Genomic DNA, 72,089 nt, shown 5'->3' with positions numbered 1-72,089 from the left:
TCAGTGTGAAAGAAGCACTGATCTGATTGAAGATAATGATGAAAATACATAGTGTCATAGGGAGCCTCACGGTGAGTGGCTTTTATTTTGTTGAAAAGTTTGTGTTTGCTTTTTCGAACATACCTTTCTTACTAGATTGTAAACATTTTCGAGTACAAAATTCTCTCTATACATACAAATGAGTGCAAAAAGCTCATTTTAAGTGAAATCCTCTTAAGCCGTACATAATTTGTGTTTAGTAGGAAAGCTGTTGTTCTCAATTTTATGCCCAACTTTAAACCTGTCAGGTATTTTATCCTGGCGAGGGGTGAAAAAGTTATCTTCATGAATCATTTTCTGTTAACAGAGGACCTCATATTAACTGAGTGCTTATTCTTTGCCAGACTCTGTCCCAGGGTTTTTAAATACATTTTATCATTTATCCTTTGAAATAACACAAACAGGTAGATGTATTTTGCATCTTTATACAGATGGAGAAACTGAGGTTTAGAGGGATCCCTTATCTAAATCCACACAAAGAAGTTGCAGAAATTATCAGTCTGCCTGTCTGCAGAGCCTCAGGCTTTAACTTCTGCATTACTGCAAAAATAGAGATACAAAACAATTGCCTGAAAGATAATTTTGGTTGTACATAAAGCTGTATTTTTCATTTTATAACCTATTAAAATACTGTTCACTATAAGAGCAGTAATAAGGTATGTTACTACTGACTTTGAGGCTGATGACTGGCTTTATACTTTATTCCACAATGTCCTATCTATCCTCCTGACAATTTCTTCTTTCATTGATGTTTTTAAAAATAATGAACCTAAAATTTAGTATCAGTAAAACAAAATGATTGACAAAAGATATTCTAAGTAATAAAGTCTCCAATTTCCTTGTTTCTGGTATCTCTTCCAAAGAGATGCTTGGCAATAGTGCATATCTTTTAGATAAATATTGATGTGTCCATTTGGAAACTAATAAAACCTAATGCCTTGCACAGTTGGAAGCAATAAAAACAAAGTGTGTATTGTTCAAGGTGGACTTAATAGCCGACACTGAGGCTGACTCAAATTTTATAAGCATTTTAAATTATACTACTCAGCAATTATTGTTAGTGTAGGCATGGGTATGTGCAATTATCAAATTCTTTTAATGATCTAAAATCAATATGGTGGTAGTAAAAGCTTAGGCATACAACTTCAGAATGATTCACATGAACTCATTTGACACGATGTTAATGTATCTGTCCCTATTTAGCCTGTTTCCACCTTGTAAAGTAAGTTAATTTAAAAGTTTAAGGTACAGACTTCTGTAACATTATAAAACGCATGAATGTTACCATTACAAGGAAAACAAGTAATGTTATGGGTAATAAAATCTCTAAGGTTGTTGCCTGCTCCCATTGCTATCCCTATTGTTTTCCCTTCTTAAATTGCATGTCATCCAAATGATTGCAGAAACTATATTTGCTCAGTCATTAGACAGTGAATTCAATGGTTCTTTTCACATATTCCGAACTTGATTACTTTTTATTTCTTATCCCCTTCTGTAGGCATACAAAGATTTTGCACATTTAATGTAAAACATTCCATATTCTGGTTTTAAGGAACATTCTTTGGATTCTTTGGATTCCTTATAGCAGCCCAATGAGAGCAATTAACATTGGCCTTACAGTTGTATCAAGGCGGCGACAAGTGGATATTCTTTTTAACAACTGGTAAGTGGTGCTAATGGGCAGATTTAGACTACAGGCCAAGGAGAATCTGTAAGTGCAAATACAAATCTTGTTACATATGATTAAGTAAAATAAATTGGGTAATTAAGAAATAGCTCCAGGCTTAGATGTTATATGCCACAATGTTAATATGCATGTGGTACCTAAGAAAAGATCATTTTACAGTCTCATACCTTCTGTATGTAAAAGTCCAGTGTGATCGGTAGGAATTTCAGATTTATTCATAATGACAGCTGACCTGCAGAGGATATGTAGCTTTGTAAAGCCTATCAGGACTGCGAAGGGCATGGCTTGGTTATTTTGACCATCTCCCTGCTTTTTCGCAAGGCCATATGTACGTTATTTGTGTAACTCGGATATCTTGTCCATTAAAACTTGTCAGGAGAAATATTTCTTAGCCTTCCTTTTTTAACCATAGAATACTTAACAACTCGGGACGCCTGGGTGGCTCAGTTGGTTAAGCAGCTGCCTTCGGCTCAGGTCATGATCCCAGCGTCCTGGGATCGAGTCCCACATCGGGCTCCTTGCTCATCAGGGAGCCTGCTTCTCCCTCTGCCTCTGCCTGCCATTCTGTCTGCCTGTGCTTGCTCTCTCTCCCTCTCTCTCTCTCTGACAAATAAATAAATAAAATCTTTAAAAAAAAAAAAAGAATACTTAACAACTCTCATTAGTTCATTCCTCTCTTTCATTCATCCATTCATTCATCCACTCTCTTTAGTTCTATCTTGTATGGTAAAGTCCATCTCCTAATTTTTATTTCTGCAGTAGAATATACCTATTATCTACAATTGATTTGCTACTCTCTCAGATCCTTTGGCAGGATCCAGAGCCTGCTAAAATTAGAACCTTGGGCGTTTTTGTTTTTTGAACTAAGCATAGGTCATTCCTTTTGTTCTAAATATTTCTTTTTGTAATGTTTCTCATACCCTTCTAGGTGTTCAGAAAAGTTTTCATCTTTGTCAAACCTTCTTTCTTTATTTCTTTTCCAGTGAACATAATGCAATGGTTGATTACTTCAGGTTTCTCATGCCAATGACTTCACTTCTTTCCGCCTTTGTCTCTCCAGGGTGTGCATGTAGAAAATCTTCAATGCTGAATTTATCCCTTTTTACCTTCTTTAGGCCTGAAACTGGACTGGTGTTTGCCATTCTAGAAAAATTCTTGGTTTCCAACAGCAATATCTTGTCATTTCTCTAGATAGTGCTCTCCCATTTTCTGAGGTAACTATTTCAAACCTTCCCACTCTTGTCAAATCACCTTTCCTAGCACCACCCTCTTTGCTATCAGGGGATGAGCTTAATTTCCTCATCACAGAGAAAAGAAGATCCTCAGGAAGTCTCTGAACCTCATGTCCATTCCCTACCCCTAACCCCACACCTAAAACTGCCCACCCTCTGCTGTTTAATAGAAGTTATTCTCTCTCTAAGGCTAATTTCTCTACATTTGGATGTCATTCCTTCCCACAATGATCTCTGAATTGTTTATAATTTCAGTCTCTGTTGGTACCATCCTGTCACCATTTAATCATGTTCAAGTTTGTCCAGTTTAGCAGTACAAACAAATAATAAAAACTTTCAACCCACCTCTCTCCAGCTCTGCCTCCTTTTCTTTCCTCCACTTGATAGCCAAGCATGTATGTTTAAGAGCTGCTCACTCTTGTCATTATTCCTCATCTTTCACTCATAGGGCGGCTTGTATTACCTACTTTTATCTACTGAACAACCGAACTGCTTTTCCAAATGTAACATAATTTGCTTGTTCAGAAATACAATGAATAGTTTATTTCTTGTCTTATTTCCTTCCCCAGTAATGTTTCACACTGTGTACAATTTTCTCATTGAAACACACTCATTCATTGGATTCTATAGTACCATCTACTCCAAATTTTTGACCATTGCACTAAATTCTTTGGAAAGTTCTTCTTTGTTAACCCACCAGTTAAATGTTGGGGGTCTATAAGAATTCCATTCTACATACAAGTACGTGGGATTGCTCTTCTCCCATGGCTCCAGTTAATGTCTTTATAGTTCATGATATCCACTTTTAGATATATTTCTGCCATTTTAGTCCTTATATCCAGCTTGCTCCTGGGTATTTTATTTTATTTTATTTTTTAAGATTTTTATTTATTTATTTGACAGAGAGATCACAAGTAGGCAGAGAGGCAGGCAGAGAGAGAGGAGGAAGCAGGCTCCCCGCTGAGCAGAGAGCCCAATGCGGGGCTCGATCCCAGGACCCTGAGATCATGACCTGAGCCGGAGGCAGAGGCTTTAACCCACTGAGCCACCCAGGCGCCCCGCTCCTGGATCTTTTAGTTCATTATGCCTCAAAAGCTGAAATTTGATGTGCAAAATTACTTTCAGGTATTTTTCTCCTCTTGTGCTCATTCTCTCAAAGAATGGTGCCACTATCATCCATTCAATTATTCAAGTCAGAAAGTTAGGCATGGCATAAATCCCTCAGTCTTCAAATCCCATTGTTTTAATCTCCCCAGCTTTTACCCCATTCTAGGCCACAATTATTTCTTGCTTATGTAATACTTGACTCATTAATTCTTCCAATTGATTCTCTGTGTTATGAGTAATTTCTTTTCTGATCTGATCATTTATTTTCCATTTTTTAAGTCCATCAGTTGATGAAACTGCACTGAGTTGATGGTATAATCCCACAGAGAAAATTATTCATAAATTATTATTAATGACTGTAAAGACCAGCAATTTGTCAGTAAGACCTATTTTAAGCTTTCAAGTAACATCTGAAGTGACTTCCTAGAAAATGTTGTGTGAGTCCAGGGCTAGCCTTGTCTACCACTGATCTTTATTCAGATACTAATTGATTGTGTGATCTTTATTTTGCCTTTTTGGTATCATGGCCAGATCCTATACTTTTATTGAAGAACTTCATGTGCTAGTTGTGGGATGAAGATTGTTGTATGTATCATCACTTATTTTTATCACAGCCCTATAACTTTTATATACTTTTTAAAGCCATTGTTACTATTCCTGTTTTGCTTAAACACTTTCCTAATTTCATCACTGTTTTGCTATTTTAGCTTTTTTTTTTTTTTAAGATTTTATTTATTTGTCAGAGAGAGAGTGAGCACAAGCAGGCAGTGGAGGCAGAGAGAGAAACAGGCTCTCCAGTGAGCAGGGAGGCTGATGCGCGACTTGATCCCAGGACCCTGGGATCATGACCTGAGCCGAAGGCAGACGCCTAATGGACTGAGCCACCCAGGTGTCCCTCTGTTTTAGGTTTTGAGATGGTTTTTCTGAATCTCTGTGTGTGTCTGTGTATGTGAGTGTATTCTTACACATTACATCTTACAGCATTCTCAATGAGCACATATATTTTTAAGTTTCCTAAATTCCTAAATTAAAATTCCTAAATTTTATGAGTCAAAACAAAACGATGTTAATACCTTAAGGACTACAGATCCAGTACCTGACCTTGCTGTGATTTTTCAAAGTCTAATGTTTAGTTATCAGGCTGGCTGAAATAAACAGGACCAGTATATTCATGTTTACGTTCAAACTATTATTGGTGTGTTTGTTTTCCTTCCTTAAGAAGGACCCATGTTTACAACTGCAAATATTATTCAGGTAACTTTTCTTAATCTCACTTAAGGGCAATTTAGGATTAGTTGAAAAGAATGAAATCCATAATGAGTAAAATTTGAATACAGAATTTAACTTTTGTACATGTTGTATCATTTAATGCTTGTAAAAATTTGTTTCATTTTTCAGATTAAGAAATTGAGACATAGTTTAGGTTACAGCTAAAAATTATTAGAACAGATTATGAATGTGTATCTTAAATACTACAAAATACAGGTATATGTTTTGAATAAGACATGGTCACAGTCTGTGATGAACTCGGAGATTACCTACTATTTAACAAATGTTTACAAAACAGCTTATTAGTACAATTATATTAGGACCAAACATGTAAGATTGCCAGTCCTTTAGGTATAAAGGGGTGGGATATTGTCAATTTTATAGAAATAAACTATTAAAAAGTGCACAGTATAGAGTGGTGATTAGAGAAAAACATGATTATTTGTGCCCAGTTAGACCAGTGACTTCTTCAGATAGATGTTGAAAGGTAGTCTGAAGAGTTCAGTAGACAAAGGATGAGGGGAATGCTTAGTAGATACACACATGGGACACAGAGATGTAAAAGAGTTCTGTATACCCAAAGAACTCCAAGAGGTTTGTAATACCTGAAACATAGGGTAAGGGTGCAAAGGGCTACTGCATATGGATACAGGTGTCCAACTTGTGCATGGCACAAGGGCGTGAACTTTAATTAAGTGCCACTTACATAATACGCATATATTCACTTTTGTATTACCAAGGCAGGCTTAGAAATTTCAGACTTTGTGGCTGGGCCCTGGAACAGCCAAAGTCCCCTGAGGATTCTTTCCTTTCTTGCTGTTACTCTGGATGACCTGATTCTTATTTTCCACTGATGTCTACAAACAGCTAAAAGATTTCAAACAGAAGAAATGGTTAATGATGATGAAACTACAATAAGAATGATGGTGTTAACTCATGATGACGATAAGATTGTCTAGCTGCAATTGAATGCTTTATTTTTATTTACCAAACACTATGTAAGAATTTTATACCTATTATGACAATATGAGAATGGGTATTTTATTATTCCAACATATAGTTAGCTATACCTTGGGTGAATCTTTTTGGGTGTGTGTGTACGTGTGTGTGAACACATAATCTCAAGAACTTCTGCAGAAAATTTTCATTTGGGTTGCTTTTAATTATTATTTTTTTAAGTGAACTAGGCAACCAGATTTCAAAAGGCTAATCTAAGAAGTGAGAAATAAACAAGTATAATCCAAATAGTATTTTTCTTCTAAAATTCATGTTTTCACCATGAGATTTCTCAAAGGTAACTGTAATTCATTTATTATCTTATTCTTGTTTACTTTGCGTGAAGAAATAGTAAATGCTATTTACTGGCAAAGTTCAAGTGAGGTTCAGAAAACTCAAGATCATCTAATTATACACGAGACCTAGAAGCTGTTGCTATTTGTCCTGATCCTACTTACTTTCGAAGGGTTATCCAACCAGAAACAACCATTCTGATATGTAATATTAATAACCACTTGGAGAAAACAATTTACGTCACCCACACATACTAACTAGGGATTAAGTAAACAAATAATCTATTGTAACTTAAAATGGTTTCCATGGTGTGCATCTAATTTAGTATGGATAAATGATGGGTTGAAGCTGAATGATGCCAGGACTTTAAACATGTTTTTGACGCCTCTGGTGTAAATGGAAATGTGATCTCAGCCAGTTGTTAAATTGATAGTTATACTGATATGCCCAGCTGAGTGACAACGTGGCCTTCATCATTTCTGGGAGTGAGGATTCATTGAATTCATCAATCCCTTTGTAGATTCGGATCTAGAATTGGATGTAATATATTTTAGGTATAAAATAACATTAGTATTGCTAGTATTCTGAGTTGTTTTTTTTTTTAATGCAGCAAAGATACATTTCCCCTTTTAATGCTCACAACATATATGCAGGTTGTGGTTATCTCTACCTCACAGATGAGAAAATGGAGAATCCATGCAGTTAAGTAAATTGACCAAAGTCATACAGCTGATGAATGGCAGAAACAGAATCTGAATTCACTTCTAAGTAATTCCCAAGCTAGGGTAGTTTGAAATCTGCTTGTTGCTCATATGTGAGCAATTGGTATGCCAGTTACTTTTGCATGGGTTGAAAAAAAAAATCTTACACCCTAAGTAGTACAATACAAGTATCTTTGTTTTATCTGTGATGACCATGGCACTTTTGCTCCTGGCCACCTTACACTTTAGATTCTAGTAATCTCCACCAACTCTTGATTCCTGAATTCTGTTCTTTCATGCTCCAGGGCCTTTGCACAGTCTATTTCCTCTGCTTTGAATGCCCTCCCATCCTGCCACCTGAGCAGAATTCACGTTCACAGTCATCTAATAAATCTCTACTCATCCCTCACATCTGTATTAATTTTCTGTTGGTACCATAACCGTTTAAACAACACAGAGCCACCATTTCTTGGCTTTGAAGTTAACAGGGCCTAGAGCCAAGAATTACAGTGGCCTCTAGGAGCTGGAAACTACCCTTACTTTATTTATAGCCATTAAGAAAACGGGAACCGCAGACCTATGACCACAAGAACCTGACTTCAGCCGACAATCTGAGTAAGCAGGAGACGAATTCTTTACTAGAGCATTCAGAATGTAACACCATTGCTGACTGCTAGCTCTGAGACCCTCACATATTTCTGACCTATAGAGCTGTGGCACAATAACCTTGTGCTGTTGAAGCTGTTAAGTTTAGGATAATTTTATGAAAGACTGAATATACAAATGGACAACAGCCAGATCTTATAAAAAAAATACGAATCTGACCTACAGCCTCTGTAGCAGCTAATCCAGGAAGACAAATCACAACCTCCGTAGTGACTAGTTCAAAAGTATAAGGGCTTAATCAATAAATTCCAGCTTCTCTGATTTTTTTTTTCTCCAGCTATCTACTTTGAATCAGCCAGAAAAAGCCAAATATGCTCCCCTAACTGAACACATAGGATTCCTTACTTCTAATTAGCCCTCCTCCAGCTTACCTTTGCCAACAGCCTCCGATCAGGACACATGTTAAGCATGTTTTCCTCTATAAAAGCTTCTGTACTCACCTGCATGTAGAGTCTCTGCCAAATGCAGGTGATGGTTGCTGATTCTCTTACTAGGACAGGCTCTGAAGAAGTAACCTTTGTTTCTTTTCATGTGGATAGTCTTTTTTATATCTATATTTGTCATGGCAGTAATAGAAGACTCATGCATCCAGGGTGAGGGGCAACTTGTGCAAACTCAGTGGTCAGGCAGGGATGGAGTCTACCAACAAAGGCTGCAGTGGGCTTTACAGAAACAGGTGGCACTGAGCATTTTACAGTGTAGACTGACCCCACTGACAGTGTAGAGAGGGCCAGACTTCAACAGTACCAGTGTGGAGTGGAACCACCTAACGGGGCTCAGACATGGGTGTTCTCTTCACATCGTGGATTGGTCATGACTGAGGCTGTTTAGCTCCTATGAGTTATGGACAGTTTGGGACCAGCCCCACAACGTAGATATTACGCTCATTACAAAACTAGCATGTGGGTTCTCAAGCCATTAATTGGAAAAATAAAAGAGATTTATTGATGCTTGTTCCTCAGGTTTGTGGAGCATGAAATCATGGCTATCTTCCATTTCCACTCTATGCACTCTGTATGGTTTGAATTATTTATATTGAGCAGGCATTACTTTTAGGATCAGAAATAGAAAACAACACGAATACATGCTAATTTTGCAAAGCAAAACAAAACCTTGAGGTCTTTGATTTTTTTTTCCTGAATTAGTCTTCATGAAACAAGAATCTTCTCAATTATTTGTGACTATGAAGAAAACTAGTTCCTGAAAATCCACATAGTTTGCTCTGAATTTCCTCTCAACATCCAATTTTAGACTTAATTTTATAAAAGTGCATTACAACCAACTTTAATTTCTTATTTAAAACATTGCCATTTCCAGTCTCAAAGGTATCCTTTCATTACCCTTAGGATTGTCATCTGTTGAACCACATTTCATTATACCTTAATTATTTTGCTCTTTCATTGGGAGTAGGAAGATTCGCCTTAATATGGAGTTTTAGAAATCATTAAGAAATACTTACTCCAAACTATCCCTGAACAAAAACAAAGCATGTCACTAATGGGACATCATTGCTGAACTATGTCCCTGTGGTCATTGCAAACAATTACCAGCAAAATGGCAGTATGTTAATTCAAAGGTTGCAGTTACCCTCTTCAGAGCTGAGGTTACAGCTCTTTCCCATCTGTTAATTTCATATTATTAGAATTTAGATTTCTTGAGGAAGCAGATGGCTATAAACTTTAACAGGTGTTTATGGTGCACTGCCTTAACTTTAAATGCTGAACAGGTACAGCTTGAAGTTTGCTGGGCTGCACAGGGAATTAGTACTTTAAGTGATGTGTGGGTAGAGAATTAATTTGTTTTGAACTACCTGAAGAAAATTCAATATATTGTACACAGAGGTTCATGCTTACTTGACATGGTGTAATACAATGAGAAATGTCAAAAAAAAAAAAAAAAGATTTAAAGAAATCCTGAACTGCATTCTTCAGACTAGCCTACCACTTTTCCTGCTAATTAAGTACCAAACAAGAGCATGCTCCAAGTTATGGCAGTGGATGAAAGAGGAACAAATAGGGAAGCATTCATGCATCAATGACTGCTTCAACAAATGTATGTGTAGCACAGCTCATCTCTGCTCTCCTGGAATGCAAATAAAATGCAAATCTGCATTCCTATTCTGTACATCCTCACAAATATTTTAACATTACATCATGTTGTGCTCCACTTGGCAATGTTCTGTCTCACTCGAATGGAACACTGTCTACTGTTTTATAAATTCACACAATGGCTAAAAAAACAAAAAAAACAAAAAACAAAACAAAACTGGTAAAGCACAACATAATGCCTAGACTTATATGTATTTTCTGGAAAAATGTAAATTCTTAAAACCCAAGGATATAACTTTCCACATATATGAGATGAATACAAAACTCTGAACAATGACTGATGTAGATTTATTCAATTAATTATTTAATGATACTTTTTACCAGAACAACACATTTTCTCTATGTTGCTTGGGTTATGTGACTGCAAAAGTGCTTTAGGCTTTGGTAAGCCCTGTGTGGAGAGAACTTGACTTCAGTGCTCTATCCCCAACACATAGAACATTGCCCTGCATGTTAATTGCTCAATAAATACTTGTTAAATTTATTCAGTGTGTCATAGATGCAAAGAAACTAGAGAAGCCCAAATGTTTGTACTTTATAATTAGTGGTGAAACTGCAGAAAAATTATTTAGACAAGTGTGAAGCTTTCACAGGCATGGATGGACACTGCTGATATCTGCAGAATTAATGCTGCATATGTACACTCCAGAAGAGAAATAACATATAAATAACGATGATATTGCCAATGGTGAAGCTTATAGAAAACACAGTACATTTCCCTTGTGCTTCCATTTCTTCTGGAATTTGTTGATGTTCTGAGTTAGTTTTTCTGCCTGAAGTCTGCCAGATGGTATGTTGGTCTGTGTTCTCTGAACTTTCTTGGATTCTTTAGGCAATCAAATTGACCCTGCTTTCAGTTCTCTTAATGTTGTGGAAAATCTTTGGTACCCGTGCGTGGTTCATGAGTACAAACCGGATCATGTCATTCCTTCCTGAAATATAACTTGATTATAGAATGGCCCTTAGTCCTAACTCAAACGTAGGTCCTTTAAGAGCAACGGTCAGCCAATAGAAATAATTGAAATGATTGCCTAAAAGAGTGTCCCCTTGGGTATTTCCCATTGATCCCTCCAGATCCACTGTACCCTTTTCCAAGTTACTTTGCACTTAAGGAAGATGACTGATAATGGACAGCATCGGCAGACATCCAGTTGGTTTGGTCAACAGGGAACATCACCAAAAACTCAGAAAGAGGAATGAAAGAGAAGTCAAAGTAGTAATTTCCCTCTCTCCCTTGCTGAGGTTATCTTAAGCTGATTGCTTCCCTCAACTAAAGATCACTTATCCCTCTCTTTGCCTCTTTAGTCTTTGAATATACTAAGATGCCCTGCTGTTACTACAATCCCCAGAGAATTAAACTATTCATTGTAGTTTTCCTAAACAACAGCCTGCACTTTTATAAATAGTGCCTTTATTAAATCCTCCTCAATTTACCCAATTTGAGTGTACGCCATCTGTATTTTGCCTGGACCCTGACTGATACAGTCTCCAAGTGATAACTAAAACATTTTAAAGGACTTAAAGTTTTAAATGGCATTCATTTGTTACTTTAAATTTCTTAAGTGATAGAAGATTGGAAGAAAGTGTGTAAGAAATTCCTCTACCTGCTTTTTTTTTTTTTCTTCTCAGTAGAGATGCTCCCATTTACTTGCAACTATTTTAGAGTTAAGTAACTACTTAGAATTGAGGAGAAAATAATAAAGCTGTTCTTTTGAGAAATGGAAGCTGTCAAGGCTTTATTACCAAGAGGAAGCACCAAAAGTAATCAAGGCTCTTTTTGCAAAATGTGATGTGTACCTTCCTGTCAAACTCCATTAACTTAGAGGTTTGAATTATAGTTCTATTTCACAAAATAGTATGATGGAATCAGACATAATATTAGAAGCTGAGAGTTCTGTTTAAAATTGCCTTTTCTTTGTTCTAGAGAGAAATAAAACATTCTGAAATGCATCCTCCTAATCAACTGTTAATAGCTAATTCAATAGCCACCTGCATCAAATTCTGCTATTCTCAGAATAGAACACCTTGATATTCCAGAGGGAAAGTGTTTACTCTCCTGTTTGTGTGTATGTAACTAAGCTGCAAGGTGAATTCCAAATGAACCAATGGGGAAATTGATATCTTCATGTGTCCCATAAATTGGGCATTTTGGGCCTCTGTTGGCTACATATCAGAATCTGAGTTCATCCCACAGATATCCAATCATGTGCCACAGACGCAGGAGCATATTAAAAAAAAAAAAAAGCTGAAAGATGTAATGTAAAAAGTGTGTATTATTATGGCCATATTTTTGTTAGGCCTTTTTTCAAAAGACAGAAATGACATTCAGATCAGTTTGGTTGGAAATTTATTGGGTCAGTTAACTCATTTTTGCAAAACGTGAAAAGAATTTTTAAAATCCTTATTTGGAAATATTGCTTATATAGTCACTCTTAGTTTTAAGAGCTTTGATAAAAGCCTGGACAACTAGTATAGTTAGACTTTTGAGTTGTTGTTGTTTTTTATAGTCCTTTTTCCTTAGCCACTAGTAAAATGAAGATAAACCTAGTATTCTTTTTTTTTTTAAGATTTTATTTATTTATTTGACAGAGATAGGTAGAGTAGTAGTAGAGAAGGAGGGGGAAGCAGGCTCCCTGCTGAGCAGAGAGCCTGATGTGGGGCTCGATCCCACATCATGACCTGAGCCGAAGGCAAAGTCTTAACCCACTGAGCCACCCAGGTGCCCCTGAACCTAGTATTCTTTTCAGAGGGCCCAGTGCCTGGCATAAAACATTTAGCTATTGTTATTTTGTATCTGGTGTTCAACAAAAGTGGTGCTTCTTTCTCTTCAAGTAGGAGTATATTTTTGTGAGAAAGAATAAGGCTAAGACGGAGGTGGGGAAAGAATAATATGAGGACGTTGGAGGTGAGGAAGTTCAAGTGCACAGGCAGAGCAGGCTAGCAGTACCTCCCCTCCTAGATCAGGACGTATTTGCACCCCTGTTCTTCAGAGGTGAGGAAGGAAACCTCTAGACCTGCACTATGTGCCTATGTTGGTCACAGTCCATCCACGTGGCCGCTGTTTAGCTCAGATTCCATGTGGTTTACTGTCCAGCTTCTTCCCGTGTAACAGTTTTATTACTGAAAAGAGATGTTGAACTTTCACGAGCTCTCCCCAGGCTTGGATATTCCTGCCCAACTCTTTGCCCCTTCATGCCTGGCGTATTCTACCATCTCTGGGAGCTTGATAGTTCTCTGCCCAGAGTGTCCCCTTTATTAAATTCTAAGTATCCCCATTTGAAGATGCCATCTGTTTCCTGACTGCTCGCTGATTAATAGAGGAAGCGTTATGGGAATGTGCACACCGGCATGTGGCCAAGCCAGGTCTGCAACTACTAACCTTCTAGCCAGGTATGGACTGGGTGTCCAATTTGTTCTCTTCAACTCTTTACTGGTCCACTTCTCCTGACTTCTAGGGCTGGATCTCGAAGCAGGGATGTGAAAACAGAGGCAGGGAGGGGAGTGGCTCAACCCCAAATCTTCTTGGAACCCAGTTCAGATATTTGAACTCTGTCTCCAGAGACAAGTATACAGTTTTCCATTGTTAGAGATTAATCACCTGCAACCTACTAAGGCATGGAGGCTACCCCAAAGGCTCACCAGGGGCAGTTTTTACTAGTTAGATCATTGTTTTGCATTATTGTTTAATAACTGTCCTCACTTACTATTATTTGAATAATTTAATGACTTATAATTTGCCTATTTTTAAGTTTAATTAATACCTATGTCTGCTTTTTTTTGGTGTTTGCCATTTTATGTCACATTAGTCTGATTTGAAGATTTCCATCTTTAATTAATGTTTTAATTATCATCAGCGCTTCTCAAATTTGAATATGCAAAACCAAAAAGGCAGTAAATTCCTTCATGATGTACTCTGGACTCCAAAATGCATGTAGGCATTCTCTTGTGTCAAAGTTCTAAGCACCTTTACCTCCTGCCTGAGTAGTAAATCACCATTGGGCTTTATCTTGACTGGGCATTCACACCCTGTTTTATCTTGGAAGATACACTTGATCTCTCTGGGTCTTACTTTCTCAGTTAGAAAAGGGGGCTCTTTCCATCCCCATAGGTTGTTGTAAGAATAGAACATAATGATATGTAAAGCACCTCTATCCATGGCTGTACCTGCTATGCATATCATTATTGTTAGTCAAACCTGTTAAACATCAATACTAATTTGTTCAGATTCACATTCTTGGAGCAACATAATCCGAACATCTATGAAAGAAAAGACTGTACATTATTTTCTTTCCTGAGAGCTTAGTTTAAATACAAATTCTGGATATGACGACTAAAGCCATTAATATGCAAGATAACTTGTCCTAATAATTTCCTTAATGACTATCTTTAGCTCACAAACTACCAGATGCAGAGTTTGAGCAAAAAATAAACAGTAAGTTAAACAAGGTTTTAAGCAGTTTTTTTATGTAAGGAATCTTATAGCTATTTTAAGAGGACAGGTGGCTAATATAAAGTCAATGCAGAAAATATTTTATCTTCTAGTAAGTATATTATTGCTATAATATATAATACAATTACATATAATGTGTTTAGGATTTTAAATACTGTTCTGCAAGTTTAGTTTCATAATTTAACACTATTTATTTACAAATTCTTAGCCGTTTAAACCTATCTTTAAAAAAATATGTGTTCAGGGGCGCCTGGGTGGCTCAGTGGGTTAACCCTCTGCCTTCAGCTCAGGTCATAATCTCAGGGTCCTGGGATCGAGCCCCGCATCAGGCTCTCTGCTTAACAGGGAGCCTGCTTCTCCACCAGCCCCCTCTCTGCCTGCCTCTCTGCCTACTTGTGATCTCGCTCTCTCCCTGTCAAATAAATAAATAAAATCTTTAAAAAAAAAAATACGTGTTCATGGCTCGATCTAGATGACCGTGGAAACACAAGTAGGTACATATAACTCACAAATTTATGGCAATTTTAGTATTTTTCTGGTGTTTATCATTGTTTAATTTGATATATTAAGCCCCTAATTAAAAAATAACAAAGAAGGCTTCAATTAATACATTTTTAAAAGAATTTGTCATTTTTTTAGTATTATCACTTTTTATTCAGATAGTCACCAAATATTTTTGGAAAATCGTGTGTGTGACAAATGGGTAAGATACTGGAAACATGAGGATGGATTAGATGCAGAGCCTGCCTTCAAGGACCTTGTGTCTAATATGGTTAGGCAACACACCGGGCGTTAAGAGTGGGTTTACACTATCACAGAAGTGTCTGTAGAGACAGTGTAGATTACTCAGGAGGAAGGAATGAGGTCTCTATTATTTTAGCATGTTGGGTTTTTAAAAAACAATGATGCTGGAGTCAGATTTTGAAAGTGAATAATGCTCCTATGAGGTCAGGATTAGAGCAAAATTCCTTGAGGAATTCACTACTTTTGATAGAAATGATCTATTATTTGCCTTGTGTTGGCCTTAGAATTAATCATCATGTATTAGAAATAAATTCAGTTAAAGAATTTTTCCAAGTAACTATTTTGCTTCAGGAACTTATCCTTTTAGACATCTCAAAAATACTCAGCTAATAATGTCAAGGGTCCCTTAGGTACTTAGGAAAGCATAATTTTCCCATTTCTTTATCTTTTTAATGCATACTTTGTTGTAAAATATGGGTTTTGTTCATTATTAATACTCTTAGGAAAAATTGTGAAATACTTGAAAATGGGCAAAGAAAAGTAATACATTACTGAATGTCTGTTCCTCTTTCCAAATTATCCTCAACTTTCATTCTCCTTGAACCACTTCAACTCTCTGCTGTTAGATAACAATGCACATGATCTTGTCCTTAGACATGGACAATGTATGTCCCCTCAGATTAGAAAAAGTAAATTTTCTAACTATTTGTAGATTCATTTTCTCCTCTGAAAGACCTAAATATATATGGTACTTTGAATTCTCCTGTGAGGCAGTAGTAACCATTTAGTGATCCCTTCAATAATTAAAGAGTTAAGTAAAATCTTTGACATGTGTTCATTTATATTTGTATGAGTTTTGATTTTAATTGTTCTTAGAAATATCCTTTATCGCTACTGTTATTTGTAGTGAGATTTTCTCTAGCCCTAATAGAGGCAACTGACACATAATTGGTACAAATATCAAACATTCTGTATGTGGTATAGAATAGTTGAAGAGGAAAATATGTTACTATTTTTATTTTTATATATGTATGTATATATAGTATATTTGTATATGAATACTATATATATATATATAAAGTTTATAAATATATTGGTATATAGAAAATATTAAGATTTTCTGGGGAAGGTGAGTCAGGAAGGGCAACAACACCTGTATTCATATTTGAAGACACTTGAAATCAAGTAACATTTTAGGCATAGGACTTTATTCTTGTACAAAGATGTGATAAATACAGAAGTGTGAAAAGGCATGGCATGCCTGTGTAATTAGTTCACAATAGTTGTCAATTAAACTACATAAAGACATGAGGAAGAAAAGTGATTAGTAATGAGCCTGGGAAAAGTAGCCTAATGAAAGATTGCAAAGATCTTAATTATTGGATAATTCAGAATTTATTCTCTATGCAATGCAGAGCTACTCAAGAGGTGATATGATCAAATTTGATATTTTATTAATCAAATGACCAATGAATTAAATGATGCAATATTGTAGTAAAAAAGAGGCAATATGGGCTAGAATTTAGTTGTTCGAGTTGGTGGGACACCATTTGGCCTAGATCAGTAGTACTGAGATAGAGCAGTGAGGAATAGAATGAACCAATAGAATGAAAAACATGGATATTTGTGTACTACAGAAATGAAAAATAAGGAACTTTGTCTTCTACTCTGTGTAAATTTTGGATGTGGTAATTATCCCCAAATCAAACGGTAAATTGGGTTACTTTATATTCTTATCAGCCAACAAAATAATAGTGGATGATTTTTGAAAGCCAGTTTGAAAACCTCAAAATAAACCACTTTTTAAAAAAACTAATGTATTTGTTCCCTAAATAAATTTCAAAATATTTTAAAAAATCACAGTTTGGGGGAATCTTGTACTTTATCATTTTCTAAATAAGTTGCATTATAAGGTATTTAAACTTCTACAGTACTTATGAAGAAATGCTTTAAAAAAAAATCAATGGATTTTCTAGTTATCTGAAAAATAATATTATGCAAACAGTATTTTAAAATTATTGAGCCACAGTTGATACCATTTTTGTCTACTAGGCACAAATTATTTTCAAAAAGTTTTAAGGCATATTAGCTTTAAAAAACTTAAAATAGGTTACATTGTGCTTTGATTAGTAAGTGCAAGAAAATTAGGGACTCAAATCAATACCAAATTTATTTTCAACCTGATTAGGAGCTTCCTTTTGTGTGCTATATTTAAACATCGTTAATAAATATAAATACTGTTTTGATTGAAAATTCCTACTTACATTCTAATATCTACTTTTGCATTTCAAAAAAGAAGAGCAAATTGAAAAATTTGGTGTATTTTCACTAGACAGTATGATTAATATCGTCATCACGTGTTTATAAAGTCCCTAATTATGCATATTGTGCAAAGAGCCACCTAAACCTATTCTTGCACCTGTAGGATTCAGGAGTCCTATTTATGGACATTCAGGGTTAGCCCTAGATGAATTATCACAGTAGTTGATGTCGAGTACTTGTGTATGACATAAAGTTATGTTGATACCTTCCCTTGAACCTTCAAAATAAATTCTCTGCTCAACACTCTGAATTAGTCTTCTCAGCACTTGCTGATAAGAAAATTAACTCAGGGAGCTTAAAGCATTTTAGTCAACTTCATGTAGTAAGTGGAAAAGAAAAAAAATCATTTACGTCTCCTGAAATCAACCTGAGTGCCTCTCCTAATTCTCTATCCAAAGTTACTTGCTTCTTAGGTCCATACATACTCTTGCTAAACTCCAGCACTCATCAGGGAAGCCAGCAGTTTTTGCATTTCTCTGAGGTGCCTCCTGAGCCATAATTACCTCTGCAACTTCTCTGCCTTCTATAAATATTGCCATTCCTTTGGCAAGGGTGACTTGAGTCTACAACCTGCTGACTTAGATTCCACTCCTAATTAAATGTATAGGGTGAATAACTAACAGTCTTTGTTTTTCTTAGGGGGTGTCTGATTTAAATAAAAATGTCTTGTTCAGCTAACATAAGCATGGAATTTTATTTTATTTTATTTTATTTTTTTAAGATTTTATTTTATTTATTTATTTGACAGACAGAGATCACATGTAGGCAGAGAGGCCGAGAGAGGGGGAAGCAGGCTCCCCGCTGAGCAGAGAGCCCGATGCGGGGCTCGATCCCAGGACCCTGAGATCATGACCTGAGCCGAAGGCAGAGGCTTAACACATTGAGCCACACAGGTGCCCCAAGCATGAAATTTTAAATAGAATTTTAGATAATAGATGATGGTATTTTATGACAAAATACCTTTTAGGGATGTGGCCTATTGTTTTAGGATCAAAAATTTAACTTTTACCAATGACATATAGGAAAAAGAGAAGCCAAAGTGAAAAATTATTTTGCGAACAAATGGTTAGGGAAAAAAATGTACATTTTAGAAATCCCTTGAAGCAATGCTCTTCAGTGTTGTAGGAAAAATAATAATTAGGGAGAATAATTAAGTGCTTATCTACAGAAGGTGTATGTCCAATTTTTTTTAAAGATTTTATTTATTTATTTGACAGAAAGAAAGAGCTCACAAGTAGGCAGAGGGGTATCTATTACCCCTCTTCCCCCATCAAGGTGACTGTCTTGGGCTGGCTCACATCATGGTGTTCCTAAATAGTCAAACTTTTTAAGTAGTATTTAGCTTCCAAGAGAGAACTTCCCAAGTGATGATCTCCTCAGACCCATCTTTTAAGTTGAACAGTGTCTCTTCCACTATGTTTCTAGAGGTCAAAACAAATCACAAGGTGGATGCAGATTCACTCCTTGATAGAGGAGAGCCGAAGAATTTGCATCCTTCTGTGATCTACCATGAAGGAGAAGGTGGGTTAGGATTTCAATAGATAAAGAATAGAAAGTTTTCTTAGGGAGAGATTTTGGGTTGGCCATAGTATCCTTAAAACAAACAAAACCCAGGAAGTTCAACAGGGCTTAGGAGTAGAGCTATCTAGTTCCAGAGAAATAATCGGAATAAGACAGAAGAAAATTAGGAATAAGAAAAGAAAGGAAAAGCAAATTTTTAGAAGAAATGATCTAATGTAATCTTAAGCTAGGTTTTTAATGAAGTAGGATTAAGATAGTTAGAAACACAAGGGTATGGAAAGATACTTAAAGGACGAAACTATTTTATGAATACTATACTAGACTATGCCTTTAGTGCTTATTTCTGAACCTTACAGCATTAAAAGAAAACTGAGAATGAAGCTGTAGAAAACATTAGATGAGATAATTTTCAAAAAGATACTGCAGTCTACATTTTAAGGAAATCACAATATTGATTCACCTTCATACATTTTTTAAAAAGTGCTAAGATAGGTTCTTCATTTACGAAACAGTATTTTGCTTATATTTTGCCTCTACCACAGTGTTGAACAAAAATGTGCAAAAAAAATGTGCACATAAAAGTAGAAAAACAGGGACGCCTGGGTGGCTCAGTTGGTTAAGTGGCTGCCTTTGGCTCAGGTCATGATCCCAGCGTCCTGGGATCGAGTCCCACATCCGGCGCCTTGCTCATCAGGGAGCCTGCTTCTCCCTCTGCCTCTGCCTGCCATTCTGTCTGCCTGTGCTTGCTCTCTCTCCCTCTCTCTCTCTCTGACAAATAAATAAATAAAATCTTTAAAAAAAAAAAAAAGTAGAAAAACAGTCTTAGGGATGTAATGTCAAAAAACATTTGCTCTTTAAGTTTTGATGTTGAAGGCTAAGTTCTTGTTAGGCATGTTTAATCACGTTATTAATTTGACCATGTGCTGAGGATATATTAAGTCAAGGAATACAGAAAACGTAGACGGCCAGTATTGGCCCCTTCATAAGATGGACTTACGTCACCTAATTCGTAGCTCTTTTAGACTAAATTCTGTCCATCCTCAAATCCTGAAGCTTCCCAAACTAACACGTTCCTCTTCTCATTCTCTAGGTTCAGCTACTTGTGCTTCCTCATTACAATTATACTCTTCGGTTATCAGTACAAATATTTCAATCATCCTGGCATTTTTATTGATTTGCTTTATAATTTAGTCTAGTAATTAATGTAGTCTTATTTTCCCTCTCCCTGACCAGGACTGTCAAAATACTAACTTCTGACAATCTTTTTTTAGGGTCAATAATACAGTTAATCCTAAAAAGATTAAAAGATTTGATAAACTTCAGACTCCAGTCTAGTTTGTAAATTTTCTCACTTTCATCTGGCAGAAAGCAACCTGACTTCTTAATATAGCCATTTATAAAACTATGATAACTAGTAAATGTAAATTATTTCTTCAAGTCATTTTAATTTAAGTTGTTAATGAGAAATTAATAGGATATCATTCATTCAGCAAATACTCATTAAGGCAAATACTCACAAACAGTGGGGGCTGTGCATTCTACAAAGACAAGAAAGGGCCAAATTCAGGTCAGATTTTTCAGTGGCCTCTCAAAATCTGAGTATATTTTAAAGTGAAACTAGGGGCACCCGGGTCGCTCAGTTGATTAAGCGTCTGCCTTCAGCTCAGGTCATGATCCCAGTCATGATCCCAGGGTTGTGGGGTAGAGCCCTTAGTGGAGCTCCCTGTCTGGTGGGGAGCCTCCTTCTCCCTCTGCTTGTGCTCTCTCTGTCTCTCTTTCTGTCTCATGAATAAATAAAATCTTTTTTAAAAATAAGGCAAAAGAAGTAGACTTTTTAATTTAAATTCAATTAACCAAGGTATAAAATGTCATTAGTTTTTGATACGATGTTCAGTGAATAATTCATTATTGGAGTATATCACCCAATGCTCATCATATCAGGTGTCCTATTTAATGCCCACCACCCAGTTACACCATCCCCCCTCCCACTTCCTTTTCTAGAACCCTCAGTTTGTTTCCCAGAGTCAAGAGTCTCCCTCTGATTTCTTTCCATTCAGTCCCCCCCATTGTCCTCTGCACTATTCCTTATGTTCCACATATGAGTGTAACCATATGATAATTGTATTTCTCTGATTGACTTATTTCACTTAGCATAATACCCTCCAGTTCCATCCATGTCAATGTAAATAAGAAGTAGATTTTATACTAAGGTCAATATCTTATGATATAGCCCATTGCCAAAAAATACTATTTTCTACACCTTCTTTCTAAGGTATGACTTTACTAACACATTGAATTAAATATTTTCTCTCCTGGTCATTTACGAAAGAAGAAGGAAAACCTTTATTCTTTTATAGCAGTTTTAGGTTCACAGCAAAATTGAGAGGAAGACAGAGATTTCCCGTATATCTCCTGCCTCCACATAAGCATTTTCTCCCCCATTGCCAATGTCCTCCAACAGAGCTGAACATTTGTTACAATTGGTGAACCTACATTGCGACATTGTTATCACCCAAAGTCCATGGTTTGCATGAGGGTTTACCCTTGGTGTTCAATATCCTAAGGACTCGGAAAAGGTACACAGACAAGTAGCTGTCATGTTGGTATCAAACGGAGTATTGTCCAGACACTCCTCTGTGCCCTGCCTGTTCATCACTCCCACTTTCCTGGCCCATTGTAATTTCTTAAATCTAAAACTGAACTTAAACTTAGTGTTTGAAATAGTATCTCAGAATATCATCTTTCCCCACACTTGTAATTTCAAATAGCTAATACTACGTATCTGCGAGATATATATACTCTCAGATTTCTTTGTCCAATTTCAAAATGCTATGGTTATGGCAAATATGGATCAGGTACAAATTAGACATTTCTTCTAGCCTTGAAAATGTGTTTAAAATGGTCTCAATGTGGAGGTAAAGTACATTTGTCCAAAATAACAGTTTGAATTATTATTCAAACTAACAGTTTGAATGTAAACTCCTAGAATAAATAGCTCATCCTGAATATGAAAGCTTTTAAAGCAAATTCAGAACTTGAGATTCCTTTAAAAGAAATTACCATAAGAAATTCAATGAAAACAACCAAAATAAATTTTCTACTTGTAAAATGAGTCTGAAAATCTGGTTAGTATTGGATGGGGACAAATAAGTATCATTAGTATTAATGATATACTTGCAATAATTTAGGGATGATGGAGATTTTTTACATATATACATTAATTTTGGATAAATAATGAAATTTTAACATCTCATAATTTTTCTGGGTCCTGAGCGATGTGTTTGTGTGTATATGTGTGACCTTGCTGTCTTGAGGGTGGTGGTGAAGAGATGGGGGATATTGTAGTTGAAATTGCCATGTATTTCTAAATATCTTTTACTTATCTAAAAATTGTATAAGGAGAACTATGTGTTCTCTGTGGTTTTTTTACAGTTGTAATAAGTCTATGCAAAGTTCGAACCCATTTTTTTTTAAAAATCAACTTCTGTGTATCTCCTATCCTCTCAGATCAGTTTATTATCTGAATCCTAACTCAGCCTAAACAAAGTATTTCCCTTTAGTGATCTCTAATAAAAGACTAGCTTCCATTCGGCTGTCTTCATGTGTCTCCTTTGCTTTTTATTTATTTTTATTCAGTCATTTTCTTCTCTCTGGAGGTGAACAAACCACTTGCCCTAGGCCCTGATAACTTTTAAAAGCAATCTGAGCTTAAAAATCAATTTAATGACATGTTCCTATAGCATTAAGCTCCATTGCTTGCCTACATTTGGCCAAGTTAAATGAGAAGGTGATCTGTTATAACACCTATAAAAATAAATCTATGGCAGCAGTGAAAGCCCAGTGAAAGTCCAGAAGGCACTGCTATCCATCTCAGGGCTAAACATTTGTGCATTACCTGACTCTACCATCCCTGAGAGATGAAGGCAGTCTGCGAGTCAGTGTTCACCAGCATTGCTGTTTTCTTTTCTACATTCAGTGTGCAGTACGGTAGTTCACTACTTCATTAGGATATATGTGGAATGGTTTAGAGGCTTGATTTCACACCATACGATCATCCTTTTCTCTTTCTGGAAGTTATATTTGGTGAAGGCAAAGGAAATCTGAGCCTTAGGGTGGGGAGGGGATTCTGAGCTGTTGAAACTACAGCACATCATGGGTTTGTCTGTCCTGGGTTCCATTGCTCTTTTGCCATTAATGTGGAGAACACTGAATAGAAGAGCTGGTAACAGGATAACTGAATTACTCTTTCTTCACAATTATGACCCGTGTGTCACTAGTCCTTCACGGACTGTTTTTCTAAGAAGACAGCCATGTTTGTTTCTTTTAAAAACAGTATATGTGCTTAATTTTGACTCTGCTTTTACATTCCTTGCACCTGAAATAAATCTCACCATAGTAAACAGAATATTCTATTTTTTAAGGGCAGTGTTTTTTCTTATGTAAGTATCAGAATCGGCCTTATTATTTTTTATTTTGTTTTTAATAATATCTATGGTGTTTTGATTTTTAAAACTGTATTTTTTTCTTGCATAATGGTGGGAATAAACTTACTCTTTTCAAGGAAAGCACACACCTAGTCCAAAGATGAAAGGCATCTCTCCTACTTCGCTGCCTAATGTGGGATATTCATACCAGCAGAATCAGCTCTATTTTAGAACCTCTAATATTTTAGGATTTCAGGCCCCACCCCCAGACCTTCACTTTAACACATCCCCAGGTGATTCTTCTGCACATGAATATTTGAGAAGCATTGCTCTGACAATTCTTTTGAATACACACATAATAACCTTTTTGATGCTGAGCCTTTATTTTTCTCTCCAAACCCTGGCCTAGGTGGTTTTTAGATTTTGTTTAAAGATATGGCCTGTTCTTTTGATAATATGCTAACTATATTCCATACACAAAAAGTAAGGGATTTTTTTGTTGTTGTTGTTTCTAAAGAATACTTTGTATGTCTTTAAGGTATTAACTAAAAATCCTGCATAATATCACGACTGTGCATGTAGCAATTTTGCCATGGTAAAAAGGACCTGTGGTTGGGCTCAAATTCTCAAGTGTATCTGAATTTGGAAAAAAAAAAAAAAAAAGTGTGGATATGGAGAATATGTGAAATATCGGGGGCGAATTTTGTCAACAGCTGGGTTAGTCTACCAAAGTTCTCTATAATATTTCCGTTTCATTTATAATAATTCAATTTATAAAGATCAAATTTATATACAAATGCAGAAGCACATATACAGCAGCAATTGTTTAGGGGTTATGACACCAAGAACGGTTCTATAAATAGACAACCCAGGGATCGCGCTAGGTCCTCCTCCAGGATCAGCCTCAAGCTTGCAGCATTTCTCCTCATAGATCATTAAAGCTGAGGCACTTTCATCTTAGTTTTACTAAAAGAGGTTTATAATAATTTTTAAATGGATATTATAGACATTTTTCTGGGAAGTAAATCCATACTCTTTGAAGAAAAGTATAAACTAAATATATTTAATGTTGAGTTCCTATAAAAAGAATGGTTTCATATTCATGAAAGATTGAATGTTTATTTTTTTTAAAGATTTTTTATTTATGTATTTGAGAGAAAGAGAATAAGAGAGAGAGAGAGCGTGAAAGGGGAGAGGTCAGAGGGAGAAACAAACTCCCTGTGGAGGAGGGATCGGGACTCTGGGATCATGACCTGAGCCAAAGGCAGTTGCTTAACCAACTGAGCCCCCCAGGTACCCTCAATGTTTATTCTTATATCCTTACATTACAGTAGCAAACCAGAATTTTACTTGTCCCTTTTTTTGCAGTATTTTAAGTAAGTTATATTCATGTCTTAGAAAATCTAAAGACTCCAGTCTAAACTAGTTTACAAACTTCAATGAAACTTTAATGAAAACTTCCAGATTTTAATTGTGAATTACATAACTCACAGTATCCACAAATGAATAAATGAATGTCAAATTCACTTTGGGAAATTGAGAAATATCTAGCTATTTTTGAATATTTTAAAGGAAATCTATTTTTTCTTCAAACTCAAATTACTGACTCATTTAGTTGGCTTTGTATCAGTAAATATTATCATCCAAAAGTAGAACAAATGATGACAAAGAATGTTTTACCTTATTTTGTAGATTATATAAATATCATATGTTAATTTTCTTCATTTATTCAGTTATTCTTAATATGAGTCAAATGGAAGGATCACATAAATGTTTGTATGTATAGTATAAAATTAAAAATTTAAATAAAATTATTCAGAGGAATTGTGTAGGCTAAAATGAAATAGAGATGTATCTGTTTTAAAACCATTCACTTTACATTCACATCAGGATTAGCACTTACTCTCTGGATCCCAGTTTTCACATTATGAAAGAATTAGGAGGTTTTTTAATATATGTTTCTGGAAGGCACGTTTATAAAATTATACTTACGGAGAAGTAACGACTAGAAACGTCTACCAAAGGTATTTCTATGGTAACTTTAAGTTACCCAAAGTAATGTGACTGACTCTCTGAAAGGAAGAGAAGCTATCCCAGCAGCACTGGTGTCTCTTTGTGCTGAGATATAAATAACCTACAGCTGTGCCAGCATCTCAGGGGGCTCCGGCCTGAAGTAACCTCATAGCTGGATGGTAGGTGGGCAGGGAGACTCTGGGAGATGCTGCCCAACAGTGGCCACACCTTTCTCTAACAGACCTAAAGAGCAAAGAGTGACATTTTCAGGGGTCACTTAACCCTGACTCCTCACTCTTCCCCCAATACCAAATTTATGTCAATATCCACACATCCTTACATCTTCCCCTCCAAATACAAATGACACCCTTCTTCCTGATGGGAGTCCAGTGCATCCTATCCACTAACCCATAATATCGAAGGCTCTCTCTTCCTATAAATATGCATTGTCTTGTATTTTTCATTCTGAAAATGCCTTTTCTTAACACAGCACCTCCTTCTAAGCTTACTACTATGATGATCTACTAAAGACAAAGACCAGGAATGGTCAATTAATTATCGGATTAATGTTTGTTTCAGTCTTTTCTCCCCAGTGTTCTCTATTTTTCTTCATAAGCATTAGGCAGTATCATTTTCTCCCCACTCAGGACGCTTTAGATCTCCGTCTCAATTCTCTTTCTCGGTATTCCTCTGTCTGCCTATGAATGTTCTTTCCTTGGACCTCTTCCTTTCTCTTCTCATTTTAAGACTTTCCTTTGTGAGCTCACCCTTGACAGTGTTTTCAACTACCATATTTAACTACCTACTGCCCTCAGAAGGAATTAACACCTCCGACATCCCGATTTCAGACTTCTAGCGTCCAGAATGGTGAGTCAGGAAATTTCAGTTGTACGAAGCCACTCATTTGGTTGTATTTTGTTATGACATCCTCAAAACACCGATGCACACCCATCCCCCTCTATCGAGAATTTGGGGAACTAAATGCAGCATAAGCGTCTCGGCATGATACATAAAGGCCATTTGTAGCCATTTCTCTTCACTTTCATTGATTCCCACCATTTTTCCTACTTAATGTACCACAAACACAGTCTGTGAATCTTTCCCTCAGCTCCACCTGCTCTCTCACCTTTCCACAGCTTGGCATATACCCTTCGCTTTGTGCGTAATACCCACTACTTCTTGCTGGAGAGGTAAACGACTTTCTGTTCTACAAAAGCCAGTTCTGATTTCATTTCTTCTTGGATGACTTCCTTGACCCCTCTTCTGCAACTGCCCATCCATTTGTAGTTTCATTTACTGTCTTCTGTCTGTGCCTGTTAGGAGGTTGGGGTTTGGGAAGGTGTTTATTTATCTCTGCATCCTTCACGTCTAACACAGGGGCTGGCCTAGAGCAGTTAGTGACTTTATCATTCAATTTAATTCAACAAACATTTGTGTACTTACATGTTGGAGTAATCTGATTTCAGGTCTAAGAAACAAGAATGAGGCAATCTTCTCTCTAAGGGTTTGGGGTTTAATAATAGGTTAAGGCCTATTATAAAGTATAAACGAGTATGTAATATAGTGTGTAGTATTCAAGCAGTGACAAGTAGAAGAACAGATTAATTCTAAATCAAAGCCAGTGTCATTTACGAACAATACTAAAATTTATTGACCCAGTAAAAGTACTTGGCAATTTTAATTTGTTGTTAGCTATTTTCTATGCAGGATGTTCTTTTTAAATAATTGTGAGTGTTCATTAATAAAATAAACATATAGATTGAAGTGCTAACTTGTCCAATATAGACTGCTAACATCATAAATATTTTATCCCAAATCGATCCTGGTGGTGCCAAGTATCAGCCCGCCAGTTTGTGGTCTGAGTAATCAGCTGTTCGGTACAGAGTGCTCAGAAGCAATACAAAGAAGAGAAGAGCCTTTTACTTATTTATTTTTCTTTTTTTGTGAGAAGAGCTTTTTAAAGTTTTTAATTTTTTTAGATTTTTTAAAAGTAGCAACAATTCTCAAGAATTTCATACATAGTTATTAGATCTTTTTTAAGGCATCCGCAGTATACGTGGCTCATAAAGACTAGTAGACTTGTAATAAGAGGATAAGAAGACCACAATTAAGGATATTTTGGGTGCATCTTAGCCAATTGTTCCAGATTCCAGAAATATAATTTCCTAGAGGCATCCTCAGTGTCGATCAACTCACTTGGCACTCTCTGCCACTGCTGCTTCAACAGTAGCAATATATTTAGACCTGCAGTCATTCATATGAATAAGTTATTGTGTTTGAAATTTTCACCCTGGAAAAGAAAATGTATTTATATGTCATTATTTGAATGAGAGCATGTTTGATGAAGAGTTGCAGGCAGTACTTGGATTACAAATATAAACAGTGGGCCTTCACACATCAGAAACAATCATTGTATCTGAATTGTTTCTTGTTCAAAGGTCACACACAGATCACTTAAACAGTGACTCCATTTTAATTGTGGCTGCTGTTAACATATCAGTGCTGTTTAATCCTTCTTACATATTTCATGATCATAGATTTCTACCGGGCTTTTCCAGTACTGCCTGTCAATCCTACGACTTTCCTCTTGTGGTTTCTCTTTTTCCATTCTTTGACAACCATTTCAAACCTTTTATGTCCTACCACTGGCTCCCCCCCCTAGTATATAGGCCAACATTTTATTTCATAGAGAAAGATTGCACTATGCTCAGCTACTTTCTACAAAATTGACTAATCTACTTGTATCTCTATGAATTTGTCCTATTCAGTCTTTCTAAAAGAATAACTGTTTCCCTTTCCAAGCCTTGAAAATCTTGTGTCATTTATTACTAGTCTCTCTCCAGTGTCTTAAGCCTTACACTTTCTGTTAGAATTTTCCTTCCTTCCTTTCTTCCTTCCTTCCTTCCTTCCTTCCTTTCACCCTCCCATCCATTAAAAATTCACTTGTGAGTATTGTTCTAATTGTTGATACAGCCTAGTAGATAAGGGTCCCTGCCCTCAGGTAGCTGGCCCCTCGGTGGGGTCCACATACTTTAGCCTCTCTTATTTAAAAATAAAACAAACACACACCAATTCTACATTTTTCTCTAGTTATGTCTTACCTCTTTTCTCTAATTCAAAAGTAAACTTTCGTTAAGTTGTTAAATTCATGAGCTTCCTTTTTTCAGTTCTCTACTCTGATGTTTAATTTTAAGTGTCAACTAGGCTAAGGGACGTTCAGACAGTTAGTAAAAACATTCTTTCTGGATGTGTCTGTGAGGGTGTTTCCAGAAAAAAAAAATAACATCTGTAGACTAAGTAAAGAAAATTACCCTCACCAATGTAGTGGGCATCATCCAAGCCATTGAAGGCTTGAACAAAATAAAAAAGTGGAGGAAGGGCACATTTTTCTACTTGAGCTGGGACATTCATCTTTTCTTGCTCTTCTACTTTGGTGCTCCTGGTTCTTGGGCCTTCATATTCTGACCAGATCTTAGATAATTGGTTTTCCTGGTTTTTAGGCCTTTAGGTTTGGGCTGGAAATATGTACCCGCTTTCCTGGATCTCCAACTGTAGAGAGCAGGCTGTGGGACTTCTCAGTGTCTCTAATTACATAAGCCAATCCCTCATAATAAATTTCTTTCCATATTATATCTCTACATTTCCTTTTGATTCTGTTTCTCTGGAGAGCTCCAACATGCCCACTTAACCTTCAGTTCATTTCAACCTGATTTTTATCTTCAGGATGTTGACAAAAGTACTTTTGCTAGAAACAAACAGTCCCTACTTGGCAAACATAAATAAATAAGCAAATAAACAAAAATACTTATCTATGTTTCTGGCAATGTTATATCAACTCTTTAATGCCTGTCTCTTCTTACCAATTATTTGGTATTCCTAATTTCTTTCAAGTCCTCCTAAATTACATTCTCTCTGTTTATAATCCTACACCAATGACCTTTATTAATACCTTGAACCACTGACCTCCAGCTTCTTCTCTCAGAGCCAATCTTACAGGTCAAATTAAGTACCGAGTACTTGTATTTGGATGTCACACAGGCACTTCAAACTTACTCATTCAATGTTTTGTGCATGATCTTCCCTACCAACCTTGGGTATTTCAAGGGTCTCTTATTTAACCATAATCCATCCTTTTCCTAAATCCAGAAATCTAAGAGTGACTTCTAAAATGCGCCTCATGTTCACTTTCTGTATTGAATCAAGGATATTTAATCATTCTCTTATCTTCATTTTTTTGTGTTACGCCCGTTGAGCAAACCACTGTTGTAATGTCAAGGGATTACAATACATTTAATCTTCCCTCATTAAACGTGTTTGACTTTCTTCACTTGGTTCTCCACAAGGAATATACCAGACTGATAAGTCAGATGAAAATATCTGATCATGTTAGTGTCATGCTAAATACTCTTTGGAAGCTTCCCATTGCTTCCAAGTTTCTGTATTGTCTTAACTCTTTTATTTGCGAAGCTTCACGTTCCATCATTCTTCTGTCTCCTTCATTATACACCAATTATATTGGCCTTCCCATCCATAACTTTTCTGTCTACTGAGGACTTTCTTCTCCATTCTACCACTATTTATCTATATACCATACTCATTTTTAGTTCTCAGCTTTAGTCTTTAATATATACAGCATTAATGCTGTGTGCAGGCATTTGTCTATCTTAACCCTCTAAACTAAGATGAGCTCTCCTGCATATTCCAAAGCCATGCATCTTCATAGCACAGATTACATTTGCAATTAACTAACAATATAAATTGTGTCATTTATCTTCTAGAGTATAAATTCTCAAAGAGTAGGCATCCTTGTCCATTTTCTTATGAGTATATATATATATATATATATTTTTTTTTTTTTTAATCAGAGCAACATGTGAAATGCTTGGGTGCATCAGAAGTATTTAAAATAAGTGTATAATGACTGAGCAGAAAATAAAATAATGTCATTAGAGAAAATGTAATAAAAACTTTATAATGAGATCCAAGGTGTTTCTAATGCTAGAGGAAAATGTATTTACTTAAAATTTCTCACTGAATTGTGCAGTGGTTATTTTTTAATATAAAAGTATCTAGGGGTGCCTGGGTGGCTCAGACAGGTAAGTGTCTGACTCTTTGATCTCAGCTCAGGTCTTGATCTCAGGTCATGCATGGCCTTGGGTGTGAAGACCACTTTAAAAAAAAAAAAAAGGGACTAAAACATTCTACAGATAGTTTTCCATTCCCCAGCATCTGATTTATTGGCTCAATTATTTATTGCCAGAATAATTAAGATCAATTAATGAAACCACCTAGATATCCTAGCAAGGTTTTATATTATCTCACTGAATTACTTTTCATTTCATAGACAATAGCAGGTAGCAGCTTTTCAGGTATTACTCATAGAGTCTACATTATTTAGGTTTTTTAATTTCCTACGTGAAGAAGTCAGTATATTAGAAAATTCTGACATTCAATAGCAGTGACCCAAATTGAACTCAACTGCTATTACAGCTTTTCTATTTTTAGTCATATTAAAAATATTTATGTCAGTCTAATAATTAAAAGTGTGTCTGGAGGTGTACAGCAGGAAATTCAGTGTACATTTCCAGAAGCTGTTCAGCAGCTCCTTAATGTCAGGGCCCTGGGTCTGTTGTCTCAGGTGCCACATTTCATAAAACTCCATCCAAGGCAGAAAGTAGAGAAAGACAGCACAAAAGCTCCTATGTTTTCTGTCCTCTCTCTTTTTATCAGGAAGACAGTATTTCTCAGAAGTGCTTATTGTATTTTCCCTTATCTCTCATTGAGATAACTTGTTCACACTGACAAAGTCTAGCTGCTAGGGGCTGGACAAGTGGAACTGAATTTAAGACTTTTATAACCTTTATTGCAGGAGATAGGTAAATGGTCTGGCCAAGGCTATTAAGGGGACATCCACAATGATCTTTCTCTGTGTGAAACACATTTCAATATTTACAGATTTCAAAATATAAAAATCTGAATACAGAAAATTTAAATTACCTGTACTCTCATGGCCCAGGGATAAACATGATAAATTAATGCATATGTGCTTTGATTTCTGTTTCATTTTTTCTAAATTTATCTTACATATCATTTTCTCATGTCCATTGATACTCATTATAAAGGCTATACTTCCATTTTACAGATATACAATTCAATTAACTGTTAATAAAATTTATTAGTACTTATTTTATTGTTGGTTATTCAATTTTGTATTTTTTTTTACTAGTCTTACCAGGCATATGTAAATAACAAGAGATATTGGTTTAAAAGGATGCATACTATTGAATCTTAATAGTCCATAATGCTACATATGAATATGTATATCAATTACTTTAATATAATTTTCAATCTTTTTAAGTGTGAAATGACTTTGTTTAAAGGAATATTCGGACACCTGGGTGGCTCCATTGTTAGGTGTCTGCCTTCAGCTCGGGTCGTGGTCCCAGGGTCCTGGGATTGAGCACTGCATCAAGCTCCCTGGTCAGCAGGAAGCCTGCTTCTCCCTCTCCTACTCACCCTGCTTGTGTTCCCTCTCTCGCTTGTGTCTCTCTCTGTCAAATAAATAAATAAAATCTTTTAAAAAAATAATAAAAAATAAAGGAATATTCAAGTTAAGTGCCTTTTTTGCTAATATTCTATCACCATGGGCCTAGAGAGTAGGGCTGTCACTATAGAGGGCTAAAAAGTGGGATCATTGAGCCAGAGATGACTATTCTCAGGCCAGAAACCTAATGGGATTTGCTGTGCTGAGTTTTGAACTTACTCAGGATAAGTGACTCTTTTTTTCCTTCAGTTATTCTTTCGTGGAATGGTACTGTCTATCCATGCCTAGTCTACCATTATATTTTGGAAGCAGACAACTTGCTTCCAATTTCACAGGTACAGAGATGGAGAGGAATTTTTCCCCAGGTTGGATTATACTCAAGAGTCTCACCATTTCTGACTTGGATGGTTTAGAAGATGAGATTTGGGACTTAGAGTTGATGCTGAAATGAGTTAAGACTTTTGGGGCTATCATGATGTTGTGAAAACATTTTGCATTGGGAAAGGCATGAATTGGGGGGCAGAGGGGTAGGGGGGTTGAATTGTATTCCCAAAACCTGTGTTCAAATTCTACCTCCCCATACCTATAAATGTAACTTTAAATGAGGTCCTTGTAGATGTAATCAAATTAATGTGAGATCATACAGAATTAATTAGCATGGGCCCTAATCCAGTGACTTGTGTCTTTATAAGAAAAAGGAGAGGGAGATTTGAATATAGAGATACACAGACCCACAGGGAAGACAGCCATGTGGCAGTGGAGGCCAAGATTGGAACAATACAAACCAAGAGATGACCAAGATTGCCAATGACCAGGATAAACTAGAAAAAGCAAGGAAGCCTTCTTCCCTAGAGCTTTCAGAGGGAGCATGGCCCTGCTGACACTTTTATTTCAGACTTCTAGCCTCCAGAACTGTGAGAGAATCAACTTCTGCTGTCTAAGTCACCCAGGTCATGGTAGTTTGTCACACAGCCCTAAGAAAGTAATGCAAATTTGGGTCGTTCATTCAAATTTAGTATTAAACAAACATACCATAAAAAATAAAGTCATCTTAAAAAGGCATATAAAAATTTAAAGCAACCCTCAGGATATCTTTCTAAATTTGGAGCACTTGACCTTGTAACTTTTTATGTCTTTATAACTTGTCACATTTGTTTAAAGAGAAAATTCAGAAAATTAAAAGTGTCTTAACGTCAAATCATGTATGAGCTCTTTGATAGAACTCATTGGTATGGTTGTTGGTGTTTGTATTTTTAGGACTATTAATTACATTGTAGGTGTTAAATAGAGTGGCATCCTTGAGAGTTGAAACGGTTAGGAGGAACAAGATTGCTATAACTGAATAGCCAGGGAGGATTTTTTATAGTCTTGAGATGGAGATTTAAAGAAGTGGAAGAAGAGAGGGGAGAATAAAGACAGCAGGGAAGATATTATATTTTACTTATAAGAAACTATATGGACAAAGATGAATGGATTAGACATTTTATCTTATGTCGGTGGACATTAAAGAAATCAACCCAGTATAGTTAATTTTCTGTACTATTCAATTTAATGTTAATTACCAATTTGGATGATTCAGGTTCTCAATTATGTTTTTTGTTCTACTTAATTGGAATTCACTATTAATTATAAAGGGGACTAGAGAAATTACTTAATTTTAGTTCTTTGCCTATATTTAATTATTTTTCCAGGTACATATTTATTTATACTTACTATGGATAAAATGCTTCAAAATGTAAAAACAAAAACAAAAACAAATGAATGCATGCATTGTAATAATTAATCCTCTCTACTATATTTAGAAATTTCTGCTTTTTATAAATATATATAAATTATGTCAAATTTTGGCTCCACATTGAATTTTCTTATATAACCTCACCCTTTTCTATAAAAACGTATATCCAAAGTACAGAGTGAAATAGATTTGGCAGGTCTATTCCCACATACTGTTAGGTATAAAAATCATATTTTAGAAAGGTAGATGATATCCTCAAAGAGCAAAATCTCAAAGTTTCTTGCAAAAGTAACTGAGGACATTTGAATGGTGGTTAAGTACCTTTCAACATCCCTTGTGTGAACAGTTGTCAGTGATTCTTCTTTCTTAATAATCTTTAACAACCTGGCAAAGGACAACACTATAAGGTTCTATGGACTTTATATTTGTGAATATTGAAGTAGAAAGATGGAATCATATATTTCCTTCTCAAAATTGTTCAAAATGAAAGGTTATTTGAGGGAGAAGAATACATGATTAAAAGTTTTCTGATTTACACATGGTATGAACCATTTGAATAGATAATTAAATTAGTACAAAATAGCAAATGACTAGATAATGTATGGTTTGATAGAGAAAATACACCCACAATGTTCATAATGTATTTTTCCTCTATATACAAACATTTTATGAAAGTTAAATTATCGAAGCTTAATATCTTAATTGTCTCATATATTTGTTAGTAGAATAGCACTTCAGTAATTTGAAATTGAACATACGATTGTTCTTGTAAAGTTTGTATAATTAATAATTAGAAAGCAGTAACATTTACAGCATTTTAAAACTTTAACTGAATGAATGATAGTAAAATTTAATTAATCTCTTTAATTACAGGAGCCATTAGTTGTGCCTCTTTAAAGCAAATGAATTAAACCTCCCACACATGAACAATATAAAACTAAAATATCCAGAAATTTTGGTTTTAAAATATCTTTCATACTAAAATTATGAAAGGATTCGATCACTGTAACCTATCAAAAAGACAAGCTATAATTGGTTTTACTTTTTCTTTACATGCTTTATCTAAACCTCACATTTTAAATAATTTAATAGAAATTGAATTTCTACAGAATGAATTCCAGACAAGCTATATCTTAGCATCCCTCCCTTTGAAGATTCATTGTATTGTTAATTTTTTAAAACTTTATATTTTCCTCATGCCTCAATACCCCACAAATAGGCTGTGAGTAGTTTGCTCAAGTGACTGGGTGTGCCAATGTGATAAGGTTGGTTCTTGCCACCAGTTCCCTTTCTTACTGTCTCCAGTTTGTGACCTAGTAACATTCAAATATACTAGTGAAGTCTGTCATTGCCTTTTGCCCCCAGGCCTTCACTCCCATGGGCTCAACCCTCCACTGCTTGGTTGAGCCCAGTCCTTGGGTGCTTCTCCCACATGGTTCCTTGCATGGTGTGCCAGCCCTGCTTCCCTCTTCTAGGACCTGTTGATGTAAAAAAAAAAATCTTTTGCACTGTGGTGTTATTTTGCAAGGACACCAGATTGATCATCAAAACCTCCATTTTTTTTAAACCTCCATTTTTAAGTAATAGAATTATTCCTTATAATACAATACACCTAAACAGTTTGATATGAATCTTGGGTGAATAAGACATTTGCCATGGCAAATAGGAAAATAAACAGTATCTTTTATGCCTCTTTACCATTGCAATTACTCCCTTACCATTATGTTCTAGGAGTAACTTAAAGAAGTATCTCAGATGCCAATTAATAAATAAGTAGCTGATACATATTGGCCAGTTAATAAACAAACGAACAACCACTGAGCATCTTTTTCATGTTAATATGGTTCTGGCAGTACAGTAATAAATGAAAGAGATAAGGCTACTGATGTATGACCAAGCCTGGTATCTCCCAGATGCAGAAAGAGACAGAAATAGGAAGATAGGTATTGTGGCTGGAGGAATGAATGTGAAGAAAGAGGATGAGATTAGAGAGGTAAGTAGAGCTAAATTTAGGTGTTTCCAGTCTGGTGCTAGGGATGGTTTATAGGTGTTCTGAGTGATCCCTTCCACAAACTTTTCAGATGAAATGAGATCAAAAGCACACCTAGTACCCATCCTTTCAGCCCTGTATAGCCTGTGGGGACTTGGGCCAGCTGGAGACTTGGAGTTTGGTTTCCTTTGATCTCAAGGAGCTCCATTTTACTCTAGGATGTCATATAAATATTACCATTTTCTAGGTATACTGTGACAAAAAGATCTGAGAAGCATCAAATAGACTTTTTGACCAATTTGAGGAGTCTGGATATTATTCTCACTGTAGTCTAAAGCCAAAGAAAGATTGCAACCAATGGAATAAAATAATCTGATTGATGTTTTCAAAAGATCTCACTTTCTGCTTTTAGAGAAGAGTTTAAAAGAAAAGAAAGAAAAAGGAAGTAGTGAGACCAATTAGAAACCTTTTGAAGTATTCTATTCCAGGGTTTCTCAAAATGTGGTCTGAGGTCCAGTAGCATCAGCATCATCTGAGAACTTGTTAGAAATGAAAATTTTCAGCCCCATCTCCTCCCCCAGACTTACATTAATTGATGGTTTAACAAGACCTCCAGGTAATTCTGATGCTTACTAAATTTTAGAAAAACTGTTCTAATCTAGGAATGATGCCTAGATCTATAGAGATGGAGAGAATTAAATAGATTCTGTGGATTTTTTTGAAGTGAAGTCCACAGTTAATACTGCAATGTCAAAATATCAACTATCAGCAATAACAATGTTCTGATTCCAATGGATACTATTAAAATGATTTTTAACAGGAAAAAATCAAAATTTCCTGGCATGACTTTACATAATATACACATTTATATATGTATGTATAATATGTATTTGCACACATATGTATAGAATATATATCATATATATCTAATATGTATTCATAGGTGTGTACACACACACAAATACACACTTCTTTTAAAAGAGAAGTCATCTTGATTAATCTATTTGGGTATAGACCCAAACCAAGCACTTATTCAACAGCAAGGATTCTAATACGTAGAGATGACAGATACTGAGGCCAACACAAAACTCTCTTGCATGGTCACGTTACTGTGCTTGATAGTACATGATTTGTGATTTCATTTGAGTACTAATGGGAACTTGCTATTTCAAAGGAACTTCTTGGGAAGAGTCCTGATGGTATCTACCTGATCAAGATTACAAATTAAATTATTTCATTTTCATAACAAAACTAGAACATTGATGTTTTCCTATAGTACCTTATTTACAAACAGTTATGTCTATAGTGACCTGAGCCTCAAATTAGGGACTACCTGTCATTTATGAAAAGTGGCATATGAATGGTCCAGATAGTCAATGCTGCAAATTCTTAAGAAAGTGAGGTTACAATCTGGTTGCAGCTTGGCAGAGAAGGATTCTGATTGTGAGAGCTATGAACAGGGCTTTAAAGGAATCGGGAGTGATTAGGCTGGCAGAAGACATGGCTCACAAAATACATGGGTTGAAAAGTGGGGAGGTGAGTATGTTCATAGTGTGATCCTTTAGAATACACAGGCTGTTCTGGACTAAACCACCATGTTTCTGTAGGGGGCACAAGATTGGGCTGTTAGTCTGGAAGTGAAGTTTCAGAGTGTGCTAGGTTAGGGAGATACCCTGGGAAGCTTTTAAGATTGCTTCAGTGGGGATTTCCATGATCAAACTATTATATTGAGTATATCATTTGACAATGATGTTCAGGATTGGTTGAAATAGAGAAAAATACTAGAGAGCATTTATAAAGACACCCAGAATAACCCAGGTGTTTTATCATTGCAGTGAAATGGAAAACAGAGGGTAGATGCAGGTTGGTTGCACGTTAGCAGAAAGAGCCTCACATTGGGAAACAGTAAACTCCTTGAGGGCAGGGGGGAGGTCTTGCCCTTTTTTTATATACTTTGCTGAAACCGGCTTTATTTACATACATGCAATGTGTTAATAATTAATAAATATATGTAATTTTAGTTATGAAATTATAAAAAATTACTTGTATAATCATAAGCATTGGTATTTTGGGGTCACATCAATAAAGCCTACATAATTCTTATATGCCGTGACTTAGATGACAAAGATCTTTCCTCCTTATGAGGCAAGAAAATATATTTATTGATTGATTGATTTAAAGATTTTATTTATTTATTTATTTATTTATTTATTTGAGAGAGAGTGCAAGTGAGCATGAAAAGGGGGAGGGGCAGAAGGAGAGGGAGAAGCAGATTCCTCACTGAGTAGGGAACCCACTCCCCTTCATGGGGTCAAACTTTTGATTTGAAAAATTCTTTTGCTTTAAGTTCATGCCCAGTTGCTTTACTAAGTGAACTGAATAGTCCATTTAACACCTTACCCTTCAAATCCCAGAAGAAGATGAAAAATATGTTTCTGCACAAAACGTTCAAATGTATTCCTGAAACAAATGGTGTGTGATAAAAAAGCTCATTTGCAGATTGTTGCTAATTGTGTCTCTTACATATACTTTTGCTTCGTTCGATGTGAATTACAGTGGTAAAAAAATGATTATATGTTTCAGAGAAGAAAAAATTTACTGCCTGCATGCCATAAAATGTAATGGCCTTTCCTTTTATAGTGTTTTATCATTGGTTCCAATGGATTAGGACAGCTTTCATGGTGGAATTGTGAATAATTAAATGTTCACATGTGAAGCAAAGTGGGAAGATATTAGAATCCTATTTAGAGGGTACTACAACAATCAGTTATTATAAGGTATGTTGAGTAGAGAGCCAAAAAAAAAAAAATGTGATTACCACCATGAAATAGTATCATAGTAGTCACTGAATTTTTTTTTCTTTTCTTTTCTAAATGTCTCTGAAAAGTTTGAGACATTACTTTTTCTTCCTTTTTGGGTGGTTAGGAAATGGATCTTGGTTAACATAATTTCTTATTGCCAAAAATAGTGATTATTTTATGAGAGTGCTTTCTAAAATCATTCTCCAATAGCCATGTTTCAGCCAGTTGCATTATAAGTGTTAGGGCATTTTATGTCCCCTCCAAAATTCTTGTGTTGAAACTCTACCCTCCAATACGATGGTATTAGGAGGCGGGATTTATGAGAAGCAATTAGGTCATGACGATGGAGCTCCCCAAATGGGATTATTGTCTTTATAAAAAGAGGAAGAGCACTAAATCCCTCTCTTTGCCATCTGAAGATAGAAGATGACCATCTATAAACCAGAAACAGGACCCTCATCAAAAACTTACCAGTGCTGACACCTTGACCTCAGATTTCCTAGCCTTCAGAACTAAGAAATAAATTTCTTTTGTTACAGCCACCTGAACGATGACAAGGGGTGGGGGCATGGGCACACTGTTGAGGGGCTCTGTATTGTCTACTAAAAACTCACAGCTTCCCCTTTCTTCAGATACTTGCCTTTGGCCAGATGAGAGCCCAAGAGTTGCCCTGGGAGGCTTGCAGCTTTCCCCTGCCCCCTGGAGGGGAGCGATCTCAGCCATAAATTTCAAGTATAAGACGCAAAGGGCTGGTCTCCTTGCCTTGGTGTGGGATGCATTTTGGGATACAGCTTGGGCATCAGAACGTCCTGGTGGCATCAGGCAGAAAGGTCTCCTGCTGAAGGCCATAGTTTGTTTAGCTTCTATTCCTCTGCCTTATTTCTCATGTGTCCTTCACACTCCTTCCCTTGAGAGTACTTCCCCCAAACAAGAATTCGTATCTCAGCCTCTGCTCCCATGGAGCCGAACCTAAGACATCGTATATTTATACACGGAATTTAAGTTGGTGCTGGGAAGACTCTCCTGCTTCTAGGCCTGTACTGGCTCTTTAAATCTGCAGACACAGCTGACCCCTAAAACACCTCACTGACAAAAGGCAATTCCTGAGGGTTTCGCATTCCTTTAATTTCCAGTTTGTTCCTGAGTCACTTGCTCAACCTTTCTCACTCGCACCTCTGGTGCCAGCCAGACTGCAAAGTTGTCTAGCGTATGCTTTCTGGCTCCTCTAGCCCATTACATTTTCCTTCTGGGTACAATGAAGTCCTCTGCAGCTCTAGCTGCTTCAGCACTGCTAGGCCTTGTGTTTTCCTTAGCGTTCTGCTGAGGGGGCACCTGACCCTCAACCCTGCCTTCACTTCCTGGGGGAATGTAGGGTGGGGAAGGAGGCGATGGAGATCAGGTCTTGTTTCATTCTGTTTTGACAAAGTGTAAGGAAAAAAAGTTAAGGGAATAGATCTTTCAGGATCATTTCCAGGATAGGTGACAAAATAATGTCAGTGCGCCCAGGAGAAAATACAGTGGTACCCCAAGATGGGGAACCAGCAGGGATCTGAGAATTCACCACAGAAACCCCCACACATGGAACATTAAGCAGGGATCAAGGCAGATAAAAACTGCTGGAGCTCAGGAAACAGTGAAAAAAACCACAGTCATCAGCAGAAGGCTGCAATTCTAGGCAGGATGCTTTGTAGGTGAGAAGACGGATGTTTACTATTCCCCCTGCTGTTTATCTCCCTATAGCCAAATTATTAAGATTTTTCTTTATTATTACTTGGGGAAATTTATTTAGAGAACAAAGATAGTAATATTATCTTTTCCAGTTAAATAAGAAAAAAGCTCATAGAAGTAGTGACTGAATAAAATGAAATCGGGACCAGCATTTTGTGTGTCTATCCATATCCATATCTGTCCATATCTTGTCTATTAACAAGCTAGACAACAAGATAAGATTTTTTTTCCCTTTTTTTTTTTTTTTAAATTGGGAGGAAGGAAGCTTGGGTGAGGGGCTTGGGGAGGAGTCCACTTCTGTTATCAGGTTGTAATAGTAACAGTAAATAGTAGCTGATAATTATGATGTATGTATTCTACTAGACATTCTGCTAACCATTTTACATATCATATCTTATTGAATCCATATAATAAACTGATGAAATAAGTGTTATTATATTGTATATTTAGGAACAAGACAATCGAAGCACAAAGAGAATAAGTTTATGCAGCTATTAAGAGGTAAAGCCAGGGGTGGAATTTGAGAGACCGATCAGAAGATGCAGCAAACACTAGCTAGCGGTCCTGAGCATCACTTCTTTGTTTCTCTTGGTAAGAGAAATTTTACTTAAGTATGCGTGGTCATGGTACTAGGACCTGGCCTATGGGAGGTGCTGTGTACAGCTTCTGAGTTGTGAGATGAACGGAAAGGAGCACGCACTTTTTGTGTTTTCAACCCACTTCCCATTGCCTGGCATCTGGATAGGATAATTTTGAGCTGAAATACTTGGCTTGAACCATCAGGCAGAAACAGCCTAAGAGGATGGCAGAGTGAAACAAATCAAGACCAGTTCCCTGCAAGTTGTGGGGCTAAATTACCAATCCTGGACTCTCCAGACCCTTAGATGAAAGAAACACAAACTTCTATTTCCCTTGAGTCATGTTCTTTTGGGATTCTTGTTTAAACAGCCTAACTTATATAGTATTCATTGATTCAGAGAAGCACCATAATATATCGGAAGAAGCATTGGACAGGGCATCAGGAGACCAGAAAGCTGGGAAATTGTACTGAGGCAGAAATGAATTGTAGACAAATTATGGAGTTATGGGTAAAATGAGGGAGTTAGAATACACATAACATCAGATCCCTTCTCATTGCATTTTAAAATGCTGTAAAAACAATTTAAAGAGATGAATAAAAATATACAGTATCACCTAATCAGTTTGGGAGATGTTAATGAATTACTTGACTTTTATATCTAGGTAACTATGAGACTCATATCTTTAAAAAATTGCTTGTACAAAATTGATTCTGTTTCTACAAATTTGATTTATGAGTAGGTTCACATTTCTCTACATAACCACCAATGAATTAAACATACTATATAAATATTACCACTCACATGATAAAACATCTTCTTGAAAAGCTCTTAATTTTAAATTTGCCTTTGTAAAAAATGGAAAAGCAATCTGTTACTGGAATATTTTTAATATGTATCTGTCACATCTATTGCTTATAGTCTCAGCATTACATAATATTTTTTCTGTTGAAAAATATCAGCATCGACATAAGTATTTTTAAGGTTTCAAATATGTTGACAGAGTTGGAAAGGCCAACAGAGGGTAAACCCCATAAAAGCAGGGCCCAACACCTTTTTCCATCACTGCTTCCTTCTCTGGGGGCAGCCATAAGCATGACATGTTGTAGAAATGCCATAGGTATTTTTTGAATGAATGGATGAACAAATGTAAGTACTGCACTGTGATAGGTGATTAATATCAACTGTGGATGAAATCTACCCACAGTGAAAGCTTTTGGGAAGATGATCCTAAACCATAATACAACAGTCCCCAACTTGCACTGGTTCCACTTAAAATTTTTTGACTTTATGATAGTCGGAGAGAGATGCCCATTCAGTAGAAACTGTGCTTGCAGCCATATATCACAAGATAAAGAACTGAACCCGCATAACCATTCTAGTTTTCACTTTTGGCACAATATTCAATAAATTACATGAGATGTTCAACACCTTATCATAAAATGGGCTTTGTGTTCGATGATTTTGCCTAACTACTGGCTAATGTAAGTTTTAAGGTAGACTAGGCTAAACTATGATGTTCTGTAGCTTAGGTAAATTAAATGCATTTCGATTTAAAACATTTCCAACTTACAATGGGTTTATTGTGCCATAACCCCATCACAAATCAAGGATGATCTTATCTCATTAAAAAAGAGTCATACAAAACTTAATTCATTAAAAATATTTTATTTTGGCTTATTTTTTCTTCAGTGTCAGTTTTTATTTCCTGTAATAATTGTTAATCCTAGTATTCAATTCTCATCTTCTTACACTATTTCAGACTTAAAATGTTTGTTCTCAGAAACTTCAGGAATTCATGCTAAGCCCCACATCTACTGTCTAGTTTATCAAATTACCTAAATTACTCTTTTCAAGGGAGTCTGGATGGCTCCGTTAGTTAACCATCTTCCTTCAGCTCTGGTCTTGATCCTGGGGTCCTAGGATCAATCCCTGCATCTGGGCTCCCTGCTCAGCGAAGAGCCTGCTTCTCCCTCTCCCCACACCCCACTGGTGTTCTCTCTCAAACACTCTCTCTCTCTCAAATAAGAAAATAAAATCTATAAATAAATAAATAACTCTCTTCAACCATCCCTCAGAATGAGAAGTTCAAGTATTTTCTTTGTTCTTCTGACAAATGCTTCTCTCTAAGACTCATAGTTAAAATACGCTTCAAGAGTCTGCTACTACTGTTGGTCATTTCCATCTGATCAGCTATGCTAAATTGTTAAACTCTGGAGAGCTTTTAATATGCATACTAAGTAAAGGGAAGGACTTAATTTTATGAAAGGTACCTGTACGTTTTTTTTATTTCCCATGTGTGTTGTGTATAACATAACTACATGTCAGCAACATCAAAGACTCATTGAAAAAACAAAACAATTCTAATATGTTGTATGTGTATTATATTAGTGGAGAAGTTTTTTTCCAAACCAGAAAAAAAAAAATGTTTTTAAGTGTTCAGAGAATGGTCAGGTTGACTTCTATTTCCTGCAAATCAGCTCACAAGAGAAACTCTTTCAACAGCTGTGAAGTAGTAAATGAAACATTGACTGAGTTACTTGTCATTTGATTTGTAATGATTTCAGTACTTTTCAAGTACTAGGCAAGGCTTGGGGTATAATTCAATTGTATCCTTTCTTGTAATTTGAAGATGCAACACAACAAGTCACAAGTTAACTGGACCACAGGAAGGTTAATGCAGGTTATGAAAACTAATTAGTAAATAAATATCATGGTATGGCCAATTAGTTATTCATCATTTTCCCGTTTACCTTTTCCCCCCTACATTTTAGTAAAATTCAGCATTAAATATTTCACAAGTTTTTATTCCATTTTGTTATATAGTTCTTGCAAAGATACTTTTTAATCATTACTGACTTTGTCCCTTTCCACTAAAGAATCATGTTTAGGGAGTGGTCTGTTTCAGAATTATTCCCTGGAAGCTTTGGCAAATTCTAATTTTATTCTCTGCTGTGTGTATTATTTTCCCAGCTAATTAAGAAAGGTTCATTTTGAGAAAAAAAATTTGGGAATGCTAGACTCTAGATTAAAGCATCCTTTTCTTTAATCAGTCTGAATTAACTGTTACATAAAAGTTTTAATGGCCCCTATATTAACTTTATTTCTTTTTATAAAACTGAACTATGTAACTAACTTTATTAGTGTTGAACTGACTTCTCAGCCAAATCCTTACTTCCATTTTATTTCAATTCAATTTTTTTGCATTAGGAAGACAGGATGAGATTAATGGCCCTGGAAATTCTTACTATTCCATTTTCAATATAAATCACCAGGCCTGGAACATGAGTTTGATGCTCAAGGATTGCCTAGAGAATAGGTGAAAGGAAATGATTTTACATCATCAGAGAGAGATGATCAGATATACCAAATTCCAGTTTCTGGTGGGCTATCATGTCAGTTTGATTTTGATTTGATTTATGTTGATTGATAGATATTACATATATTTCTATATATTTTGGTGTATCCATTCTCTCAGTTACTCAAGACAACTAAGAATCATTCTTTTCCCTTCTTTCTTCTGAATGTATGTGTCCCCTCTATTGCCACATCCTGTTGGTTTTAACAATAAAAAAATAAAATAAAATAAAACCTATTGGGAGTGAGTGCTTCCATTTTACTCTATCTTCATGGCCATTGCTGTAATCAAAGCCACCATGATATCTTCCAGAACAATTCCAGTAGCCTCGTAGTTGATCTCCTCACATACCTTCTTCACTTTTTGAAATTCATTCTCCACCCGTTAACTAGACTTTCCTTTTGAAAATATAAATCAGGTCATGTCAACCTGTTAAATATCACTGAAGTTTTACCATTATGTATTGAATCCAAATTTCTTACTATTCCAATCTGTCTCCCACAGCTGTGCAACTGTCCTATGTTCTATGCCTAGATGTACCGTGGCCTTCTTTTGTTTCCTTAAATACAGCAGAGGCATTTTTTATTGTTGTTGTTTGTTTTTAAATCTCAGAACCTCAACTCATGCTACTTCATATACTGTAGTGTAATTTATTCTAGGCTTGATATGACTCTTATTTATTCTTCAAATCTTATCTTCAATTTTATTTCCTTAGAGAATTCTTCCCAGATTCCCACAGTCTAACAGGATCTCTCAATCATTCTTTTAACTATTTTTTTTCTTGATTGGTTGATACATTTATGTCATCATGGATGTATTTGTTTCCCTTCAGAAAGCGTATCTTTCAACCAACTTCTAAGATCCACTGAAGGCATGGACCATGTATATGTAGCTTGCTCAGAGACGAGCACAAATCTGTGTTCAATTTTCTAAATGTCAATTTCGAACATGATAGATTTTCTAAACCATAAATATATATTTTTTGAGATGAAAATAATTTGAAATGTGTGTAAAAGTGGGAAATTCTTCAAAATAACTGGTGACTTATATATCCACCTCTTTTATCATCTTCTTTGTTTATAAGTAATTAATAACTATACTTAATTATTATACTTATTGTTATACTTATTATATTATATTATTATATTAATAATATACTTAATATTATAATTATTATACTTAATAAATAATAATTATACTTAAGCTCTGTTGAACTTCACAAAATATTACCAGATGCCTTTTTAATAAAACAAAGCTAAATGTATTAGAACTTACAGAAGTTATAAAGAACACCATCGTGATTGAGCAGTGCCTTTAGAAGTGGGGAGTCAAAATTGATATTTACAGTTTGGGAGTCTGGATTTTGCAGTTTAAGGCAAATTTTTGAAGGCAGGCAACTAATTGGGAATAGAAAATTCACTATAGAGTAGTATAGTATTGGTGGGCAAAGAAAAGCAGACATTTTAAAGAGAGAATTTTAATAGTTAAGTTGTTTGTGATAACTGAATTGTTTACCCAGGTGAGCAAAATGCTATCTTTGATAAATCTTCAGGAATTGCCTAAAGCAAAGAGTAAAGTTATTTTATAGTCTTACCTTGCACAGGCAAAACTTTCCTGATGCATGTAACAAAGTCATGTTGACACAGGTGGTTGTAATTACGAGTGCTGTTAGCTAGATCATGTTTTATGAAGGTGGTCACAGTTCTTCTTCAAAATAATGCTACTATACCTACAGAAAAATTATTTTACTATATCTTCTGTAAGAGAGACAAAAAAGAAACAACTTTTCCAGAATGTATTTAACTAACATCAAAGTAGAATGAGAGAGGATAGCTGATAAAATTGGATCTCCAATCTAGGCCACTGTTTCTCAAAGGATGGTTTGAAGAATATTTCTTCTAAAGGAAGCTTCCAGATATAATGCTAAAGTCTGTCTTCAAATACATTGGAAGACAATGAGTTAAATGATACTAGACAGGTATTGTCCTCACTCTCAAGGCATTTCAAAGCCCTTAATAGGTCAAAGGACATTGTAAGTTTCTAAAAGTGGGAAGAAATAAAGAACATTTGCCATATTTATTTGACCAAGATACTAGTATATTATATATAGTATAATAGCGTATATATATATATTTACATATATTATGTATATATATTTATATTTATATAAAAATATATATATGGACCAAGGAATAAGGGAGCTCACCATATGAAATGCTATTATAAGTTAATAGAATTCTGTAACATTAAGAAATTATATAATTACATTTGTTTTTCCCTTCAAAAACATGTATGAATAAAAACATATAACCAGGGGGACGCCTGGGTGGCTCAGTTGGTTAAGCAGCTGCCTTCGGCTCAGGTCATGATCCTAGCGTCCTGGAATCGAGTCCCACATCGGGCTCCTTGCTCGGCGGGGAGCCTGCTTCTCCCTCTGCCTCTGCCTGCCATTCTGTCTGCCTGTGCTCGCTCGCTCTCTCTCCCTCTCTGACAAATAAATGAAATCTAAAAAAAAAAAAAAAACAAAAACAAAAAAAACTTGCTTTAAAAAAAAAAACAAACATATAACCAGGAATATTTGAAATTGCATATCAGGACATAAATAATATTTTATAAATATTACTTGATGATCTTTTTGGGAACAAATAGAATTTTCACCTCATTTTGAATAGTTTTCCCATTTTTTACCTTTATTGTACTCTGAAATAAGATTTGTATAAACTTGATTCTTTTTCATTATAGAATAAAAATCATATGACTGTGAATGAAATTTTCAAATACATCATATTTTCAGGGAAATTTCCAGCACATAAGAAAGTAATAAGTAGTTTTGTACATAAAAGCAGTTGAGTTTACATTTCTTCATGACATTCACCATAGAACCAGTCTGACATATTACTACTGCCTTTTCTAAGGAGTCTGGCTTTGGGCAAGTTAACATATGGAAACTTCAGATTCCTCATAGGCAAAAAGAATGATGTAGGGATGCTCTGAGAATATAATAAGGTAACAAATCTGGTATGGTGCTTGAAACAATGCTTTATAAGTTGCCAGCACTAAACAAATGCTAACTGGTATTACTGAAAACGCAGATAAGTTCTAAAAGCTTACTTTTTACCATCTTCCCATTTTCTCCAGTGAATTTCGATATTCGTTATTCAGAAATATTCCATGAGTCAAAGTCTATAATATTTCAAAATGTCATATTGTATGTTAATTTGAAAATTTGACTTTAGGGGTAGAAAAGAGACAAACTTTTGTTCTTGTAATTCACTGGATTATCAGAGCTATATAAATCTGAGAAACTATAAGGGTAGTGAGGATGTTTCTGCTTCTATTCAACTGATGCTTTAGCCTTCAGAACATATTCTTCTCAGACTGATTGTCACTGAGCACAATATGATGACTGAAGAACAGAGTTCTTACAGTGGCACCTGTACTACTCCCACCGCCTTTTGATTAAATTCCTGAGGTATAAACACCATCTATAATTGTATTTTTGTAACTGAAGATAGATGACCAAATTTGTCATCAAGCTGAGTTATTAACTGGTGTGTGTTTATAAATTCCAATATGTCACACACACAAAAAACAAACAACCAAACCAAACCAAAACAAACAAACAAAAAAACTACCTCCAGATAGTTGAGGGAGGGTATGAAGGAGAGGTGAAATGGAAGAGGCAAGTGCCAAGCCAAGCAAGAGATAAGGTGGTTTCCTCTGCCAGTGAACAGCTGATGATCTAGGCAAGAAGGAAAAACAACAACAAAAAAAGCACATTTATGGCCTGGATGAAATTAATATAAATCTACAGTTATCCCCAGATGGTGTGATTTCACAACTTTCATTTTATAACACTTGGTTTGGTGGTAAAATGGTCAATTTTTGTACGGGATCATACTTGTAAATTCTCTAGCAAAGTGTCATATTTTCATGTAAATAGTTCCAAAGCAAAGCTTATTTTTAGCATCAATTATAGGAAAGAAGTCATGAGCATCCTCTTTTGGAGTTGCTTATGTAACTGTTTTCTATAAGAACTGCAAAAGAAAAAGAAATGAAACAAAGATATGGATAAGGAACATTGACTTAAGATGATTTGAATTAGTTTGAAGCTAGAATAAAATTTTCAAAGGGTGCTTTAAAAATTTGACTTGATGTTACATCATGCCTTAAAGATGTTGCTAGTTGCAATTCTTTCATTCATCAAAAGCAAATCTTTACTAGGTATCATCTGTATGGCAAAAACCATTGTACATCCTGGTGAAATGGCCATGAACATGATGACTATGTTTTATGTGGAAGACAGAAAAATAACAAAATGGTGCTATGGTGTTACTAATGGCAAGCTGATGATGGAGACTAAGAGAGCCAGAAGACTGGGGCTTGCAGTGTGTTTATGTGAGGTCGTGGAATGTCATCTATCCGGTGACATTTGAGCAGGCTTGAAGCAAGTAAATGAGTAAATTGTAAGATATTGGTTGTATTTTAATGTGGAACCGAATCACTGAAAAATAGACATGCTACAGTGAGCAAACTCATGCCATCACCATTCATATAGTGAATACAGTGATGATGGATGGTGATTATACAGATCGGTTTGGACTAATCTAGGCCTAACTCTGAAACCAAGTGTAGGTTCATCTCCATCTGATAAACCAGACTGTTGGATGCAACTTGATGAAGGAAGGATGAATGGATCAAGGGAGATAATCATCTCTGTCCATTAAAACTATTAGGGCGGTTTTGATAGACTGTGGATATGAATATTTCATTAATCAATACAATTTCTATCATGAATCAGTGTGATTTATATCAGGTTTCTCTAGAGAAATAAAAACCAATAGGAAATTATCAATATATCTGTATCTTTATCTTTCTAGCCATTCATAGTGTGAGAGAAGAGCTTTACTTTGAGGAATTGATTCACAGGATCTTGGGGGCTGGCAAGCCTGAAATTTGTAGGGTAGGCCTAAAGGCTAGAAACTCGAGGAAGAAGTGATGTTGTATTTGTATTTATTTATTTATCTATTTGTTTATTTATTTTAAATATTTTATTTATTTATGCAAGAGAGAGAGCGAGCATGAGAGGGGAGAAGATTAGAGGGAGAAGCAGACTCCCTGCTGAGCAGGGAGCACCGTGTGGGACTCCATCCTGGAACCCCACGATCATGACCTGAGCTAAAGGCAGTCGCTTAACCAACTGAGCCACCCAGTCGCCCCAATTTTTTACTCTTGAGGTAGAATTCCTTCTTCTGTAGGAAATCTGGTTTGGTTCTTGAGGCATCAATTGATTGACTGAGACTCACTACACTATCAAGGGTAATCTGCTTTACTTAACGTCAACTGATTGTAAGTATTGACTACATCTACAAAATACCTACACAGCAACACTTAGATTGGCATTTAAGGCCTTGAGTCCTATAGCCCAGCAGATGCTTTAATGAGAAATTTGTAAGAATTTTAAAGGCAGGTATGTTCCTGTATATAATGTGGCAAAATATAATATAATGAATATTTACAATAAAAGCTAATTGCCATTCTTTATAACCACTGAGTCATGCTATAAGAATGTGAGGGGAGAAAAAAAAGATTCTGACAAGATTTTGTTGCCCTTCTTACACTAGGTAACTAGGTACACTAGTTACACTAGGTAACTAGGTAAGTACAAGCACACATGAGTATTAGCATTATATAATATCTATTTTAATTTACATATAGAAAAAGTGGGAAAGCTCATCCATTCTACTAATTTAGTAATGTGTCTCAGTGCAGAATGCTACAAAATTCTCTTTGGGTAGGAAGTGGCTGGATAAATTTCTGGTAAGTTACATTCTTAACTCTCAGGAGAACACTTATCTTGAGAGAAGAAAAATGGAGAAGAGTCAACAAATTTCTAGAAACCATAAGACAAATTATTTATAGCAAAGCAGCATATTCTCAAAAGTAATATGATATGTTATGGTAGTCAATATATAAATCATTAATAGCAGTCTATAGCTGTCTGTAAAATAAATTGGTAATTTTAATAGTAGTTTCAAGAAACTCATCTTTAATACCAGTAATTTTACTTTTGGAAATCTATCTCTGGCTTTTTTCCTTAGTTGCTATGCTGTGACTGGAATGATATGAATCTGTAAAAGCAAGAGTTTATAGGCCATTTGGATTAAAATTTCTAAATGTAAAAACAAAATTGGAATATAGTTACTATCAATTTCTTACAAAATTTTGCATGAGTGACTATGGGAGCCACCAAATCCATGGATAAGACTCTGGGTTGTCACTGAATAATATATATTAAAAGGACAGGCAGCAAAAATATTTTATTTCTTCTTTCTAGGACTAACAAACTATACCAGGAACTTTTGGTTCAAATTTTATATTTTAGCAATGTGCAGAATTTCCAGTGTGCAAATTAGGACTAAGTCAGAGACTTAGAGAATTGGTTTCTTTGGCACTTGCCTAGAGCAGTGACACAATCAGATTTGCATTTTATAAATGCATTGTAAAAGGTACACTGGAGGAATGGAAAGTTAGAAATGCCTGCAAGGTTATTTTAATACAGAAGGTGAGTGGTTGGAGAGGAAAGTAGAAGAAGAGAAATCGAAAATTAAAAAACAATAGCAAAAAACTATATATGGATATAACTATTCCATATCTTCACTGTTGTGGTAGATGCATGAACCAATGTGATAAAATTGTATAGACCTAAGTACACACACACGCACAGAGGAACAACAACAACAACAACAAAAACATGAATAAGAATCTGTGAATTTTGGGGCACCTGGGTGGCTCAGTGGGTTAAGCCTCTGCCTTCAGGTCAGGTCATGATCCCGCGGTCCTGAGATCAAGCCCTGCATTGGGCTCTCTGCTCAGCAGGGAACTTGGTTCCCCCTCTCTCTCTGCCTTCCTTTCTGCCTACTTGTGATCTCTTTGTCAAATAAATAAATAAAAAAAAAATTTAAAAAATCTGTGAATTTTATCAGTGCAAATCAATATCCTGGTTGTGGTATTATAATTTATTTTTACAATTGTTACCATTGGGAGTAACTGAATAAAGTATACACAGGACCTCCCCATATTATTTCTTATAACTACGTATGAATCTGCAGTTATTTCAATGGAGATTTCAATTAATAGAATAGGAAGGACTTGGTATTTGGTAACCTACTGGAGCAGCAGAAATGGAAAGTTTTAGGCTGCTACTTTGGACAAATGGTAATGACGCCATTCACTAGGATAAAAAGACAAGGAGAGGAAAAATTTGAGGGACGTTTCTGGTTCCTGTGGGAGCTATGCATTATGTACTTAAATACATAAACTGGCTTACAGCTAGGACAATCTTTACCAGGTAATACAGAGTTTAGAGGCATCAGAAAAAATAATGTTTGCAGACCTGAAAATGCATAAGATTACGTGCTACTATTTATGTTGAATTTTCTAGTTTCCCGCCCTATCCAGAAAAGAGTGAAAATATAATGCATGAAAACTCACAAAGGTCTGAAAATGGCATAAAAATGTTGCCTTAATATTCCCATTGAATTACACATTAGTCCATTGGGAGATTACCCATGATGGATGATATTTGCTCTCTTGTTCTCTACGAAGACCGTCTTGGGATAAGTTCTTTGCATAAAACTTAATTTTCAGGCACTAGGCTCCAAAACTGAGATGAGCTGCAAAATTTAAGTTCTAACCATTGATTCTGAACTTAAAACATTTCTCCATAGCCAATATTCTATGATATCAAAAAACAATTTGAATTCCTAAGGCCAAAGTAGATGTTGGCTTGAACATAGAATAATGAGAAAAGGTTTATAGATTTAAATTTAAGTGTTCAAGTAAAAATCACAGAGATTACTATTTAACTCTTTTTCTCTGATTAATAAGTTATTTATCCTTATACAGTAAATCCACATGCAATTAAAAGCAACTTCCTAGAATAACAGAGTTAATCTTTTTTCCACAATTATTGACATTTAGGTTCAGAACAATAGCAATAAAATGAGGCAATAGAGGATCTTATAAAATAAAGAATTCTGAGATATGGAGAAACAAAATGTTTAAAAGAACTCTTTTAAACTTATGCCTGCATCATTGGAAAACAAACTAAAATATTTTCTCAAATCTCGGTTAATTCTGTTAACCTTGATAAGATTTTTCTGGAAAGGCACATTTTCTATATTTTTCTCATCTGTTGACCTGTTGGACTAGAGAGATCATAATTGAACTCTTTCATTTGTTTTTATCTTAACCTACAACTTTAATAAAAAGTGGTTCTTATTCTTTGATCTTGAGCTTCTATCTTTGTGGTATATTAGTACGGTTTTGATTTGGATCAATTTTAATATTCTTTAAGCTGTATATTTGATATTTTATGTTAACATTAATGTTTATTTTAGGTTTTTTTTATTTTTTATTATTACTAATCCTCAGAAAGCAATAATTCTTTATTCAACTTCATATTAAAAGCCAACTGTTTTAAGGGTTTCAATTTTAAAAAGCAAAGCAATCTTTTCTTACAATTTTTAAAGATCAATTTCAGTGTATAGCTTACTCTAAGAATCAAAAATAATTTAGGCTCTCAACTAAGATGTCATACTAGTTGCCTTAAATTAGAAAAAAAAAGATTTCATTAAAAACTACAAATGTGAGATATAGTGATCTGTGGTTATTTAGAGTGTTATCTGTATATATGGTATTTCTTTCATGGTTCTATTGTTATCATACTGATTTTAATCTGCTGATTGACCATTACTTTATCTCCTTTTTTTAAAAAAAAATTTCTGATATTTTTCTCAAAGAGTGTAGCTTCCTTTAGTTTTCCTATTGGACTGTTGTCTTCCTCACCACAGATTTTTCCACATATGAAGGAATACATCTAAAAAAAAAAATCATTTTTCTAAGCATCTCTACTTAATCTGAATGACCTACTTTTCTTTCATTCTTTCTTTCTTATTGTTTTCTACTAATAAATCCCTGATGTTAATTGAACATAAAGACTAATGTAGTCTTGGAATTTCAAATAATGACTAATGCTATTTATTTATTTACTTACTTACTTACTTATTTATATTTTGGAAGGGAGAATCATCACTTTATTAACTTTTCTTCTTTCCTAATGATCATTATCCAGTTAAGGGGGCTGGGGCATCATTTACCCATCCGTTGACTAAGATTAAAGACTATTTTTGGAAAGTTAAATGGTTATTATTGTATTCTCAGGCAAGGTACACTAATCTCATTGTCTTTTGCTTTCTAGTGATGTTAATTTCTTTTCTGAAATATCTCCTTTCAGGAGAAAATAGCAGGGAGTGTGTGCCATAAAATCTAACTAAAAGAACATGAATCAGAAGCTATGGTGAATTAATTCTAATCTCTTCCTCTTCACCAATGTGATAGTCATTAGTCATTTATTTAGTTCTCTAGACTTAACTCTTTTATGTATGATGTATGAAGTTTATTCACTTCATGCTAAGGCAGACACAGGGCTAAAGAAATAAGGTGAGGACCAGTTTCTGAAAGCTCACAATCGCTTATTCAAGGATTTTGCCTTTGTTTATTTGAAAGTCAGTTACGCATAGGTTTCTCCTGTTTCTTTACATCTTGTAGGTGGAGGTACTGATTGCTTTCATTCTGGACTATGTTCAAAATATTGAACAGCCTTAGAAGTTAACAGTAGTGTTTCTCTGCTGAACAGAGGGCAAATTTATTTATTGTTCAATGAATAAAGGTAATATCTCTTTCTGAGACAAATGTTTGGCTTTCAGTATTAAAGATTGGGATTTCTTAAGCTTGAAGTTCCATAGCAGTGATACACTGCGTGCATAACATCAACTTGGGCCTACATCCATTTTCTTCCCATGGAATTTGGAAAACAAGGAGAATCCATATGAATAGGAAGCTCATGTTGCCTGCTCAGCAATGAGTAATAAAATCCTTTGTTTCTGACCAAGGAGTCTTGTTTCTTCTGTCAGCATCCATGAATGTGTGTCTGCCTAACTTCTTAGCTTGCAAGCAGAGTAAAACTTAGATATTTCACAGTTCTCAAAACCTTATAGGAAATGGTAGGCAACAGGGATCTTTACTGATAGAAGTATATGATCAAATTATTTCAGAATCCTGGAAAAGTTCAGAGTTAGAAAATTTATTTGTCAGTTTTCTGTATGTAGTTCAAACCATAAAGAAGAATTACTCTGCAGAAGAGTGTGGTGAAGGTCTAGATGAGGGCCAGGGATAAGTATGTGTAGAATACCAGCACTGATCAGTGAAATACAAATGACTTGGGAGAGGAGAAAATATATCCAAATAATTTAATAAATCCAAAGAGTGAACATGAACTCCAATTTCTACAGGTCATAGAGGGCTGATTCTATTTGGGATAAGAGGCAGTGACCCGGGGAATAGAAAAGAGTAAAGGATGATGTTCCAAAGGTTAAAGAGAAAATGACTGGTGAGAGTATCAGAATCCCCAGGGACAAATTGGAGAATTGGGAACAGACCTTTGCTTTGATTATTAGAAGAAAATTAGAACTATATCAAGAACAATTCCAGTTGGAAAGGGAGGGTGGAGGTTGAATGGACTGCACTAAAGAAAAATGGTATCAGATGAGGGCACCAGGACGGCTCAGTTGTTAAGCGTCTGCCTTTGGCTCAAGTCGTGATCCCAAAGTCCTGGGATTGAGCCCCACATCTGGCTCCTTGCTCACTGGGAAGCCTGGTTCCCCCTCTCCTTCTCCCCCTACTTGTGTTCCCTCTCTTGCTGAGTCTCTCTCTGTCAAATAAATAAATAAAATCTTAAAAAAAAAAAAAAAAAGGAAAAGGAAAATGGTGTCAGATGACATTTATTTTAAGGGGCACCTGGGTGGCTTAGCCACTTGAGTGTCCCACCCTTGGTTTTGGGTCAGGTCATGGTCTCAGTAACAAGATGAAGCCCGGCATTGGGCTCCATGCTCAGCAGGGAGTCTGCTTGAAGATTCTCTCCTGTCCCTCCTCCCACTTGTGCATTCTCTTTCTTTTTCTTGCTCTCTAAAATAAATAAATAAGTCTTTAAAAAATATTCATTTGAAAAGATAAATTCATGATTCATGCAAGTATGAAAGGCACAATTTTTATTTAATCCATTAATGGATCAAGGAGCCAGTAAGAAGGCACAATTAGTTCAAAGGAAATTTCAAAGGACCACACAGGAATGCTGAAATGAATTTACAGACTGCTGAAAAACTGGTCAATATCCACAGGACAATAGTCAAGTACATAGCCTCCAGATCTAATTTGCATTTCTATTAGTATCATATAACTTACAGCATTATAAAATAGCTAAAAAGCAGTGCATGATAGAGATAAACCCAGAGGATACCTTAAGAAGGACTCCTAGTAATTTTTTTCTACTTCATATTTTTTGTCACAGTTTTTCTTATGATAGGATATAAGGAAACAGTGAGAGTGAATGCAGAAAAGGATGTAGGACATTGAGACTAATTTTGCCATGTATTATACTAGGAAAGTTACTGAAATAGGAATCCAGAAAAGAATGGCTAAATAATTGTATGATCTCGAGATTTAATTCAACTTCCAGTTTGATTTCTTATCAAAAATAAGGCGGAAACCCACAACTATATGTTCAATTAATCTTTGACAAAGCAGAAAAGAGTATCTAATAGGAAAAAGAATGTCTTTTCAACAAATTGTGTTGGGAAAACTGGACAGCAATACTCAAAAGAATGAAACTGAACCACAGTCTTACACCATACACATAAATAAATTCAAAATGTATTAAAGACCTAAATGTGAGAAATGAAATCATTAAAATCCTAGAGGAGAACACAACAGTAACTTCCTCGACGTTGGCCAAGCCACATCTTACTAGGTACCTCTCCTCAGGCAAGGGAAACAAAGCAAAAATAAATTATTGGGACTTCATCAAAAGAAAAGCCTTCTGCACAGTGAAAGAAACAATCAACAAAACTAAAAGGCAACCTTTGGAATGGGAGAAGATATTTGCAAATGATGCATCTGATAAAGGGTTAGTATCCAAAATTTACAAAGAACTAAAACTCAACACCCAGAAAAAGGAATAATCCAAATAAAAAATGGGCAGAAGACATGAATAGACATTTTTCCCAAAGCAGACATACAGACGGCCAACAGGCATATGAAAAGATGCTCAACATTACTCATCATCAGGGAAATGGAAATCAAAAATACAGTGAGATATCACCTTGCACCTGTCAGAAGGGCTAAAAGCAACATCACAAGAAACAACAGGTGTTGGTAAGGATGTGAGGAACAAAGAACCCTCCAGCTCCTGTTGGTGGGAATGCAAACTGATGCAGCCACTCTGGAAAACAGTATGGAGTTTCCTCAAAAAGTTAAAAATAGAACTACCCTACCATGCAGCAATTGCACTACGAGGTATTTGCCCAAAGAATACAGACATACTAATTCAAGGGGATACACACACCCCAGTGTTTTTAGCAGAATTATCTACAATAGCCAGAACTATGGAAACAGCCCAAGTGTCCATCAACTGATGAATGGATAAAGAAGAGGTGATATGGATGATAGATGATTGATGATAGATAGATAGATACATACATACATACATACATACATACGTACATACATACAATGGAAAATAGATACAATGGTAAATTTACTCAACCATAAAAAAGAAAGAAATCTTGTTATTTGCAGCAACATGGAGTTAGAGAGTATGATGGTAAGCCAAATAAGTCAGTCATAGAAAAGATAAATACCATATGATTTCACTCATTTGTGGAATTTAAGAAACAAAACAAATGAGCGAAGGTAAAAAAAAATTAAGAATGAGGGAGGCAAATCAGGAAACAGACTCTTAACTATAGACTTATCAGAGGGGAAATGGGCAGGGGAATGGATATTAAGGAAGCACTTACTGTAATTGAGCCCCCGATGTTGTATGGAAGCACTGAATCAGTAAACTGTACACATGAAACTAATATTACACTGATGTTAACTAACTGGAATTTAAATAAAAACTTAAAAAAAAAAGGGAATTTGGGTTCCAGTTTAGTTTTGCTCAAACTTTTCTTTTAACCCCAATAATTTCTTCTAATTTTGCAAATTAATACTTCCTGTGAATTTTAATATAGAGAGAGCTATTCTCTTTAAAGTAATAGTAGCTATTCTATTTAACCTTGGGAAACCCCTCTTGGCCTCCTTTACCTGCAGAGCCCTGAGGCATTTTTCAGAATTTCTTATGTAACTCTAAAGTGGGTATAAATTCCTATTTTTATCAGATCATAATAAATACATTTCTTCCTGAACTATACATGTTCATAGAATTTGAAGATATGTTCAAAATTTAGACTTATTGTACTGTTTTGTTATTCATTTTGTAATCCAACCCATGATCACTTATATCAAGTTAAATTTAATATAGAAAGGGTTGAAATATAAATTAAAATGTAATTATCATGCCTTATTAGAATTAAAGTATCAAACAATATTTTCACCTGAACAAACATAAAATTAAAATGAGCCTAAAAGTATTTTGATTGTTCCATTTAGCCTTATGTTAAATAAGTCCTTACCTCATAGAAAAAGTATGATTATTATTATTATTATTATTTTTTTTTGGTTGGTTGGTTGTATTAGAATACATTTTTCATGTATGGTTAAATTGATATATTCTATTTAAAAGTGTGATTCCGGGGCGCCTGGGTGGCTCAGTGGGTTAAAGCCTCTGCCTTCGGCTTGGGTCATGATCTCAGAGTCCTGGGATGGAGCCCCGCATCAGGCTCTCTGCTCAGCCAGGAGCCTGCTTCCCTCTCTCTCTCTGCCTGCCTCTCTGCCTACTTGTGATCTCTCTCTCTCTCTGTCAAATAAATAAAATCTTTAAAAAAAAAATAAAAAAAAAATAAAAGTGTGATTCCTGGTATACTGTATAATTTATATTTTATAAATGTAGCAGATAATGGTTGAGAAAGACCATTATAGAGTTGGTAAGAAAAAAGGGTATAAAAATATTTTAGAGATCATCTGATACCAATATAACACTGTACAGTAATTATACTGGAATTAAAAATTAATTTTAAAATAATAAAAAGATTTCAAAATATGTTATAGAAAAGTTGGTTTCCTTTTGGATCCACTTTACTATTGGGAGGAAACATATAGTTATGGCCCTTTGAAATACAAAGATAATTTAGACCTTATTTTATTCAGGTGGCTTTATGAGGTAAATGCCTATCATCACATTTCAGAGCCTGTCACATGGAAGAGGAATCTTCATCCTGTTTTAATCATCAGAGCTGTGGCAAATGGGATGGCTTTGTATTTACTACCCCTAAATGCATTTCATTGTGTTTTATACTACTATAAACTGGATTACTCTCTTTAAAAGTTAAGGTCAAAATATTTAATGCATTTTATATGTTCAATTTAGGCTATATGACAGAATATGAACATCTGATGACTTGAATAAAATTGACCTCACTTTTTTTTCCCCTTCAACTTACTGAATAAGTGATTTATTCTGAGGTAATGCTAAAAAGTTGATAGCATATAAAATTTTTCAAATGTTAGTGAACTCACCACTTTTTCAAAGGACATAGAATGGAAAAGTTTTGCTTTTTTTAAGATTTTATTTATTTATTTGACAGAGAGAGACAAAGAGAAAGGGAACACAAGCTGGTGGGGGGGTAGGGGTTGGGAGAGAGAGAAGCAGGCTTCCCACCTGAGCAGAGAGCCTGATGCAGAGCTCTACCCCAGGACCCTAGTATCATGACCTAAGCTGAAGGGAGATGCTTGATGACTGAGCCACCCAGGCGCCCCAAGGAAAATTTGTTTTTACTGACCTTGACATGGTTGACTCTCGGGCTTTGGTAGAGAACCTGGTTTTGATTTTTTTGACTGCCTTTTTCCTCTTTTTGTAACTTTTCTCTCTGTGTTTCTTAACTTGAGGTTGCCTCTAATGCTGGATGTTAGCTTTTCTAATCATCCCCCCGCATGTAGTATTTTAGAAAACTCACGGCAGACAAACAGTAAAAAGTATACTTATGGTTTTCAAGAGTCTCAGGCTCTAAACCAATCTTGCAAGCCCAGAAACCCCCAGGGGTACGAAAGGTAACAGAGGTGTATGAAGAAGGTCAAGGTTAAGGAACAGTGAGTATAATTGACATACAAAAACTGTACATATTTAATGTATACAACTTGATGAGTCCGAAAATACATCTGTGAAATTATCGCCACAGTCTATGCTGTAAATGTTATCCATCACTTCCAAAAGTTTTCTCTTATCATCTTTACATTTTTAAAGAAGAACACTTAACATAAGATCTACACTCTTAGAAAAAACCTAAGTCTGTAAGACAGTATTATTAACTATAAACTTTACAAAGTGTTGTTGTTTTATAGAAAAGAAACAGTAGGGAGTAATCAGAATTTTGGACAAAGTAGAGATCTGTTCTACTTGGTAGAGCACAGCAACTGGCTACTTCCTGCAAATTGGAGCCAGATCTTCTGAAAATTTTAGATGTTGGAAATTCAAACTTTTATGTAAAATCTCTTCGTTGTTAAGTGTTGGCAGCGTAGAGTTAACATCAACAGCAGCAGGGCTCTATTTCACAAGCTATTTCACAAGCACTCCAAATTCAACATATCCTAGGTCCTAGGACAGGACCCAAGACATTTCTTGAACCTTATATTGGTCATCCTTGCAGCTCCACATTCCTAGCTCTTTTTAAACACTGGATCTCTTGGTTACTACAGAAGTGCAACAACAACCTGAGCTTTTTCTCCCCTTTCAAAGTTAACTTCATTCGCCCTGCTGCAAAAATTGTCAACAAATACTGTTCAGTCACAGCCCAGGGTTTCTTAGCCTGCAGTGGTTGCCGATTACCTTTGAGGAGGGCTATCAGGTTGGAATCCCAAAGATCTAGCTTCCATGAATTTGAACATATAGCAGAAATTTTCACATGATAAGTTTTGTTTTAGAAGCTTATTGTGATGGTGAAATGGGATGATACCGTGAAGTTACCTTGTAGATTAGAAAGAATTAAATCCTAGCTACAGTCCTATTCCAATTTAGTACTACAAATCAGAAGCTTTTAAATCAATGTATTATCTCTTCACTTGCTTTTTCCTGCGGGTTTTCTATTTTCCTATAGTACAATATAAAGTTTTTGCAGCTTTATCCATGTACCTCTCCCCATGATTCTAGTTATGACTTTCTAGTATATTTCCTTGCCTACAGAATGTAGCATGACTCAATTATAAGTGCATGCTGCTTGATTTTTAACAATAAGAAATAAATAAGAAATAAAATTATGATTTTTGAGGTCCCTTTCCTATGAAATGGATACGGTTAGAGTCTTCATTCTAAGCTCTCTTCTGCGTTGTTCTCTTACCACGAATAAATGAGATAGTTGTAGATTCATACTGGTAGAAACTGCTGTCATTCCATGCTTCCATTAAGCTTATCTGAAATTTCAAGGAACAGTTTATTAAGAATCATGTATGTTTATATTTCTGGGTATCTGTAAAACCCCGTGTAATAAATAACGTTTTCTGTCCTTTCATTCCTCAAACAAGTAAACAATTTCTAATCCTTAGGAAATGGCTGTGCATTCAATTAGATATTTTAAAAATCCACATGTGCTTTTGGTACTTAAATTGAAATATTTTTAATTGTTTCTGAAAATGGAACACACGAATACAATTTTCTTTGTGTGCATGTTCTTTAGGTTGATGGTTAGCAATATTGATTTGTATTTCAGATAATATGGAAAGTATTCCTGCTGTTCATTCACATCATAGAATGTTTCTGAATGATGTTTCCATTGTCACAGCATCCTGTAAATTTCCTCATACACGACTTATAATGCTCTAATAGTCAAACTATCTCTTTGTCCCTATATTCAAATGAACTGTAGAGGTTATTAACTTGCCCTTGGCAAATAGATTTATTTTTCTAAGATAAATGCTTTTATAAATTCAATGTGTGACAGTTTTATTACAAATTGTAAATAGAGTGCCCTGCCAGATTTTTATGACAGCCATCACTAACTCACTTGGGCCCTTATTACATTTCAAGCCTTCATGTTTGTGGATAGATATTTTTTTAATCACTAGCAAGTCTATTTTAAAATGTTGTAGGTTTTAAGTTTTAGTGGCAGATTCATATAATTGGCCTTTGAAATAGTAACCAAGTTTTTGCAATTTGGTTATGCTACCAGACATTAAATTTAATATTTATATTTACAATATAAGTTTTGTAAGTAAGTACAATATAGTTGCAACAGTCATCTAATGTTTCATGTTTCTTCCCAAATATGGAGTTTTAGCAAGTGATAGAGTTCATAAATTTACTTGTATCAAATTTGTTAAGTCCCATTACATCACATTTTTGTTTACTTGTATTATATGATAAATATGGAATTAGAATATAATATTAAAATAGTTTTAACATTTTATTCAATTAGCCAACATTTAGTACATCATTAGTTTTTGATGTAGTGTTCAGTGATTCTTAATGTTTAAGCAAATCTGTGCTTAATACCAAAAATACTCTTTACCCTATGAACTCTACTCTTTCTCCTAAGGACAAAAGTTTACGTGCTAGTTAGCTAACCTTTGGCAAATCAGCCTCTCTATAACTCACATCTATGCAATGACACGATGGAAATGCCCATCTCTTCAGACTGTTCTGAGGTTTAGACAAGATTATACTCATAACATTCTAAATACATGACCGAAAATCCAGCAAGGACCTAACACATGTTACCAGTTACCAGTAAGAAAATGCTATAAGCTACTTGTTGGAATTTTTTTTTTTTAGCAAAATGTATTAGTCACCTCAGGCCATCATAACAGAATATGACTGACTGTAGTGTAAACAACAGACTTTCTCACAGTGTCAGAGGGTGAAGTCCAAGATCAAGGTGCCATCACTATTGATTTCTGGTGAGACTTCCTTCTTGGCTTGCAGATAGCGACCCTTCATTGTGTCCTCACATGGACTTTCCTCTTCGTACCCACATCCCTGCTGTCTCTTCTTTCTTTTATAAGAGAACCAGTCCTATTGGGTTAGAGTCCTATCCTTAGAGTCTCATCTTACCTTATTTACCTCCTTAAAAGCCCTATTTCCAAATATAGTCACATTAAGAGTTAGTGCTTCAACATGTGAATGGGGGGGCATAATTTAGTCCATAATCCAGAGTAATATTGTTTATTATAATTTTATTCTCCATTCAATTTAATAATTTTTAAAAGCACAAATGTCTCATGTACTCACTATTCAGTTTATTTACTGATAGGGGAAACCTGCAACCCTGAATCTTCATGGTAAATTTTTAAAAGGTGAAATAATGTATTGAACTATACACACATAGAAAGTTTTTCACACAGCGGTATTTAGACCCTTACTCCTACAGGCTATAGCGTTAATCTGTCAGTCATCTGTTGGCAGGAATTCAAATCAGAGATTTGTTTTAATATTACTTGCTTCACAGAAACACTGAAGTAACTTTTATCCTATTTTCATGAGACCAGTGCTCTAACCCCTGAGCTACAGAGCCGCTTTTATCCTATTTTCAATATGAAGCTTTACAATGTTGACTTCTCACTTGTTAAGACTCTTTCTGCCCTTAATTTGATGACATTCACTTCATGGGTTACTTGTCCCTTCTTTATATTAGATCCAAAAGATCTAGTATAACCATATACAAACCTAAGTCTCCCAGTGGACTGTGCACTTTTGAAGGGATGGTCATGCTTTATCTACCTTTTTTATCACTAACACATAGTACATTTTCTAGCACATACATAAACTCAATAAGTTATGGTTGAATGGGGAAAAAAAGCTAAAAATCAATGATTTATGACTCCATTGAAGTAACAAGACAGTTATTTTTCAAATGTCCTAAAAACCAATGTTTGTGGTTTTCTTACATTTTTAGAAAATCCAATGTTTCTAAGTTTTCCTGCAGTAGCAGGAACTATTTAGTGTTGCCTGTATTTAAAATATGAAAATCAACACTGACCTAAAGTGTTTCCCATATTGGAAAATTGACATAGAATATTAACCTAACTATGATTGTCCAAATTGGAATTTCTATTGAAGGTGATTGATCTTTCATTCTCTATTCACACTGAGATTAAAAGGAAAGAAATCAGAGTCTGGGTGAAGTTAGATGATTAAAGACAGTAATAAGGAGGTGGCAAGAAATTCATTGTACTACAAGTAGAAAAGGCTACTATTGGATTTTACACAATCCCCTTCCTTAGATGTGGTTAAAAAATGGAATTGACTGTCAAATTGCTGAAAGTTTAAGAATAGTACTTATTGAAGTCTGGATACATCCTAGGTGATTTCTCAAAGGTCATTTACACTTCACTTGTATAAACATTGAAGTAGTGGTTCAAGGGAACCTCAGTGGCACATAAGTGTTTCACCTCTTCTGGCTGCCAAAAGGAAAATTTAAGACAACCCAATCTTTCAATACATATTTCTCCTCTGTCTAAAACTATGATTCTCATCATTTTTTTTTCCATTACCACCAATAAAATAGACCCTGTTCAGAAGCATGACACATTTCCATAGATAACTCCAGTTTGTATGCTACAGCAAAGATAGATTATATCTTCCAGTGTTGTACATTTTCCCGTACTTTAGTTGAGAGAACAGGAGCTCACAAGAGCCTGTGGTGTAAGAAGATGGCATCACACTGTGAATGAGACCAGTATCCTAGATAACGACTTCTTTCTCCCCCTCCCCCAGTTTCTTTTTAAGAGTTTCTAGTGATAGGTGTGGATACAGTTTAGGTTTTGTATTTTCTTCAGAATGTTACTGGGGCACTCTTTTACATAGTAAGCACCTGGCACATAATAAATGTTGAATAAATAAGTTAAATAATGAATATATTATGCTAGATATGTTCTTTAAAAATATGGAAAGAAGAAAAGAAAAAGGACAGAGGGAGAGAGAGAGGAGGAATAAAAATAGCATTAATTTGGGGCGCCTGGGTGGCTCAGTGGGTTGGAGCCTCTGGCTTCGACTCAGGTCATGATCTCTCAGAGTACTGGGATTGAGCCCCTCTTCGGGCTGTCTCCTGGGCAGGGAGTCTGCTTCCCTTCCTCTCTCTGACTGCCTCTCTGCCTACTTGTGATCTCTGTCTGTCAAGTGAATAAATAAAATCTTTAAAAAAAATAGCATTAATTTCACTACTAGCTTATAATTAATGTGGAATAGTTTAAAGAAAAACACTCAGAGTACAGAAACTTGGATTCTCATACCAGGTGGGCTTCCTGAAAGCTTGGAGACCTTAGCCAATCAGTTATCTTTATAACCAAGAGTGTCAGTTTCAGTAATTATGGAAGAGAGATCATATCAACTACTCTGCCTACATACAGTAGTTTTTATTATGCTGAATTGAGGATGTACTTTGAAACACCAGGAGGTGGATTCTCTACTTATAGAAAGACTTAGGAATTTTTTATTATTATTATTATTATTAGCCTATTGAATAGCCACTGCTACTGGTAGGTAGCTTATCAGAATAATTATTTAAAGGAAGCTTACTTATGTTTGTATCAATATGGAAGTGAACCAATTATTTGAGTGCAAAAAAAAAAAAAAGAAAGAAACAACAAACAAACAAACAAAAAACCCTGAATAGGGCAATACTTTTTAAATTGTGTGTTTTGACTCCAAGAGTTGTTACCTAAAACAAGATTTAACTCATTAACTGATTATGTATTTGATTTTTAACCATCACTCCTTGGTGAGTGCTACTGCATATGCAGTAAGAACATACATACTAAGAGGACTAAAAAAGAGTAAGAGACAACCAGAACCACGGAGAGTATGTGATTCCTGAAAGTGATATCCTTCTTTCTGGTAGAGATCTAGTCTCCATGGCAGATTACACATGTTTAAAGCTAAAGCATCTAGTAATTTAAGTGGATTAAGTATCTGTCACTATAGAACTCATACAACCTAATCAATGAAATCAATGAATAGATTGATTTTTATTTCCCCATATGGTCAGAACCTCCAATCCCCTCTCTACAATCTGTTCAATAAGGCTCTGTATCTGTGCATGTACGCATTTGTTAAAATACTTCAACTCCTTAGTGCACTGGACAGCACACACGATACACGTTCTCCCCTTTGCCCCCTTTCTTTTTTGCTGTCATTTCTTCATTTCTTCCACCCCACCTCTCCCCCAGACCCTTTATTCCGCTGAGATGAACTACCCAATCTTTGTACTTAATAATAAAATCAGACTCAATAAATAATGGCCCTTAAAATATTTCTGAAGTGACTAACTTTTTTGTTTCCAAAGAGAGAAAAACCTACCTGGATTTTTCTTTTTTTAAATTCTGCCATTTCAGTTGTCTCTTTTTCTGATATGTGTCATTTAAAATTAAAATGTGCAAAAAAAATTTAAATTAAATTAAAATGTGCTCCATACATCCAAATTCCTAATAATTTTGTTGAGCTTTAAAAAAATCTATAAAGCTATATAAATATATATTTTTTCAATGTAAAACATCAAAGTAAGGTATTTATTACAATGCCTGAGGGGAATGGTATCTCTCAGGGACAGAGATTTTTAAATTAAACAGTTTGTGTCCTGATGTTTAGATAAACTAGCACTTATCAAACCTATGACCCCCTGGCATAATCTCTTTATTTTTTTATGCCTTGGTAGGACAATCCCTTTACCTTAGCTCAGTAGCCTATATAATAAATGTGAAAGAAGAAGAGGTAAAGTCATGGAGCACGAGAGGTTATTAAAACCAAGTAATTAAAAAAATATATTGTTCGGTTTTGAAACTCAACTGAAAAACAAAACAGTAAGTATTAGAGCTCCCTGCTAATCAGAGCATACCCCTTACGGAGGGACTCAGTACAATTCTGACATGTCAGCAAGGTAGCAACAGTGAGACATCATGGTTTTTTTTCTGGCTGCTGTGCATAGAATAAACGAGACACTGCTTCTCAGCAGTAGGTCATTTTATTTGTATTTTTAGCAGTAATATGCATAGGTAATTTTTTTCTTGGACTTTACCTTAATAATAAAAATGAAAGAATTTTCAAAAGTAGATCTGAAATTAAGGAGCATATTTTCTTATACTTCCAGAATTGCAACTTTTTAAAGAAGTGTGACTATATGTTGTACATTTGTCCCTAATCTGTCTTGTAGTTTTAGTGTGTGATTTGCTGTGAAATGGAGGTTATTACTCAATCTGTCCTAGAACAAGCACCCTAACTTTAAAGTAATGTATCAATATTATTTAGACATCTATCAGGAGAGGAACTGTTTTGTCTAGTTAGTTTACATGAGTTCAGTAAATGTAATATATGAAGGCCTGTGTCATTGGAACTTAAAAAACAATTATGACATATACCCTTCTCTTTGTATATATGACTGGTTTATTGAATATAATAAATGCCCTAACTCACTGCATTTTAATTGCACAATAATAAATGAAGCAATAATAATTGTACTAATTGAGCAAATACTACATGTACTTTTCCATGCCAAGTATTGTACTTACGATGATATGAGGTGAAGTCAAATATTGCTACCATCTTGCAGGTGAGTAATTGCATACCCACAGTTGCAATTACAGTAAGTGATGGAGCCAGAAGCCAAGGCCAGGTCAGTCTCAGTTCAGGAATTGTATTTTTAATGACTAACATACTTTTATGTGATTTTTTTTTACCCAGAAAAATACAGAAACACATTTACAGTCCTTAATCTGTTTTACATGTACTTCATGACTGTTGATTGTTTCTAGCCATTTTATGTTCACCAAAAAAAGGATCAGAATGTCAAGTTATTTGAATGCTCTGGTTTTTTCCTATGCATAATTTCTTGAAACTAAATTCAGTTTTTCTAGGAAAGTTTCTATATCATACCAGAAATATTATTCGACAACTACAAAGCTCAATCAATGAAGTTATTTGGCTCCATAGAGAATGTTTTCTAGAATTTAAAGTGAAGAACAAAAGAAAACAATATGAATTTTTTTGTAACATGACTGTTGAAGAGATCTAAATGAAATTAATTCAGTATGAGGACCATCATATTTTAATGGGGGGGAATATAAAGCCTTTAAAACATGAACTGTTGTATATTTGATAACAAATGTTTTCTAAACATATCTCCAAAAAAGTCATGTTGGCTTTAACCTCTCTGCTATTCTGAATCAGACAAGATTATAAAATATCTGGGTTTCTAAGAAGAATCATTGTGATATGGAAAGGCATATACTTCATGATTAGAACAACATGGGCATGAATCTTGACCTCCTTCCCCCAATCCCTGTATGCCCTCATCAGGGAGCTTTTTTTTCTTTTTCTTTTTTTTTAATTATTTATTTGAGAGACAGAGACACAGAGAATGACAGAGACCACAGGTTGGAAGGAGAGGGAGGAGCAGGCTCCCACTGAGCAGAAAGCCCTATGTGGGAATCAATTCCAGCACACTGGGATCATGATTCAAGCCAAAGGCAGATGCTCAACCCACTGAGCCACCTAGGTGCATAGGGCTTTTTTTTTTTTAACCAGGAAGAAATTTCCTATATGATGAGAGCTCTTATTTATTCACCTCCCTCCTCCCCGAAAATATGTTATATGAAGTAACAGTGTAGGGAAATATCAGGCATGATGACCAGTTCAGAGCAGGTACTCTGGAAAGATTAGTTTTCTTTCCTTTCTACTATGACCGAACAGATGTGGGATATTCTTGGATAATGGAATACAGATATGTCACATAGACACTTTTCAAAGGAAACAATAAAATTTAAAAGGACTATAGTTATTCTAAAAGTTCCTAAAAATCAGATAGTCTCCATCTCAGTCCCTGCTATGTAACTACGACTTTCACAATCATTTTATTCTGTAACTAGTATTTCCAGTTTACAAAATGAAAAATTTGGACAAGAACCCTGCCAACCCTATGATTATATGATCCCCTGAAAACCACAGACAGAAATGTTATATATTCAATCAGATATTGCCTCGTAATTAAATCACATAAAGCTAAGTGTTAATTACATCTTGTTCTTTAAAGACCTATTTTCTGGACATTCTGCAGGAGACAAATTGGAAGAATGAGGTTTAGAATTTTAAATACACAATCCGTTTTGTGTATTCTTAAATCAGAAATTGTTTTTACACAATAAAGCCCTCCTGTAAATGACTTCCAGAGGTTTAGGTTATCTGGAATCAGTTCACTCACAGAATTTCAAAAGCAATGTGCTTAGTAAAAGTGTAAAGAACAAGACAAACCAAAAACTGGGGAGGAGTATTTTTTAATTGTTTTTCATGGATGGTCTCACTTAAAAATCAAACAGGTATAATTTAACAACATGAAAGGATGCTGATATCAGATAATTAACATTATAAGGAGATCATGCTGGTAACTCAAATATGCATGTCTTTATTTCATAAGAAAAAAACCACTTAAAAACCCAACACACAAAGTCTTTCTGAAATTTACATTTTACTCACTCATGATTTAGATGAGATAGAAATAATCTCAATATGGTATTTCAACATAAATTTAGTTGAAACTTAATATTGCTACCTTTAGGGCAGGTATTACCTTTCTATCTGGAGGTGCAATGTACTATACAACAGGTATTGGCTACATGTGGCTATTTAAATTAATTAAGAATTCATTTTGTCAATGACACTAACCATATTTGATGTGCTCAAATATCCACCTGTGTTAGTGGCTCCTCTGTTGAATAGCACAGATGCAGAACATTCCCATTCATGCAGAATGTTATATCAGACCATGCTGGTATAGAGTCCTTCTTTTCTTTTGAACTCTAAACTCTGAAATGAGAATGTATTCTGAATGTCCCCATATTGGAAATGTTATAATCTTAACACATTTAAGACTCTTATGTGTAGATTATTAATATCATTGCAATAATCTAATTGTAATTAAAGATAACAGTGTTGAGTAATCAAAGTACTTAAATTAAGGAAGACTAACTGGTACAATTTAAAATATGACTGGGTTTTAATCTCATTAACAATGGGACAATGCCTTACCTAACACTGAATGAGAAGAAGGCTGTAATAATGGGGTGATTATGTTCTTGTTTCTGGAATCTGTGTGATTTATACTAGGGCTGTCCAATAGAAATACACCATGAGCCATGAATGTGAGCCACACTCTTAATTTAAAAATTTCAAGTAGCCCTATTAAGGCAATAGGAACAAGTAAAATTAAATTTTATAATATAATTTATTTAACCCGGTATATAAAAATATTATTTAAACATGTAATCCATATAAAACTATTAATGAGATATTTTACCTTTTTTCATAGTAAGTCTTCAAACTCTTACATGTATTTTACACTTAAGTACATCTCATTTTGTACTGGTCACATTTTCAGTATTCAGTAGACATATGTGGCTCATGGCTATCATGTTAGACAACACATAAAATGTTCAAATTATCAAGCAGTCATTTGTTCACATATTCAACATTATCTGTTGAGCACATGTTAGGTGCTTGTATTACACCTAGCGATAGGGTGCAAGTGGTGAATGACATAGCATGCACTCTTAGAGAACTTCCATCTGGTGAGGCACATCACACAAACAGACAAATACAGTATTGTATTTTTTGACAATTGGCTAAAATAATTCTACATCAAATATCCCATTCCAGGTCCTTAGCAAATGCAGAGAAGAAAAATTAACCCAGTATTTGGAGTATTGATAAGGGCTTCTGGAGAAAATATCTAACTTAATACTTTAATAATCTGTATGAATTAAGGAGGAAATGCAGGGTGAAGACACAGGAATGAGATAACAGAATGTTTCAGAAGGAAAGTAATATGGAAAAGAGGTTTGCATGAGGATGAGTGTGTGTGTGTGTGTGTGTGTGTGTGTGTGTGTGTGTAACAAAGAGAGCCAACATGAGAGTAAGGGATAGTTGAAGAAATGCAGGAAGGGTTCCATAAAATTGGAGGTTCCATTCTGGATGGCAAAAAGCAAGGAAGCAAGATAGTTTCATACCCTTAATGAGATTGCTTTGTCTGTTATGCTTAAATTAATATCTATCCATAGATTGGTTGGTAAGGAATGGAAGTAAAGAGCCATCAGTATGAAATGTAAGAAGCAGGGATTGGACAAAACCATTGTGAAAAGGGAGGATATGAGAGGGTTACAAAATCCTCAAGCAATTGCCCCTGAATGCTACTACCATAAGTTAACATACTTTCCTCAATAATAAAATTGTTAAAAATAAGCAGTATTCTTGGAGCACCTGGGTAGCTCAGTCAGTTAAGCATATGACTCTTGGTCTCAGCTCAAGTCATGATCTCAGGATCATGAGGTCAAGCCCCACATCAGGCTCTGCCCTTAGCCTGGAGTCTGCTGGAAGATTCTCTTCCTCTTCCTCTGCCCCTTCCCCCACATGCTTGCTGTCTCTTTCACTCTTTCTAAAGTAGTAAATCTTGGGATATAGAATTATGTTTCTTACCCTGTAAACAAACAACCTTCAGTCAAATAATGAATGCTTGAGGTACAAAAATTTTATTTTTATAGGATGGTTTTATTGTCACATATAAGTCTATTAATAGCTAGGGTCATTAGTAAAACCTAACACCACTTTCTTGGAATGCATCTTCTGCACCCCTAACCATAAGAAAGAGTAAATACAATATACAACCAAACGACTTCATACTCTTTCAGGTTTAAAGTTAAAATTTCTAGCAAGAAACTCATTGGATTCTAATGATTGTCACTCAGTAGCATAGTTTTGTACAGTCCTTTGTTGGTACTGTATGGAGATTACTGGATCAAAGCATAACTCATCTTAATCCTCATTAAGAGGTAAAGGGTAAAATGTAATATTGTCAGGCTCTCCATTCTAATTAATGATAAAGTTAAATTTTTATGGTTTAATAAAATCTGCCACAGAGCAAGAGTAATTGGTTGAGGAAAGTAGAAATTGAAATCAAATAGAATTGAGCCTCCAAAATGAGAGAAAACATTGTGATTGACTTGAGACTTATCCAAAGATCAGGTTCCAAAAGTTCTCCATTCACAATAAAGGATAGATTCTAGTATTTCAGTCAAAATACCCATAACCTTACAGACACCTTGAATAATTACAGTTTTGCATTCTAATAAACTAGAAAACCACAAGTGCATTGCTGGATGTTGGTTGTGGTAGCAATCAACTTGTCGAAGTTGTTGTTCCTGAAACAGAATTTTGATAGATTTGCCCCCAAATAAATACCTTCAGTTTCTCTCAGAAACTACTAAGCTTCATCTCATCTTGTCAAGCCAGTAGACATGGAGACAGAAGGTTTTGAGGAGTCAATAAAAATAACAGAACAGGGAGAGAAAAATACAAGTTTGTTCTGGCATTTATTTTAAAAGATTTCCCCCAAAGTAAAAGTTAGAAAGCATCTGGAACCTGTCACTCTGTGGTGATAGATCTGAACACGGAGACACATGTACGTGTCAGAAACAGAAATAGTTCTGTGTTGATAATCTGGCTGTCATCAGGTATTTGGAGAGGAGAAAGGAGGATAGAGGTATAGGGTTTGAGAATTAAGAGGGGAATCTGCCGATTTAATTTGTGAATACCACTAATCCTTCTTTTATAGTTTACTGATTAAGCTGTTACCCTTATAACATATTCCTCACTATAAGTCATTATCCCATTCCTACCCAGTATCTGGGAGATAAAGGTGATGCCACAGGGTATCCTGTATGTTATGGGCCAACTGAAAACACAGTACAGAAAAATT

Source organism: Enhydra lutris, unplaced genomic scaffold, assembly GCF_002288905.1.
Source record: "Enhydra lutris kenyoni isolate GAN:26980312 unplaced genomic scaffold, ASM228890v2 scaffoldscaffold2, whole genome shotgun sequence".
Classification (NCBI taxonomy): domain Eukaryota; kingdom Metazoa; phylum Chordata; class Mammalia; order Carnivora; family Mustelidae; genus Enhydra; species Enhydra lutris.
The sequence above is the reverse complement of the archived record's forward strand: the minus strand, read 5'-3'. Positions refer to the sequence as shown.